Consider the following 72,089-nt stretch of genomic DNA (forward strand, 5'->3'; position numbering starts at 1 on the left):
TAGTAATAATAATAGTAACAATAGTATCAAAACCAACAATAGCAATACTAATAACAGCAATAACTATAGCAATGCCAATAACAGTAATAGAAGTAATAATAGTAACAATAACAGTAATAATAACAGTAATAACAATACCAAAAGTAATAATAGTAAAACTGAGAGTAATAATAACAATAATGGCAATAATCGTAACAACAATGTAGACATAGGAGTAGGAACTATGGTCATAACCACAACAATAGGAGTAATAACAATAGTAACAACAATAACAGTAACAGTAATAAAAATAGTAATAACAATAGTAACAATAATAATAACAAGAGTAATAATAGTAATAACAATAGCAATAACAATAACAGTAACAGTAATAACAATAGCAATAACAATAGTAATAACAATGATAGTAATAACAATAGTAACAACAGCAATAACAGTAACAACAACAACAATAGTAATAATAATACCAATAAGCATCATAGGAGGAAGAGGAAGAGGAAGAGGAAGTCAGGTGCCTGGTCTCCAAGGAAACCACCAGGAAACCGGAAGTGGCATCATCTTGGTGTCTCTATGGCTCCCAGGGGCCCAAGGCCCCACCCCAGGGACAGGAAACTCCATGAGGAAACTCTGAGCTCCACCAGCAAACTGGAAGTGGGGTCATCTTGGTCTCTAGGGCTCAGGGTCACTCAGAGGTCCAGAGAACCAAGGGTGCTGAGTTCAAGAGCCAAGAGAGCCTGCCCCCCTTCCCTACTCCCACCCCCAATAACAAAGAAGAGTGGATGGATGGATGGATGGATGGATGAGTGGATGGATGGGTTGATGGAGGGATGGAGGGATGGATGGATGGATGGATGGATGGATGCATGGATCGATGGGTAGATGGATGCATGGATGGATGGGTGGATGAGTGGATGGATGGGTGGATGGATGGATGGATGGGTGGATGGATGGATGGATGGATGGATGAATGGATGGATGGGTGGATGGATGAGTGGATGGATGGGTGGCTGGCTGGGTAGATGGATGGATGGATGGATGGATGGATGGATGGATGGATGGATGGATGGATGGATGATGGATGGGTGGATGGGTGGATGGGTGGGTGGATGGATGGATGGATGGGTGGATGGATGGATGGATGGATGGATGGAAGGATGGATGGGTGGGTGGATGGATGGATGGATGGATTGACAGATGGATGAATGGATGGATTGACAGACGGATGAATGGATGGATGGGGGGATGGATGCATGGATGGATGGATGGATGGATGGATGGATGGATGGATGGATGGATGGATGGATGGATAGATGGATGGATGGGTGGGTGGATGGATGGATGGATGGATGGATTGACAGACGGATGAATGGATGGATGGGGGGATGGATGCATGGATGGATGGATGGATGGGTGAATAGATGGGTGGATGGATAGGTGGATGGGTGGGTGGATGGATGGATGGATGGAGGATGGATGGGTCGATGGATGTTGATTAAATATGGGTAGGATTAACATTTTCACACTTGAGTGACTTGGACCCAAGTCCTGACCTCAATGGAGTAGGTCAAGCTCTGTCTCTGTCTGTCTGTCTCTCTGTCAGTGTATCTCTGTCTGTCTGTCTGTGTCTCCTTCTGTCTATCTCTGTCTTTGTCTGTCTCCTCTGTCAGTCTGTCTGTTGGTCTACCTGTCCATGTCTGTGTCTGTCTTTGTCTCTGTGTCTGTCTGCCAGTCTCACTGTCTGTCTTATTCTTTCTTTGTCTGTCTCTGTCTGTCTGTCTGTCTCACTCTGTCTCTCTGTCTCTGTCTGTCTCCTGTGTCTGTCTGTCTGGGTCTTGTTCTGTCTTTCTTTGTCTGTTTCTGTGTCTCTGTCTGTCTGTCTGTGTCTCTTTGTCTGTCTGTGTCTGTCTGTCTGGGTATCTGTTTCTCTGTCTGTCTGTCTGTCTCCTCTGTCTTTCTGTCTGTTGGTCTGCATGTCTATGTCTGTCCATGTCTGTGTCTGTCTGTCTCTGTCTCTTTGTGTCTCTGTCTGTCTGTTTGGCTTTGTGTCTTGCTCTATGTCTCTGTCTTTGTCTGTCTCTTTGTGTCTGTCTGTCTGTCTGGTCTGTTTGTGTATCTCTGTGTCTCTGTCTGTCTGTGTCTGTCAGTCTATCTCTGTCTCTGTCTGTCTATCTGTGTCCCATCTGTCTATCCCAGTATCTGTCTGAGTCTGTCTCTGTCTGTCTCTGTTTCTCTCGGCCTTGCTCTGTCTGTCTCTCTGTGTCTGTCTGTCTGTCTGTCTCTCTCTGTGTCTGTCTGTCTCACTTTGTCTGTCTGTCTCTGTGTCTGTCTGTGTCTCTTTGTCTGTCTGTCTGTGTCTCTCTGTGTCTGTCTGTCTTTGTCTCTCTGTCTCTGACTCTGTCCATGTCCATGTCTATGTCTCTGTCTGTCTGTCTCTCTGTGTCTGTCTGTCTGCTCTGTTTGTGTATCTCTGTGTCTCTGTCTGTCTGTCAGTCTTTGTCTCTGTCTTTCTGTCTCTGTTTGTCTATCTGTGTCCCATCTGTCTGTCCCAGTGTCTGTCTGAGTCTGTCTCTGTGTCTCTCTGTGTCTGTCTGTCTCTGTCTTTGTCAGTCTGTTTCTCTGTCTCTTTTTGTGTCTGTCTGTCTTGCTCTATGTTTGTCTTGCTCTGTGTCTGTCTGTCTGTTCTGTTTGTGTCTGTCTCGCTCTATCTCCCTTTCTCTGTCTGTCTGTCTCTGTCTCTCTGTGTCTGTCTGTCTGTCCGTCTCGGTGTCTCTCTTTCTCTTTCTGTGTCTGTCTGTCTGTCTTTGTCTCTCTGTGTCTCTGACTCTGTCCATGTCCGTGTTTATGTCTGTCTGTTTGTCTGTCTATCTCTATCTCTGCCTTGATCCATCTGTCTCTCTGTCTCTGTCTGTCTTTCTGTGTCTGTTTGTGTTTCTGTCTGTCTCTGTCTCTGTCTGTCTATGCCTGTCCATGGTCTGTGTCTGTCTGTCTTTGTCTCTCTGTGTCTGTCTGTCTCCTCTGTCAGTCTGTCTGTGTCTCGTTCTCTCTTTGTCTGTCTGTCTGTGTCTGTCAGTCTACTTCTGTCTCTGTCTTTCTGTCTGTCCGTCTGTCTCGTCTGTGTCTGCCTGTTGGTCTGCCTGTCCATGTCTGTCTCACTGTCTGTCTGTCTCTGTCTCATTCTGTCTTTGTCTGTCTCGGTCTGTCTGTCATCAGTCTACTTCTGACTTCTGTGTCTGCCTGTCTCTTTGTCTCTCTGTCTCTGTCTCCTGTGTCTGTCTGGGTCTCGTTCTGTCTTTCTTTGTCTGTGTCAGTATCTGTCTGTCTGTGTGTCTGTCTGTCTATGTCTCTCTGTCATTCTCTGTCTGTCTTTCGTGTCTGTCATTCTCTGTGTCTGTCTGTCTTTCTCTATGTCTGTGTCTGTCTCTGCCTCTGTCTGTCTGTCCATCTGTCTGTCTGTGTCTCTCTCTGTGTCCATCTGTGTGTCTGTCTCTGTCTGTCTTTGTCCCAGTGTCTGTCTGTCTTGCTCTATGTCTGTCCGTCTCTGTCTGTCTGCCTGTGTCTGTCTGTCTCTCTCTGTCATTCCCTGTCTGTCTGGCTCTGCCTCTGTCTGTCTGTCTGTCTCTCTGTCTGTCATTCTGTGTCTGTCTGTCTATGCCTGCCCATGTCTCTGTCTTCTCTGTGTCTGTCTGTCCATCTATCTGTCTGTGTCTCTCTGTGTCCATCTGTGTGTCTGTGTCTGTCCCAGTGTCTGTCTGACTCTGTCTCACTGTCCCTGTGTCTGTCTGTCAGTCTCTCTGTCTCTGGGAACCGCGCATGCGCGTTGCAGGGCAGCGCAGCCCACTCCCGCGCAGGCGCAGATCTGTACCCCGCAGAGCCCCGGAGCACACGCATGCTTGTTCCTGCTCGGCGGGGGGGTGGGGGGGGAAGGGACGGGGCGTGCTGGCTCATGCATGTGCGGTGCAGCGCAGAGGACCTCCCCCCCAGGTGGCACGCATGCGCAGTACCAACCAGAGCAACCGAGGGAATCCCACACATGCACGCACCACACGCGCGGCCCGGATGGTACCGGCCGACTCACCCAGTGCGCATGCGCAACGCGGACGGAACCTCGATCCTCTGGGGTCCCCTAGGCACCTCCTGGCGGACTCACGCTGTGCGCATGCGCAACTCGACCCTCCAGGGTCCGCTCTGCGCCTCCCGGCCGATTCAACCTGTGCGCATGCGCCGTGGGTCCACACGCGGGAGGGCAGAGGGAACAAGCAGCCAAGGGACACGCATGCGCAGCGGCGATTCGCCGGGAGCGCTAGGCCCCTCCCCGCTGACGAACCCTGTGCGCATGCGCATTGGTGCAGGCTGGCTCAGCCCCTCCCAGCTGCCTAACCCTGTGCACAAGCGCAATGGCATTCCGCCAGGCCTGCTCAGCCTGTCTGTCTGTCTCTGTCTGTCTATCTCTGCCTCTGTTCATCTGTCTGTCTGGCTATCTATGTCTGTGTCTGCCTCTTTCTGTCTCTGTCTGTCTGTCTGTCTGTCTGTCTGTCTCTGATCCATTTTTCTGTCTGTTTGTGTCTGTTCATCTGTCTCTCTGTGTGTCTGTCTGTCTGTCTCTGTGTTTCTCTGTATTTTTCTGTGTCTGTCTCTGTCTGTTTGTCTGTCGGTCTCTCTGTGTGTCTTTCTGTCTGTCTTCATCTGTCTAGTCTGTCTGTCTCTGTGTGTCTCAATCTCTATCTGTCTCTGTCCGTTTGTCTCTCTGTCTATGTCTCACTCTGTATTTGTCTCTGTCTGTCTGTCCATCCGTCTGTCTGTCTCTGACTCCTTTTTTCTCTTTTACCATTTCTCTGTCTCTATGGTTCTGTCTGTACGTCTGTCTGTCCCTGTCTGACTCTGTGTCTCTGTGTCTGTCCATTTGTCTGTCTCTCTGTCTCTGTCTGTCCATTTGTCTGTCCATCTGTCTCTGTCTGTTTCTCTGTCTATTTCTCTGTCTGTCTCTGTACATCTGTCTCTCTGTGTCTGTCTGTCTGTCTATCTCTATTTCTGTCTGTCTCTGTTTCTCTTTGTGACTTTCTGTCTATCTGTTTCTCAGTCTGTCTGTTTATCTCTGTGTCTGTCTGTCTGTCTCTATGTCCATTTGTGTCTTTGTCTGTGTCTGTCTGTCTGTCTCTGGTTATCTGTCTGTGTCTGTCTATCTCTCTGTCTCTCTCTGGGTCTGTCTGTCTGTCTCTGACTCCATTTTTCTGTGTTTGTGTGTGTCTCTGTCTGTCTGTCCCTGTATCTGTGTGTTTGTCTGTCTGTCTCTGTCTTTCTCTGTCTATCTGTGTGTCTGTCTCTGTGTCTGACTGTCTCTGTTCATCTCTCTCTCTGTGTCTGTCTGTGTTTCTCTCTATATATTTGTCTCTGTCTCTTTGTCTGTCTCTCCCTGTCTGTGTGTCTCTCAGTCTCTATTTGTCTCTGTGTCTATCTTTATGTCCATGTCTGTCTCTGTCTGTCTGTCTCTGTTCATCTGTCTCTCTGTGTCTGTTTGTCTGTATCTCTCTGCCTATCGCTCTGTGTCTATTTTTCTGTTTCTGTCTGTATGTCTGTCCATGTTCATCTACCTCTCTGTGTGTCTGTCTGTCTCTTGTGTTTCTCTGTATTTGTCTCTGTCTCTCTGTGTCCGTCCGTCTGTCTATGTCTATGAGTCTGTCTGTCTGTGTTCATCTGTCTCTCTATGTCTGTTTGTCTCTGTCTCTCTGTCCATCTGTCATTCTCTGTGTCTGTCTGTCTCTGTATCTGTTGGTCTCTGTCTATCTGTGTCTGTCTGTCTCTGTCTGTGTCTCTGTCCATGTCTGTCTCTGTTCATCTCTCTCTCTATCTCTGTGTCTGTCTATCTTTCTCTCTGTCTCTGTCTGTCTGTCTCTATATTTATCTGTCTGTATCTCTCTGTCTGTCTGTCTGTGTCTGTCTGTCTATTTTTCTCTCTCTGTCTGTGTCTGTTCCTGTTCATCTGCCTCTCTGTGTGTCTGTCTGTCTCTTGTGTTTCTCTGTATTTGTGTCTGTCTCTCCATCTCTCTCTGTCTGTGTGTCTCTCTGTGTCTCTGTGTCTCTGTCTCTCTCTGTTTATCTGTTTCTGTCTGTGTTTTGTCTCTCTGTCTCTGTCTGTCCATCTGTCATTCTCTCTGTCTGTCTGTCTCTGTCTCTCTGAGTCTGTCTGTCTCTGTTCATCTCTCTCTGTGTCTGTCTGTCTGTCTCTCTGTCTCTGTCTGTCTCTCTGTCTCTGTCTGTCTATATTTGTATGTCTGTATCTCTCTGTCTGTCTCTCTGTGTCTGTCTATTTTTCCCTCTCTGTCTGTGTGTCTTTCCCTGTTTATCTGCCTGTCTGTGTGTCTGTCTGTCTCTGTCTCTCTCTGTCTATCTGTGTGTCTGTCTGTGTGTCTGTCGGTCTGTTTGTGTCTCTCTGTCTCTCTGTGTCTGTCTCTGACTCCATTCCTCTGTCTTTCTGGCTGCGTTTCCTCTCTGTCTGTCTGTCCCCCCTCCCCCCCCACCCCCCACACCCCCTCTTTCTCAGCTCTGTGCCCCCCCACCCCACAGGTCTAGCCTTTTCCCCTTCCTCTCCCCTCCTCCTCCTCCTCCTCTCTCTTTTCTTCCAGAACTTTCTCTTCGGCCGTTTCTCCCTCCCCCTCCCCAGCATCACCCCCTTCCCCGCCTGGCCTGGTGGGGGGGATTCAGGTCTCCCCATCCCCCTCTCCCTGACCCTCACACCCCTCTTTTTCTTCCCTGCTTCCCCTCCCTCCTTTTCCCACTGACCCCCCCCTCAGCCCAGGCTGTGTGGGGCGGAGCTGAGGCTCAGGCCGCAGCGTGGCGGGGCGGGGACATCTGGGCCTGGGTGGATAAAAGAGGAGCCCCAAGCTGTGCTGTGCTGTCTGGAGACACAGGACAGAGAGACAGACAGACAGACAGACAGACAGACCAGGTGAGGGGGCCTGGACGAGGGGTGGAGGGGGGTGAGGGGATCTTTGGGTACAGGGGATCCTGGGAGGGGTGAAAGGGGGAGGTGGAGGGATTTGGGGGTTCTGGGGGGGTCAAGGAGGAGAGGTCAGGGGTCAGGGAGATGCAGGGGGAAACATGGTCAATCCTGGGGTTCTCAGGACCCCAAAGTTCATTGGGGGTAAAGCACAAGGAATCCTGGGAAGAGGGGGTCAAAGGCCCAGAGAGCAAAGGTCCTGGGGTGCAGCCAGCAAAGGAGTTCAAAGGTCAAGGAGGGGGGAGACAGAGGTCAGGGGAGGGGGGACACCTGGGACATGGCCAAGATCAGGGAGCCAGGTCCTGGGGTGCAAAGTTCAGGGGTGAGGGGGTCAGGAAGAGGGGGAATGGGAAGTTCAGGGGTGCAGGGATCAGAGGTCACCAATCTGGGGGGTGAGGGAGGGCATCTGTCAGGGGGGTGCTGGGTCCTAGGTTCCCCCAAGTTCAGAGGAGAAAAGCCCAGGGAGCAAAGGTCCTGGGGTGCAGAGTTCAGGGGGTGCAGGGGTCACAGGTCACAGGAATCTGGGGTACTAGGGTCCCAGGTCCCAGAGGTAATGGAAAACCCACCTTAGTGGTGCAGGGTGTCAGGGTCCTCCTCTTCCTCCTCCTCCTCTTTCTCCCATCCTCCTCCTCTTTCTCTTCTTCCTTCTCCTCTTCCTCTCTTCCTCCTCCTCTTCCTCCTCCTCTTCTTCCTCCCCATCCATCCATCCATCCACCCATCCATCCATCTACCCATCCATCCACCCATCCACCCATCCATCCATCCATCCATCCATCCACCCATCCATCCATCCACCCACCCATCCACCCACCCATCCACCCATCCATCCACCCATCCATCCACCCACCCATCCACCCACCCATCCACCCATCCACCCACCCATCCACCCATCCACCCATCCATCCACCCATCCATCCATCCACCCACCCATCCACCCACCCATCCATCCATCCACCCACCCATCCATCCATCCATCCATCCATCCACCCACCAACCCATCCATCCATCCATCTGCCCATCCACCCATCCACCCATCCATCCAACCATCCATCCATCCATCCACCCACCCACCCACCCATCCATCCATCCATCGCCCAACCATCCATCCACCCATCCATCCACCCACCCATCCACGCATCCACCCATCCATCCATCCATCCATGAAGCCACGCCCCCTGTGGCTGGTCCAACCCATTCTCTTCCTCCTGCTTTTCCTCCTCTTCTTCCTCCTCCTCCTCCTTTTCTTCCTCCTCATTGTTATTACTATTATTCTCATCATAGTTATTATTATTACTGTTATTGACATTGTTGTTTTTACTATCATGATTGTTACTGTTATTGTTAATATTATGGTTATGATCATCAATATTGTCATTGTTATTACTATTATGGGTATTGTGGTTATTATTATTGTTATTGTTGTCATGATGTTTGGGTTATTGTTATGATTGTTATTGTTGTTATTGTTACTATGGTGATGGTTATTATTATGGTTACTGCTATTGTTGTCATGATGGTTATTATTGTTATTGTTGTTGTCATTGTTATTATTATAGTTATTATTGTTGCCATGGTTATTACTATTATGGGTATTATGGTTATTATTGCTATTTTTGTTATTATTGTCATTGTTATTGTTATTATAGTTGTTATTGTCATGGTTATTACTATTATGGGTATTATGGTTATTATTGTCATTGTTATTGTTATTATAGTTATTATTATTGTCACAATGGTTATTGTTGTTCTTGTTCTTGTTACTGTGGTGGTGACGTTCGTTGGCGTATTCTTCGCCAAGCCTTCCTTGTTGCTCAGGAGGCTGAGATCCAGAGGATCGTGGTTCAAAGCCACCTCCCACCCCCTCTCCCCACCCCCCCCCAGGACCAACCGAGAGACTCGGATCTCCAATGAACCCCCCAACCCGGAAAGGTAGGTGAGGAGCTCTGGCCCCGGGTTCGCGTCCCGGGGTGAGGGGGTCTGATGGAGGAGGGAGGAAGAGGAGGAGGAGGAGGAGGAGGGTGATGGGTGATAGGAAGCCAGGGGGAAATGGGGTGCTGAGTACTTAGTACTTAGTCCTGGGGAGGGGGGAGGGGGATGGACAATGACAGAGACAGACAGACAGAAGAGACACACAGACAGATGCACACAGATGGACAGACAGACACAGACATGACAGAGAGAGAGACACACACAGACAGACAGACAGACCAAGATGTGCAGACAGACAGGGAGAGACAGAGACAGGACAGACAGACACACAGACAGACAGAGACACAGAGACAGAGAGAGAGACAGAGACAGAAGAGACAGACAGGCACAGACAGTCAAACTGAGCCAGGACAGATAGACAGAGACACAGAGACAGGAAGAGACAAATGGACACAGGCACAGACAGAGACAGACAGACAGAGATGGATGTGAGAGAAACTGGCACAGACAGACACAGAGAGACAGACAGACAGACAGACAAAGAGAAGAGACAGAAGAGACAGACAGACAGAGACAGACAGGGAGAGACAGATGCACTGAGACAGATAGACATAGAGACAGACATACAGAGGCACAGAGAGACGGGCAGACAGACACAGACAGACAGAGACAAGTGACAGATGGAGAGAGGCAGAAGAGACAGACAGAGACAGGAAGATAGAGACAGACAGACAGACAGACACAGACAGACAAATATGAGACAGACAGATGTAGACATGGAGACAGGGAGAGACTGACAGAGGTAAACGGACAGACACAAGAGACAGACAGATGTGAACAGAGACAGACAGGAAGACACAGAGACAGAACAGACAGAAGAGACACACAGACAGATGTAGACACAGAGACGGACAGACAGAGAGAGACACACACAGACAGCAGAAGATGTGCAGACAGACAGGAAGAGACAGACAGAGACAGGACAGACAGACAGACGGAGACACACAGACAGAGACACAGACAGACAGACAGGGAAAGACAGATGGACAGAAACAGAAGAGACAGACAGGCACAGACAGACAAACTGAGCCAGGACAGATAGACAGAGACACAGAGACAGGAAGAGACAGACAGACACAGGCACAGACAGAGACAGAACAGACAGACAGACAGAGATAGACATGAGAAAAACCGGCACAGACAGACACAGAGAGACAGACAGACAGAAAAGACAGAGAGAAGTGACAGATGGAGAGAGGTAGAAGAGACAGACAGACAGAGACAAGAAACAGACAGACAGCTGTAGACACAGAGACAGACAGGAAGGGAGATGGACAGACATGGAGAGACAGCAACAGACAGAGATAGACACAAGCACAGAGAGACAGACAGACAGAGACAAGAGACAGACACAGAGATAAGAGACAGAGGCAGACGGAGACACGGACACAGACAGAGACAAACGGACAGAGACAGAACAGACCGACAGACAGATGGAGACAGGGAGAGACCGACAGAGGTAGACAGATAGACAGACTGAGACACAGATGTGAACACAGACTGACAGGAAGAGACAGAGACAGCACAGACAGACAGACAGACACAAGAGACAGAACAGACACAGACAGACAGACAGACAGAGATAAGAGAGACAGACTCAGAGACAGACAGAGAGAGACAGATGGACAGACACAGCACAGATAGACACAGGGGCAGACTGACTGACAGAAGAGTCAGACAGACTGAGACAGACAGACAGACGTCAGCATACAGACAGACATGAGACAGAGACAGACAGACAGACACAGACAGAGACAGAGACAAGTGACAGATGGAGAGAGGCAGAAGAGACAGAACCAAGAAGACAGAGACAGACAGACAGACAGAGAGACCAATGGACAGATAACGGACAGAGACAGAGAGGCAGACAGACAGAGACAGACAAAGGGAGACATGGAGACAGGGGGAGACCAACAGAGATAGACGGACAGACAGACAGACAGATAGGGAGAGACAGATGGATAGAGATAGACAGACACAGACAGAGAGACAGAGACAGAGAAAAGACAGATGGACAGAGACAGGAAGACAGACACAGACAGAACTTACAGACAGAGGCAGAGATGTGACAGAAACAGGCACAGACGGACAGACAGACACAAGAGACAGACATGTGATTACAGAGACATACAGGAAGAGACAGAGATAGAACAGACAGACAGACAACAAAAGAGACAGACAGATGTAGTTACAGAGACGGATAGACAGACACAGACATGAGACAGAGAGACACACAGACAGACGAAGATGTACAGACAGACAGACGGAGACACACAGAACACACACAGACAGACACAGAGACAGACAGATGGACAGAGACAGAAGAGACACAGACTGAGAGACACAGACAGACATGAGCCATAGACACAGACAGGACTGACAGACAGACGGAGACAGTTAGAATCAGAAGAGACAGACAGGCACAGACAGACAAACTGAGCCAGGACAGATAGACAGAGACACAGAGACAGGAAGAGACAGACAGACACAGGTACAGACAGACAGATAGACAGACAGACAAAGAGAAGAGACAAAAGACAGACAGACAGACAAACAGATGTACACAAAGAGACATACAGGGAGAGACAGATGCACCGAGACAGTCAGACAAAGAGAACAGACAGACAGACACAGGCACAGAGAGACGGACAGACAGACAGACAGAGAGAGACAAGTGACAGATGGAGAGAGACAGATGAGACAGACAGACAGACAGAGGACACAGACAGATGTAGACACAGAGACAGACAGGAAGAGACAGACAGACAGAGACAGACATGTAGACACAGAGATAGATAAGAAACAGACTCAGACAGACAGACGCAGGCACAGACAGACAGATGGGCAGACACAGAGGAGACAGATGGACAAACAGACACAGACATAGACAAGTGACAGATGGACAGAGACAAGAGTCACACAGACAGACAGAGACAAAAGACAGACAGGTACAGACAGAAGAGAAAAGAGACAAACAGACACAGACAGGAAGACAGACGGGGACAGACAGACAGACTGAGACAGAAGAAACCGACACAGGCACAGAGAGACAGACTGAGAAGAGACAGACAGACACAGAGAGACAGAGACATGAGGGCCAATGGACAGACAAGAGACAGAAGAGACACAGACAGACAGACATATACACAGAGATAAAGACATGAGACAGACAGACAGATGGAGACACGGAGACAGACGGACAGAGAGAACAGACACAGACTGACAAACATGAGACTGATGGACAGACAAGAGACAGACACAGAGATGAGAGACAGAGCCAGACAGAGACACAGACACAGACAGGGAGAGATAGACGGACAGACAGAACAGACAGACAGACAGATGGAGACAGGGAGAGACCGACAGAGGTAGACGGACAGACAGACAGACTGAGACAGACAGGAAGAGACAGAGACAGAATAGACAGACAGACAGACACAAGAGACAGAGACAGAACAGAAACAGACAGACAGAGATAAGAGACAGACAGGGAGACAGACAGACACAGGCAGACACAGAGACAGGGAGACAGATGGACAGACACAGAACAGATAGACGCAGGGGCAGACAGACTGACAGAGAGAAGAGTCAGCTACAGACAGACAGACAGACAGCCGTCAACACAGAGACAGACATGAGACAGAGACAGCAAGACACAAGTGACAGATGGAGAGAGGCAGAAGAGACAGACAGACGAGCCAGGAAGACAGTGACAGACAGAAACAGACAGACAGACTGACAGACAGACCGACAGACAGAGGACACAGATGTAGACACAGAGACAGACAGACACAGACTGAGACAGAAGAGACCCAGACAGACAGACAGACAGATGTACACACAGAGACACACAGGAAGAGAAATGGATAGAGACAGACACAGGCATAGACAGACAGACATAGAGACAAGAGACAGATGGACAGAGACAGAAGAGACAAAGACAGACAGACAGACACAGTCACAGACAGACAAACTCAGCCAGGACAGATAGACAGACATAGACACAGAGACAGGAAGAGAAGGACGGACACAGGCACAGACAGACAGAGACAGAACAGACAGACAGACAGACAGAGATGGATGTGAGAGAAACCGGCACAGACAGACACAGAGAGACAGACAGACAAAGAGAAGAGACAGAAGAGACAGACAGGGACAGACAGACAGGTGTACACACAGAGACAGACAGGGAGAGACAGATGCACAGAGACAGATAGACAAAGACAAGAGACAGACAGACAGACACAGACAAAGACAAGTGACAGATGGAGAGAGACAGACGAGACAGACAGATGGAGCCAGGAAGACAGAGACAGAAAGACAGACAGAGGACACAGACAGATGTAGAGACAGACAGACAGAGGACACAGACAGATGTAGAGACAGTGACAGGGAGAGACAGACGGACACAGGGACAGACAGACAGAGACAGGGACAGACAGACAGACAGAAGAGACAGACATGTAGACACAGAGACAGAGAAGAAACAGACTCAGACAGACAGACGCAGGCACAGACAGACAGATGGGCAGACAGAGGAGACAGATGGACAGACAGACAGACACAGAGACAGGCAGGAAGGGAGATGGAGACAGAGACAGACAGGAAGAGACACAGACAGATGGACAGAGACAGGAAGACAGACAGACAGAACAGACCAACAGAGATAGACACAGGCACAGAGAGACAGACAGACAGAGACAAGAGACAGACGGGGACAGACAGACTGAGACAGAAGAGACACCAAGACAGACAGACAGAGACAGACGGACAGACAGAAACAAAAGACACACAGAAACAGACTGAGACAGAAGAGATCCAGACAGACAGATGTACAGAGACAAGAGACAGATGGACAGAGTCAGACAGACATGAGACTGGTAGACAGACACAGGGAGAGACAGAGATAACAGACAGACAGACGTCAACACAGACAGACAGAGACAAAAGACAGAGACAAACGCAGATGTGGAGACAGACAGACGTCAACACAGACAGTGATGGAATAGACAGACAGACAAGATCGATGGACAGACAAGAGACAGAGATAGAGAGACCCAGACAGACAGACGGAGATGTACAGACAGATGGAGACACAGAGACAGACAGGGAGAGACAGAACAGACAGACAGAGAGACATGAGACCAGTGGACAGATAACAGACAGAGACAGAGAGACACAGACAGAGACAGACAGACAGACAGAGACACAGAGACAGGGAGAGACTGACAGAGGTAGACGGACAGACAGAGACAGGCAGATGTCAACACAGACAGAACAGACAGACAGACAGAGATAAGAGAGACAGACAGACAGACACAGAGACAGAGACACAGACAGACAGACACAGACAGACAGACAGGGACACAGACAGACAGATACAGACAGACAGAGATAAGAGACAGACAGAGGGAGACAGACATAAGAGACAGACACAGGCAGACAGACACAGAGACAGACAGGGACAGACAGACCAGACAGACAGACATGAGACCAATGGGCAGATAACAGACAGAGACAGAGAGGCAGACAGACAGACAGATAAGAGACAGACAGACAGATGTCAACACAGAGACAGACAGACAGGTAGACAGACAAAGACAGACAGAAAGCTAAAGACAGAGAGATAGACAGAGAGACAGATGGACAGAGACAGACAGACAGAGTAGGCCTTCCCGGTCTCTTTTTTCTTGTGTCTCTCGACTTCCTGATCGTATTCCTGTTGGTTGGTGTTTTCCTTCTTCCTCTTCTGTCTCCTCTTCCTCTTCCATCTCCTCTTCCATCTTGTCTTCCATCTCCTCTTCTTCTTCCATTTCCTCTTCCTCTTCCATCTCCTCTTCCTCTTCTGTCTCCTCTTCCATCTCCTCTTCCGTCTCCTCTTCCATCTCCTCTTCTGTCTCCTCTTCTGTCTCCTCTTCCATCTCCTCTTCCATCTCCTCTTCCTCTCCCGTCTCCTCTCCCGTCTCCTCTTCCGTCTCCTCTTCCGTCTCCTCTTCCATCTCCTCTTCCTCTTCCATCTCCTCTTCCTCTCCTCTTCCTCTTCCGTCTCCTCTTCCATCTCCTCTTCCTCTTCCATCTCCTCTTCCTCTTCCGTCTCCTCTTCCTTTTCCATCTCCTCTTCCGTCTCCTCTTCTGTCTCCTCTTCTATCTCCTCTTCGGTCTCCTCTTCCATCACCTCTTCCTCTTCCATCTGCTTTTCCTCTTCCATCTCCTCTTCTGTCTCCTCTTCCATCTCCTCTTCCTCTTCCATCTCCTCTTCCTCTTCCATCTCCTCTTCCTCTTCCCCTTCCTCTTCCTCATGTCCATGTCCTTCTTCCTCTTCCTGTTCTTCTGATACATCTCCTTCCTCTTCCCATTCTCCTTCCACTTCCTCCCCGTTGTCTCCCTGACCCCCACAGGTCGCCTCACATCCTTGAACCTCCATCCCTGGGCCTCCAACTTCCAGCCTCCATCCCTGGCCTCCATCCTTGGGCCTCCACCCCCTTGGACCTCCATCTCCAGCCTCCACTCCTGGCCTCCATCCCCAGCCTCCACCCCATTTGGCCTACTTTCCTCTACCCCCCTGGGCCCCCATCCCTAGCCTCCACCCTCTTGGGCCTCCTTCCCTGGGCCTCCAAATTCCAGTCTCCATCCCCAGCCTCCACCCAATTAGGCCTCCATCCCTGGGCCTCCATCCCCAGCCTCCAATACCTCTGGGCCTCCTTCTCTGGCCTCCAACTTCCAGTCTCCATCCTCAGCCTCTACCTCTGGCCTCCAACTTCCTGGACCTCCATCCCCAGCCTCCATACCTGGCCTCTAACCCCTAGGCCTCCTCCTCTGGGCCTCCAACTTCCAGCCTCCATTTCCCTGGGCCTCCACACTTGGACCTCCATCTCCAGCCTCCACTCCTGGCCTCCATCCCCAGCCTCCACCCCATTTGGCCTACTTTCCTCTACCCCCCTGGGCCCCCATCCCTAGCCTCCACCCTCTTGGGCCTCCTTCCCTGGGCCTTCAACTTCCAGTCTCCATCCCCAGCCTCCACCCAATTAGGCCTCCATCCCTGGGCCTCCATCCCCAGCCTCCAATACCTCTGGGCCTCCTTCTCTGGCCTCCAACTTCCAGTCTCCATCCTCAGCCTCTACCTCTGGCCTCCAACTTCCTGGACCTCCATCCCCAGCCTCCATACCTGGCCTCTAACCCCTAGGACCCCATCCCTGGGCCTCCACTTCCCCTAGGCCTCCATCCCTGGGCCTCCACCCCCTGGGCCTCCAACTACCAGTCTCCTTCCTCAGCCTCCACCCCTGGCCTCCACCCCATTGGACCTCCATCCCCAGCCTCCACCCTGGCCTCTAATCCCTAGGCCTCCTTCCCTGGGCCTCCAACTTCCAGCCTCCATTTCCCTGGGCCTCCACACTTGGGCCTCCATCCCCAGCCTCCCCCCCTCCATCCCAGCCCCAGGATGGGGGGCCCCCACCGCTGGGCCTCGCTGCTGCTGCTGCTGCTGCTGCTGCTGCTGCTCCTGTGCGGCCCCCACCCAGCCCCCGCCACCCGCTGCCCCAGGACCTGCGCCTGCTACGTCCCCACCGAACTCCACTGCACCTCCCGCAGCCTCAGGGCCGTGCCCCACGTGCTGGACCCCAAGATGGAGCGCGTGAACCTGGGGTGAGGTCTGGGGAAGGGAAAGGAGGGAAGAAAGGGAAGGAAGAGGAAGGAAGGAAGGAAGGAAGGAAGGAAGGAAGGAAGGAAGAAAGAAAGAAGGGAAGGAAGGAGGGAAGGAGGGAAGGAAGGAGGATGGAGGGAAAGAAGGAAGGATGGAAGGAAGGAAGGAAGGAAGGAGGGAAGGAAAGAAGGAAGGAAGGAGGGAAGGAAGGAGGGAGGGAGGGAAGGAAGGAAGGAGGGAAAGATGGAAGGAAGGAAGGAGGGAGAGAAGGAAGGAAGGAAGGAGGGAAGGAAAGAAGGAAGGAAGGAGGGAAGGAGGGAGGGAAAGAAGGAAGGAGGGAGGGAAGGAAGGAAGGAAGCAAGGGAGGAAAGGAAGGAAGGAAGATGATGATGAGTAATGATTAATTGTTCTTGACCCTGACCCAGAAACAAAAGTTCTGCCCTCCCAGTGCTGGTTTTCCGGCTGTTTTCCGGCTTTCCTCTTCCTGTCCTCTCACCTGTTGAATTAGGTTCAACCACATCCGGGTCCTGACCCACGCTTCCTTCCCCGGTCTCGCGAGACTTCAGTTGCTGCTGCTGCACGGAAACGAGATCGCGGACATAGCCGAGGGCGCCCTGAGCGACCTGGGCGCACTGCAGGTGTGCAGGGAGCGGGTGGAAGTGGGGCGGAATTGGAAGGAAGTGGAAGGAAGTTTGGCAGGAAGTGGGGCAGAAATACACAGTGAAGTGGGACAAAGTAGGGGAGAAAGTGGGGCGGAAGTTTGAGGAAATAGATACGGAAGTGGGAGGAAGTAGAGCCGGAAGTGGGAAGGAAGTTGGAGGAAGAAGGAAGTGGGAAAAGAGTAGGGAGGAAGGAGGGGGGAAATGCGGAGGAAGACAGGCAGAAATGGGGATCAAATAGCAAAGGAAGTGGGGAGGAAGTAGGGAATCAATGGAGGAAGTAGAGACGGACATGGGAGGAAGTCGGGGGCAGAAGGGAGGCGGAAGTGAGACGGAAATGGATAAGGACCTGGGAAGAAGTAGGGCCGGAAGTGTAGCTGGATGTTGAGTGGAAATAGGGAAGGAAGTGGAGCGGAAGTGGGTCGGAAGTAGTGAGGATATGGATCTGGAAGTGGAAGTAGGGCCGGAAGTGGGGTGGAAATCAGGAAGTAGGGAGGAAGTGTGAGGAAGTAGGGGCGAAAATAAGCCGGAAGTGGGGAGGAAGTGGGAGGAACTAGGGGCGGAAGTGGGGCGGAAGTGCTTAGGATATGGTTCCGGAAGTGAGAAGTGGAGTGGAAATAGCGAAGGAAGTGGGGAGGAAGCAGGATGAAGTAGGGGCGGAAGTAAGGCGGAAGTGGGGCGGAAGTGGTGAGGATATGGATCCGGATGTGGAGTGAAAATAGGGAAGGAAGTGGGGAGGAAGTGGGGGCGGAAGTGACACAGAAGTGGCAAATGACATATAGCCGGAAGTGGGGAAGAAAGTGGAAATAGGACCATGGGTAGGACGGGAAGTGGGGCAGAAATAAGGAAGAAAATGGGCAGGAAGTGGGAGGAATTCAGGGCTGAAGTGAGGCAGAAGTGAGCCGGAAGTTGGGCAGAAGTGGTGAGGATATGGATCTGGAAGTGACAGGAAGTAGGGCCGTAACTGTGACCGGAAGTGCAGAGGAACTTGGAGGAAGTAGAGGCGGATGTCAGCCGGAAGTGGAGAGGAAGTGACCCGGAACTGGGGCGGAAGTGAGTCGGAAGTAGGGAGGAAGTGAGAATGGGGCAGAAGTGGGACCAGAAGAAGTGAGGAAATGTACTCGGACGTGGGAGGAAGTACAGGCGGAAGTCGGCAGAAGTAAGCCGGACGTGGAACAGAAGTGTGACAGGAAGTGGTACGGAAGTAGGGTGGAAGTGAGACTGGAAGTGGCCCTTCGGATCCCGGGTACGCCCCCTTTAACCCCCGCAGGTGTTGAAGCTGAGCTACAACCAGCTTCGGGCACTGCGCACGGGCTCCCTGCAGGGCCTGCGGTGCCTGTCCCGGCTGTACCTGGACCACAACCGGCTGGAGTTGGTACCCCCGCGGGCGCTGCTGGGGCTGGCGGCGCTGCGGCTGCTGTGTCTGGAAGGGAACCGGCTGGCGCTGCTGGCGCCCTAGGCGCTGGCCACGCTGTGCGTGCACGGGGTCCCGGCCTGCACGCTGCGCGTGCTGCACCTGGCCGGGAACCAGCTGGCTGCACTGCCCGCCGGCACCCTGGCCCGCGCACCCTCGCTGCGCATGCTGCACCTTCAGGGTAACCCCTGGGCCTGCGATTGCGGTGCGCACTGGATGGAGGACCTGGAGGGGAGGGGTCGAGGTGAGCAGAGGGGGCATGGTCAAGCGCAGGCCAATGAGAGGGCCGGGCGGGGCTGAGGCGATGCAGAGAGGGGGCGTGGCCGAACTACAGCCAGTGAGAAAGGACAGGGGCGTGGCTGGGCATAAGTGAGTAGCCGAGCTCCCCAGTCACGCGGGGCGGAGGCGTGGCCGAGGCGCCCAGGGGGACGTGGCCTAGCTCCAGCCAGTAAAAAGCGGCAGCAGCGTGGCTGGGCATTAGTGAGGAGCTACAGGGGGCGTGGCCAAGGTCTAGCCACTTAGGCGGAGCAGGGAAGTTGCTGAGGCTCCACAGGGAGGGTGTGGCCCAGCTATAGCCACTCAGGCAGGGTGATGGTATGGCTAAGGCTCCACGGGGCGGGGAGGGGGACGTGGCCGAGGTCCACCCAGTCAGGCGAGGCGGGGGCGTGGTTGGGCGTGGCTAGGCACTAGTGAGGACCTGCAAGGGACATGGCCTATCTCCTGCCAGTCAGGTGAGATGAGGACATGGCTGGGGTGACACATGGGGGCGTGGCTGAGCTCCAGCCAGTCAGGCAGGGCAGGGGTGTGGCTGAGGCTCGGCAGGGGGCGTGGCCAATCTCCAGCCAGTCAGGCATGGCGGCAGAGTGGCTGAGAACCCCCAGGAGGGGTGTGGCCAAGCTCCAGCCAGTCAGGCGCGGCGGGAGCGTGGCCGAAGCTCCCCAGGGGGGTGTGTCCCATTTCAGCCCCGCCCTTCTCCCATGCCTCCCTGCAGGTGTGCTGCGCTGTGGGAAGGAACAGGTGTGCAAGGCCTGCGCCAGCCCCGCCGACCGCCGCGGCTTGGACCTGCATCGCCTGCCTCCACGCATGCGCTGTCGCCTGCCGTGCATCCTCACGGGCCCAGTGGATGGCGAGGAGCCGCCGGAAGCAGAAGTGGAGGCAGAAGAAGAGGAAGTGGAGGACGGGAGGAGGTGGGTAAGGTGCGGCTAAGGCTGACAGACGCCCGTGGCCGTGCCGCCGACCTTGCCTGCCGCCTGCGGTGCGTGCCCAGCGTGCAGGACCTCGACGTGCGGCCCGGCCCTGCCCCCGATGTCCCTGTGCGCATGCGCCTGACGCTCAGCGCCGCCCTCGCCTGCTACGCCAACCCCGCCCACCTCGCACATGCCCGCCGCCTGCTGGGAAGCGATGACGAGACTGATGATGTCGCGCTGATGCTGCGCTGGGACCCGGAGGCGCCAGGCCATGCCCACCCGGATAGGGACCCGGGAGATGGATCTGGGGAAGGCCACGCCCAACCTTCGGGCAGAGACGCTGATGGGGACAAGCTGTATCAGGACAGGGACCCGGATGTAGGCCACACCCACCGTCAGGGCAGAGACCCTGATGTGGACCATATGTATCAGGCCACAGACTCAGATGTAGGCCATGCCCACCATCGAACCAGGAACCCTGATATAGGCCATGTCCACCAGGGAGCCAGAGACCGTGATGTAGGCCCTGCCCACGCTCAGGACAGAGACCTGGTTGTAGGCCACACCCATCTGCAGGACAAATACCCGTATGTAGGCTATATGTATCAAGCCTGAGACCCGGATGTAGGCCCCTCCCGCCAGCAGGACAGACACCGGGATGTAGGCCCCACCTACAAGCATGCCAGACACCCGGATGTAGGCCATGAGAATAATTAGGACGTAGGCCCCGCCCACCCTCAGGACAGAGACCCGAATGTCAATGACCCGGATGAGGGCCCCGCCCACCCTGAGGACAGAGACCAGGATGGAGGCCATGCCCACCCTGAGGCTAGAGACCCGGATGTCAATCACCCCGATCAGGGCCCCGCCCATTCTGAGGACAGAGACCCAGATGTAGGCCCCGGGTATGACCAGGATGGAGGCCACGCTCACCCTGAGGCCAGTTTCCCGGATGTCCATGACCCGGATGTGGGCAAGGCCTACCTCCTGGTGCGCAGCCCTGGCACGTCATCATCGTCGCTGATGTCACTTCCGGGCGTGGTGGCCCGGCTGTGAACGCGGCCTGCCTGGCTGCTGCAGCCCGAGCTGACACTGCGCTGGGCCGGGCTGCGTGGGCCACACATGTGTCTGACGTGGACGGCATGCGTGCGTGCCCCGAGGACCCAGAGGACGCACCCTGGGTGACCCTCAACCCCCGTGATGATCCCGATGACGTGCACGTGGTGACCCCGGGGCAGACGCTGCAGCTGCGCTGTTCGGCACAGGGCTCGGAAACACCACGCATGGCCTGGACGCGGCCTGACGGCTCCATCCTGCGGGGCAATGAGGATGGCGTCCATGATGGGGGGACAACGCTGGAGATCCACAGGATGCGCCAGGCCGATGCTGGCTGATACCGCTGTGAGGCCCGCGTGGGGCGCCGCGGGGAAACCAAGGCACGGCGCGTGGCCTACGGTGGGGACGGAGCCCCGGGGTCCGGGGCCTATGTGGAGGAGGAAGCCATGGAATCTGAGGCCTATGGTGTGAATGAAGCCACAGGATCCGAGGCCTACGCTGTGAATGAAACCATAGGATCTGAGGCCTACACTGAGGAGAAAGCCAAAGGATCCAGTGCCTATGGCTCAGATGAAGCCATGAGATCCGAGGCCTACACTGAAGAAAAAGCCACGAAATCTGAGACCTATGGTGAAGAAAAAGCCTACGCTGTGAATGAAGCCATAGAATCCGAGGCCTATGGTGCAAATAAAGCCATAGAATCCGAGGCCTTCACTGAGGAAAAAGCCATAGGATCTGAGGCCTACACTGAGGAGAAAGCCACAAGCCCCGCAGCCTACACCCTGTCTGAAGCCACAGGCCCTGCGGCCTACACCAGCTTTGAAGCCACAGAACCCCACGGCCTCCGCCCCTTCTGAAGCCACAGCCCCCACGGCCGACACCCCGTCTGCAACCTCGGGCCCTGTGGCCTACGGCGGCTTTGAGGCCGCCATGACAGGCCGGGTGCAGCGCATGTTCGTGGTGGCGTCGCAGGTGCCAGCAGCCACGGATCTGGTGCTGCCTGCGTGCGTCGCGCTGCGGCTGGGCTGCCGGGAGGAGGCAGAGCCGGCGGCGCGCATGGGCTGGCTGCTGCCGGGAGGGCGCTGGGCCTGGGCGGGGACGGAGCTGGGGATGGACGGGGTCGGGGTTGGGGCAGACGGGACGCTGACGCTTCCCACGCTGGGCCCACGGCATGCCGGGCGCTATGTGTGCATGGCCGACAACGCGCTGGGGCTGGCGCGCTGGGACGCCGACATCAGCATGGGTGGGGCGGCGGGGGGCAAGATGGTGGGAGACAAGATGGTGGAATCAAAGATGGAAGAATCCATGATGGCGGAAAGCAAGATGGCCAAAAACAAGATGGCAGAATCAAAGATGGAAGAATCCAAGATGGCAGAAAGCAACATGGCCAAAAACAAGATGGCAGAATCAAAGATGAAAGGCAACAAGATGGCGGAAAACAAGATGGAGGGAATTAAGATGGTGGATTCCAAGATGGTGGACACCAAGATGGCGGATTCCAAAATGGAGGGAAGCAAGATGGCCGAAAACATGACGGAATCTAACATGCCCGACGCCAACATGGCGGATTCCAAGATGGCCAAAAACAAGATGGTGGACACCAAGATGGAGGGAACCAAGATGGTGGAATCCAAGATGGAAGGAAACAAAATGGCGGAAGCCAAGATTGCAGAATCCAAGATGGAGGGAACTAAGATGCCGGAAGCCAAGATGGACTTAACAAAGATGGCAGATGCCAAGATGGCGGAATCAAACATGGAGAGAAACAAGATGGAGGAATCCAAGATGAAGGGAACCAAGATGGCCGAAAACATGGTGGAATCCAACATGGCCGACACCAACATGGTGGATTCCAAGATGGTGGACGCCAAGATGGCGGAATCCAAAATGGAGGGAAACAAGATCAGGGAAAGCAACATGGCTGAATCCAAGATGGAAGGAATCAAGATGGCGGAAAACAAGATGGAAGGAATAAAGATGGCTGAAAACAAGGTGGTGGAACCAAAGATGGAGGAATCCAAGATGGAGGGAATTAAGATGGCAGATTCCAAGATGGTGGAGGCCAAGATGGCGGATTCAAAAATGGCAGATTCCAAGATGGCAGGCGCCGCTGTTGAAGCGGCTGCGGGGGCGTCGTGCGGTGCTGACGTCATTGTTGGTGTGCCAAGCTTGGGCCCGGGCACTGGGGAAGCGTGGCTGTGGCTTCGGCGTACTGCCGGCGGCCCCAAGAGCGGGCAGCAGTGGCGTCCGTCGCCTCCGCATCTCCCTCCCGTCCCATGTTCCGCCCCCGCCGGCTGCGGGTTCGAGCCTGCCTTGCCGCGCCACCCGTGCCCAACAGTGGCTGCCGAGCACATCCGGCCCTAGCACTCGGTGTGCATCCTGGTACGCGTGCGCGGCCGCAGCACGGGTGACTTCCGGGCCCCGCCCTCCCTGCTTCCAGTCTCCAAGGAGACCTCCCTGCTTCTGGCGTTCACACTTCCGGTTTCCACACTTCCGGTTTTGACACAAATATCCCCACTTCCGGTCTCTGTGTCTTCCACCGACCCACTTCCGGTCTCCACTCGGACCTCACCACTTCCGGTCTCCACTCAGACCACCCCACTTCTGGTCTCCACACTGCCGGTTTCCACTCGAACATCACCACTTCCTGTCTTCACTACTTCCACCTACCCACTTCCGCTCTCCCCGCAGACCTCCCCACTTCCAGTCTCCACTCAGACCCCTGCACTTCCTGCTTCCACACTTCCAGTTTCTACTCAAAAATTCCTACTTCCGGTCTCCACTCGGACCACCCCACTTCCGGCTTCCACACTTCCGGTTTTGTCTCGAACATCCCCACTTCTGGGCTCCCCTCGCAGATCTACACTTCCGGTCTCCACGCGGAGATCCCCACTTCCGGTCTCCATTCGGACCACCCCACTTCCTGTTTCCCCTCTTCCGGTTTCCACTCAGAAATCCCCACTTCATGCCTCCACTACTTCGCCCTACCCACTTCCGTTTTCGACTGAGAGATCCCCACTTCCGGCTTCCACACCTCCGGTTTCCCCACGGACCTCCCCACTTCCGGTCTCCAGTGGGACCACCCGACTTCCTATTACCACTTGGAGATCCCCACTTCTGACTTCCACACTTCCGGTCTCCCCACGGACCTATCCACTTCTGGTTTTGACACGGACATCCCCACTTCCGGCCTCCACCCCTCGACCATCCGCTGCTCCAACCTCTGCACTTCTGTCCTCCTCACTTCCAGCCTCCTCACTTCTGGCCTCCTTACTTCCGGCCTCCAGGAGGCCTGGCGGCGGCCGCAGGCAGGGGACACAGCACAAAGCCCACCGCGCCCTGCCGGGACCCACGGCGAACCCCCATGACCCCATGGTCACGACCCTGCATGGCTGTGCCCCGGATGCCCTCCCTTCCCGTCCTGCGGCTTCCCGGGACCTTTGACCCGCGACCCCCGGCCCCGCCCGCCGTGACCCCGCCCCGTGGCGCCTGGAACGAGCTAGAAAAGGGTGAGCCTCAGTTTACCCATCTGTCTTCTGCAGGCTCTTGGCGTGGGGGCAGGGGACTGAAGGGAGCCAAATAGGAGGTGGAGGTTAGAGGTCACAGGGAGGATACAAGAGGGTCAGAGGTCACGGGGAAGTTAGGGTCATGGGGGGTCAGAGGTCACAGGGAAGTCAGGGGTCACAGTAGGGTCAGTGGTTGCAGAGGTCAGAGGTCATGGAGAGGTCACGGGGAGGTGAGAGGCCATGGGCAGGTGAGAAGTGGATGGGAGGTCAAAGGTCATGGGGACTCAGGGGTCATGGAGAGGTCACAGGGAGGTCTCAGGAGGGTCACTGGGAGGTCAGAGGTCATGGGGAAGCCAGGAGTCACAGGAGGTCAGAGGACACAGAGTAGTCAGAGGTCATGGAGAGGTCACAGGGAGGTCAGGGGTCACTGGGAGGGCAGAGGGCATGGACAGGTCAGAGGGCATGGGAAGGGGAGGGGCGAAGTCCTTTACTCTGTCTGTCTGTCTGTTGTCTGTGATACTGGCCGTGTGGGGGACAGGATGACTGGGGAGACAAACACACACGCACGGACAGACAGACAGACAGACAGACAGAGCAGACAGATAGATAGAGGGACGGATGGATAGACAAACAGACAGACAGACAGATAGGTGGATAGACGGATGAATGGATGGATAGACAGAGCCATAGAGAGTCAGACAGACAGATGGACAGAAGGACGGATAGACAGGTAGACAGACAGTAGACAGACAGATGGACAGATAGATAGACAGACAGATAGACTGATAGATAGATAGATAAACAAATGGACAGACAGAGACATAGACAGACAGATAGAGAGATACATGGACAGATGGATGGAGAGACAGACAGACATGGAAACATACATGATTGGATGGATGGATAGATAGGTAGACAGACAGACAGCTGGATGGATAGATAGACAGACCAATGGACATATAGACAGACAGAGCCATAGACAAAGAGATAGATGGACAGATGGATGGGTAGACAGACAGACTGATGGATGTATAGACAGATAGGTAGACAGATACCAGACAGACGGATGGATACAGAGACAGGTGGACAGATGGACAGACAGAAGGACGGATAGACAGGTAGACAGATAGTAGATAGATAGAAGGACAGATGGACAGATAGATAGGTAGACAGACAGACAGATAAACCAATGGACAGATAGACAGAGCCATAGAGAGACAGACAGACAGACAGAGAGATACATGGACTGATGGACGGATAAACAGACAGATAGACTGATGGACGGATAGACAGAGCCATAGACAGACAGACACCAGAGACATGGACAGATAGATAGAAAGAGACAGACAGACAGACTGACCAATGGAAGGATGGACAGACAGAGCCATAGAGAGACAGACAGACAGAGAGATACATGGACAACTGGACGGATAGACACACAGACAGATAGAAACATACATGGTTGGATGGATGGATAGGTAGACAGACAGACAGACAGACAGACAGACAGATAGATAGATAGATAGACAGACAGACAGACAGACCAATGGACGGATAGACAGAGCCATAGAGACAGATAGAAGAATGGACAGAGAGACGAACAGATGAACAGATGGATAGATGGACCAATGGACAGATAGACAGACAGAGGCATACACAGTCAGAGAGACAGATGGACAGATGGATGGATAGACAGACGGGTGGATGGATGGATGGATTGAAAGAGATAACATGGACAGGTGGGTAGACAGATAGGTAGACAGACACCAGACAGACAGGCAGACAGATACATAGAGAGACAGGTGGACAGACAGATGGACAGATAGCTAGATGGATGGACCAGTGGACAAATAGAATCATAGATAGACAGACAGAGCAATGGACAGATAGACAAACAGAGCCATAGACAGAGAGAGAGAGAGAGAGAGAGAGAGAGAGATGGACGGAAGGAAGGATACACAGGTAGGTAGACAGACAGTAGATAGATGGATGGACAGATGAATGGACAGACAGATACATCGGTGGACAGAGAGACACAGACACATGGACAGATAGACGGATGGACTGATGGATGGATAGACAGATGGACAGAGAGACAGAGGGACAGACAGATGGACAGACAGAGGGACAGAGAGACAGAGGGACAGACAGATGGACAGAGAAACGGACGGACAGACAGATGGACAGACGGATGGACAAGTAGACAGACGAACAGACAGACTGACAGACAGACAGAGGGACAGACAGACATAGACAGACTGACAGACAGATGGATAGACAGACAGACAGAGAGATGGACAGCCGGACGGACAGACAAAGGGACAGAGCACTGTCTCCGACCAACACAGGGGCCCTTATCCAACGCCCTGTCCCTCTGTCCCTCCCTCTGTCCGTCTGTCTATCCCCAGGCATGGAGCTGACCCCAGCGGCGCCCGACACGCGTGGGACGGACACGAGTGGATCTGATGCTGGCACGATGCACACGCATGGAAATGTCACGAGTGGATCTGAAACTCACACGATGGTCACGCGTGGAAAGGACAGGTGTGGACCTCACAGGAGCAAACTGGGCACGCGTAGGCCTGCCACTGACTTGATGATCACGTGTGAAAATGTCACACGTGACATGGACACGATCAGATCCCTTCCACACTCACTGGACACGCGTGAAACTCACATAACTGCATCTGACATGCGTGTAAATGTCACACATGTAAATGTCACGCGTGAAAGGGACACGATCATGTCCGTTATTCATAGGCTTAACCCCAGTGGAAATGTCACTCGTGGATCTGACACGATCAGACCCCTTCTGCGTGGACTTGAAACTCTTAGAATGCACATACGTGGATCAGACACGCGTGCAAATGTCACGCTTGGATATGACAGGCGTGGAATGGACACGATCAGGTCCATTCATAGACCTGACACGCTTGAAAACATCACGCGTGAAAATGTCATGCGTGGAATGGACGCGATCAGGTCCCTTCTGCACGGCCCTGATACTCTTGGACCGCACATGCATGGATCTGACATGCGTGTAAATGTCACGCGTGAATCTGACACTCACACAATGGTCACACGTGGAAATATCACTCGTGAAAGGGACACGATCACGTCCCTTCCACACTCACCTGATACACATGAAGCACGCATGCGTGGCTCTGACACACGTGGAAATGTCATGCACGCCTCCCCCGCTCCCCCCATGCTGCGTGAGGCACCCACGGAGTTCGTGTCTGCCCACGCGGACCTCACCCTGCACCTGCCCTGCACAACCCAGGCCTGTTCCCCTGCGGCCCTGCACTGGCGACTGCCTGACAGGACCCACGTGAGACTCGTGCATGCGCTCATTCACCCTCGACTCAGCGACGTCTACGTCCTCCCCAATGGCACGCTGGTGCTGCGCCGCCTGCAGGCCCCGCGGCATGCTGGTGAGTGCGAGTGCGTGGCCGCCAACGCGCTGAGCAGCGAGAGACGCACTGTGCACGTCGAAGTCACGCCCGCGCACGCGCGTCTCCCCCCAGCGTCCAACCCCGAGGCCCGCTCGCCACACGCGTGCCCCACGGTGCTGAACTCACGCTGCACTGCCACGCGCGTGGGGACCCCGCCCCATGTGTGTTCTGGAGGCTGCCAGATGGGTGCCTGGTAGATGCTGGGAGCAGGTGAGTATGGGAAGTGGGGGGCATCCATCCACCCACCAGTGCATCTACCCATCCACACCTCCATCCATCCACTCATCCATCCACCCATCCATCCACCCATCGATCCATCCGTCCACCCACCCATCCACCCATCCATCCATTCATCCATCTACCCATCCATCCACCCACCCATCCACCCTTCCCTCCATCCATCCACCCACCCATCCATCCATCCATCCACCCACCCATCCACCCATCCATCCATCCATCCCTCCATCCATCCATCCATCCACCCATCCACTCATCCATCCATCCACCCATCCATCCATCCATCCCTCCATCCATCCACCCATGCACTCATCCATTCCCCCACCCATCCACCCACCCATCCGTCCACCCATCCATCTTTCCATCTACCCATCCATCCACCCATCCATCCATCCACCCATCCATGCACCCATCCATCATCCACCCATAGTTGGGATAAAGATGATACCCCTTGATAGATAGTTAATTGATAGAGGATGGATTAGACAGATGACATAGACACAGTAGACCATAGATAACAAATCGATTATCGATTAAATATTGATAGAGATGAGGTGGGGATGGTAGATCCATTAGCAGTGAATAGGTAATTTATAGGTCCTGGCTTGCCAGATCGCAAGGTAGAACCCTAGTGATCGATCATTGATAGATGATCGATCAGGGATCGATACAAGATGAGTATTGGATGCATATGTCACATGTGTGAATAACTAACATTGGCTTCAAATTTGTCTTCCCTTCCTTATGGTCTTTCCTCCTATTACTTCCTTCCCTCCTTCCTTCCCTCCTTCCTTTCTTCCTTCCCTTCTTCCTTTCTTCCTTCCCTCCTTCCCTTCTTCCTTCCTTCCCTCCGATCCTTCCTTCCTTCCCTCCAATCCTCCCTTCCTTCCCTCCAATCCTTCCTTCCTTCCCTCCAATCCTTCCTTCCTTCCATCCTTCCTTTCCTACATTCCCTCCTTCCTTCCAATCTCCCTTCCCTACATTCCCTCCTTCCTTCCCTCCAATCCTTCCATCCTTCCTTCCCTCCAATCCTTCCTTCCCTCCCTCCAATCCCTCCTTCCCTCCAATCCTTCCTTCCCTCCCTCCAATCCTTCCATCCTTCCTTCCCTCCAATCCTTCCATCCTTCCTTCCCTCCAATCCTTCCTTCCTTCCTTCCCTCCAATCCTTCCTTCCTTCCTTCCCTCCAATCCTTCCTTACTTCCCTCCAATCCTTCCATCTTTCCTTCCATCCAATCCTTCCTTCCCTCCCTCCAATCCTTCCTTCCCTCCAATCCTTCCTTCCCTCCCTCCAATCCTTCCTTCCTTCCCTCCCTCCAATCCTTCCTTCCTTCCTTCCCTCCAATCCTTCCATCCTTCCTTCCCTCCAATCCTTCCTTCCTTCCTTCCCTCCAATCCTTCCTTACTTCCCTCCAATCCTTCCATCTTTCCTTCCATCCAATCCTTCCTTCCTTCCCTCCAATCCTTCCTTCCTTCCCTCCGATTCTTCCATCCTTCCTACCCTCCAATCCTTCCTTCCAATCCTTCCCTCCAATCCTTCCTTCCCTCCTTCCTTCCCTACATTCTCTCCTTCCTTCCCTCCAATCCTTCCTTCATCCTTCCCTCCTTCCTTCACTCCTTCCTTCCTTCCTGCCCTCCCTCCCTCTCCCCTCCCCAGCTCTGACATGCGGGTCCACGCCTTTCCCAACGGCACGCTCTCCGTGCGTCCGGTGACGTCACGCGATGCAGGGGAGTACGTGTGTGTGGCGCGCAACGCGGCGGGCAACGCGCATGCATGGCTGCGCGTGGAGTTGGCGGCTGGGCCAGGCGCCTCCTATCTGCAACCCCGGCTTCCCGTGACCCCCGTGACCCCCGTGACCCAGGATGCTGATCCCAGGGAGGACTGTGCTCCCCACCACTGCCTCCACGTCCCATCCGGTGTCCTGGGAGATCTGGATGTTCGGGTCGCGAGGCCTGATGGGAGTGTGGGGATCTGGGACCTGGGGCCTGGGTTAGACCTCGGATGTGTGACCACGGGTGGGGGGGCGGAGCCTGGGGCGGGTTCTTCCTCTTCCTCTCAGTCACTTCCTTCTTCCTCTTCCTCTTCATTTCCTGTTTCCTCCTCCTTTCCTTCTTCCTCTTCTCTCAATCACTTCCTTCTTCTTCCTCTTCCTCTCAACATCATTCAACTTCTTCTTCCTCTTCCTTTCCCTCTTCCTCTTCCTTTCCTGTTTCCTCTTCCTTTCCTTCCTCCTCTCCATTTCTTCCTTCCTCTTCCTCTCACCATCCTTCATCTTCTTCCTCTTCCTCTGCTTCCTCCTCTACTTCTTTTCCTTCTTCCTTTTCCTTTCCTTCTTACTCTTCCTCTCATCCTTTCCTGTTCTCTTCCTCTCAATCTCTTCCTTCTTCCTCTTCTTCCTTTCCTTCCTCTTCCTCTTCTCAGTCTCTTCCTTCTTCCTCTTCTTCCTTTCCTTCCTCTTCCTCTTCTCAGTCTCTTCTTTCTTCCTCTTCTTCCTTTCCTTCCTCTTCCTCTTCTCAGTCTCTTCCTACTTCCTCTTCTTCCTTTCCTTCCTCTTCCTCTTCTCAGTCTCTTCCTTCTTCCTCTTCTTCACATTCTTTTCCTGCTTCCTCTTCTTTTCCTTCTTCCTCTTCTCCATCTCTTCCTGCTTCCTCTCATGTTTCCTCTTCTTCCTCTTCCTTTCCTTCTTCCTCTTCTTCCTCTTCCTCTCAGTCTCTTCCTTCTTCCTCTTCATTTCCTATTTCCTCTTCCTCTTCACTTCCTGGTTCCTCTTCACTTCCTGCTTCCCCTTCGCTTCCTGCTTCACTTCCGGCTTCCCCTTCACTTCCTGCTTCACTTCCTGCTTCCTCTTCATCTCCCACTTCCGCTTCCGCCCCACTACACCCCGAGCTCTCCGTCCCCTACAGCACCCCCGTGACCTTCACGTGCCCCCGTGACCCAGGGGTCGCGCGCAGTGACCTGGCTGACGCCGGCCTCGCAGCCCGTGGCCTTCACTTCCGGCCCGGAGGACGCCCACTTCCGGGTGCTGCCGGATGGGAGTCTGCGCCTGCGGGGGGCACGGTGGGCTGACGCAGGCACGTACACGTGCATGGTGGAGCGGGGCTGGCGCGCCACCGTGCGCCTACACGTGCAGCTGTGGGCGCTGCGCATCCGGGTCATGCCTGATGTCCATGACGACGTGAACGACGACATCCGGGTCTCCCCCGTGGTGCGTCTGCGCGTGCGCTGCCAGGCGGATGGCGTCCCCGAGCCCCGCCTGCTGTGGGAACTTCCGGGCGGGCTGGTACTTCCAGTCCCGTATCGCAGTCGCATGGGGGGAGGGATCAGCGTGGATGCGCGTGGGACGTTGGAAATCCCGGATGTGCTTGCCCTGCGCAGCGGTGGCAGCTACGCCATGGCATGTGTGGCGTGCAACCCGGCGGGTGAAGCCCAGATGTGGGTGTGGCTGCCGCCATGGTGGGCGAGGGCTCTGCCCCCTGTGGCGTCGGCTCCGCCCACTGAGGCATTGACTCCGCCCCCTGGTGCGCCAGCTCCGCCCACTCACACTCCTGCCCTGCCATCTTGGGCGCTGGCTCCACCCCCTGGTGCGCTGGCTCCGCCCTCTGAGGCAGCTCCGCCCCCTGGCCCGCCTGCACCGCCATCTTGGGCTCTGACTGCGCCCTCTGAGGCATTGACTCCGCCCCTGTTGCGCCAGCTCTGCCCCATCATGCGCCTGCCCCGCTATCTTGGGCGCTGACTCCACCCCCTGGGGCAGCGTCGGGGGCAGCGCTGCGTGTGGCACTGGGCGGCAGCTTCCGGCTGCGGTGCCCCACCTCCACGCTTCCGGTGTCCTGGCGCCTGCCCGGCGGGCTGGTGCTGCATGGGCCGCCGAGTCATGGCCGCTTCACATTGGGCACCGACGGCAGCCTGGAGGTGCGCGCCGCCTACGTCTGCCACGCCCACCCCAGGGCGCCGCCCGGACACGACCCCCGTGCACCGGAGACCCGGATGTTCAGCTTCATTCCCGCCATTAGGCCGCTGGGTGCCATGGCAGGGCAACGGACTGAGGAGACCCGGATGTAGGGCTTCATTCCCACCACTAGGCCGCGGCGTTCGGCTGCCAGGCAACCAAGTGAAGATACCAGGACGTTGGGCTCCACCACAGCGTCTAGGCCTGTGCCTTCGGTTGCCAGACAAGAGACCGAGAAGACCCGGATGTGGGGCTTCATTCCTGCCTTTCGGCCGCTGGGTTCAGTTGCAGGGAAAGCGCGTGAGACCCGGATGTCCGGCTCCAGCAAGACTCCTGGGCCCCAGCCGGAAGATGCCGGGATGTGGGACTCCAAACCTGCGTGTGCTGTACAGAAGCTGCGGTCCGACCAGAGGCCACGGAGAGGCTAGGACCCGGATGTGGACTGGGAAAGACCCAGATGACACCTATCTCTGGGTCCACTGAGGGGCCAGGACCCCGATGTGGACTGGGAGAAACCCGGATGTCACCTATCTCCCGGTCCACTGAGGGGCCAGGACCCGGATATGGACTAGAAGGGACCCGGATGTCACTTTCTTCCATGTCCACTGACCCAGATGTGGCATGGAGGAACCGGATGTCACTTTCCGCCAGATGCACTGATGGGTCAGGACCCGGATGTGGACTAGGAGGGACCCGGATGTCACCTTCCTTCATGTCCACTGAGGGGCCAGTACACGGATGTGGACTGGGAGGGACCCGTATGTCACCCTCATTCGTGTCCACTGACCCAGATATGGCCTGGGGAACCCGGATGTCACTTATCTCCAGGTCCACTGAAGGGCCAGGACCCGGATGTGGACTGGGGGACCCGGATGTCACCCTCCTCCGTGTCCACTCACCCGGATGTGGCGTCAGGGACCCAGATGTCACTTATCTCCAGGTCCACTGAGGGGCCAGGACCCAGATGTGGACTGGGGGACCCGGATGTCACCTATCTCCAGGTCCACTGAGGGGCCAGGACCCGGATGTTGCGTGGGGAACCGGATGTTATGTAAGTCCATGTCCATTAACCCGGATGTGGACTGTGGCAGGGACCTGGACATGTGCTGGGCAGGACCCGGATATCACATCCACAGGCCTGGCTGTGGTGTGTGGAGTCTCGGATGTCACGCTCCTCTCCTTCCACTGACAGGGTCTAGGACCCGGATGTGGCGTGAGGATCCCGGATGTCAGGTCCCTCCACATCCACTGAGGGTCCAGGACCAAGATGTGGAATGGGAACTACCTGGATGTTAGGGACCTCCAGGTCCGTGAACCCGGATGTGGGCTGGGTACTCGGATGTTAGGGACCTCCAGGTCCATGAACCTGGATGTGGGGTGAGTACCCAGATGTTAGGGACCTCCAGGTCAGTGAACCCGGATGTGGGCTGGGTACTCGGATGTTAGGGTCCTCCAGGTCCATGAACCTGGATGTGGGGTGAGTACCCAGATGTTAGGGACCTCCAGGTCCATGAACCTGGATGTGGGGTGAGTACCCAGATGTTAGGGACCTCCAGGTCTGTGAACCCGTATGTGGGGTGGGTACCCGGATGTTAGGGATCTCCAGGTCCGGGAACCCAGATGTGGAGGCGAGTACCAGGATGTCACTTAACTCCAGGTCCACTGGCAGGCGCCAGGACCCGGATGTGAGGGGTTTGGACCCGGATGTGAGGGTTGGGACCCAGATGTGAAGGGTTGAGACCCAGATGTGAGAGGTGGAACCCGGATGTGGTGGAGCGGGCACTCCACACCTTGGCTCCAGCTGCGCTTTGGCCGTTGGGGTCCTTTCCCAGACTCGGAGGCAATAAAGCAGCCATGCTGCTTCTGGATGGAATTCTTCCTCACTTCCGCCCCCCAGAGCAGGCCAAGCCCTCCTGAGTCCCTCACTTCCTCCCCAGCCCAGGCCACGCCCTCCTGAGCTCTGGCCACGCCCTACTGAGCACAGGCCACGCCCCCTGGGCACAGGCCACGCTCCCTGATGGTCCTGACTCTTATTGCAGCCCTCCATGTAGTTCTTGAGGTTTCCCTCCTCCCCTTCCTCCTGCCTCTGCCAGGCCTGGCAATTTCTTGGCGCCCAGCCCAGCAACTCCGGGCTTTTCCCTTCCTTCCCTGCCTACCCCTTCAGCACCACATCCTGTTCCTTTCCAAGGAACAAGGGGACTTTTATTTTGGAGGGGGTTTGTGGAGTTCTGGCTGCGGGAGTGACGTGGACATTTGAGCCCTGCAAGCTTCCTGGCTGGCAGGGAGAGCAACAGGCCCAGGCGCTGATGGCAGAGAACTGTGGATGTGAGTTCGTCCTCTGGAACACGGGGAGAGGTGTGGGGACCCGGGTTTGGGGGGCTTCGATTGCTTTTTAGAGCCCCCCCCGGATGTCCCACCATGCCCCGGGGTGGGGGCTTCAGGGCCCCGCCACAAGCCTGGAAAGACAAGGTGAGGGGCTGATGTACTGGTGGGGGCAACAGCAGCCTGGCCCTGGGGTGGCCAGATGTTCCTCAGCTCTTCCCCACTTCCTGCTTCCGTCCTTCTCTTCCAGGAAACGGGGAGCATCATGGGAAGGACGCAATCCTGGGCACCATGTTGGTCAGGAGAGGGACTGGAGGAAGGGGGAGTCCTCCCATCCCTCCTCCCATCCACCCATCCATCCATCCACCCATCCCTCCACCCATCCATCCATCCACCCATCCACCTATTCATCCACCCATCCATCCATCCACCCATCCATCTATCCACCCATCCACCCATCCACCTATCCATCCATCCATCCATCCATCCACCCACCCATCCATCCATCCACCCATCCATCCATTCATCCATCCACCCACCCATCCATGCACCCATCCATCCATCCATACACCCACCCACCCATCCATCCATCCACCCATCCATCCATGCAACCATCCACCCATCCATCCACCCATCCATCCATCCATCCATCCACCCACCCACCCATCCATCCATCCACCCATCCACCCATCCACCCATCCACTCATCCATCCAACCATCCATCCATCCACCCATCCATTCACCCATCCATCCATCCATCCACCCATCCACCTATCCATCCATCCATCCATCCACCCATCCATCCACCCATCCTCTTTCTCCTCCTCAGGTCGCACAGCAGCTGCACAGCCCCATCCCTCGTCTTCCTCCTTCTCCTCCTCCTCCTCTCCCCTGGCCCCTGCGCAGGCCCTGCCCCCTCGCGCCCCAACTTCCTGCTGCTCTTGGCCGACGACCTGGGCCTGGGCGACCTGGGCAGCTTCGGGAACCGCAGCCTGCGGTGAGCAGAGGGGGAGGCCCGGATGTAGGGCCTTAGTTACCCGGATGTGGGAGCTCAGATCCCTGGATGTTCCACCAGGAGAACTGTATAGACATCTAGTAACTCAGTTCCTCGGATGTTGGATGTTAGTATCGTGGATGTTGGATACCAAATCCCGGGATGTTGGATCTTAGTGCCCCGGATGTTGGATATCAGGTCCCCGGATGTTAAATCTTAATACCCCGGATGTGGGAAATCAGGTTCCTGGATGTTGGACTTCAGTTCCCTGGATGTTGGATGTTAGTACCCCCGGATGTTGGAGACTAGGTCCCCGGATGTTGGATGTTAGTGCCCCGGATGTTGGATATCAGGTCCCTGGATGTTAAATCTTAGTACCCCGGATGTGGGAGATCATGTCCCCAGATATTGGACTTCAGTGCCCCGGATGTAGGAGCTCAGGTCCCCAGATGTTGGAGGTTAGTGCCCCGAATGTGGGAGCTCAGGTCCCCGGATGTTAGATATTAGTACCCTGGATGTTGTAGCTCAGTGCCCCGGATTTGGATCTTATTCCTCCGGATGTAGGAGCCCAGGTGCCTGGATGTTAGATCTTAGTGTCCTGGATGTTGGATATCAGGTCCCCGGATGTTAGATGTTAGTACCCCGGATGTTGGATATCAGATCCTCGGATGTGGGATGTTAGTGCCCTGGATGTTGGAGGACAGGTCCACGGATGTTAGATCTTAATGCCCCGGATGTGGGAAATCAGGTTCCCGGATGTTAGATGTTAGTGCTCCGGATGTTGGAGATCAGGTCCCCGGATGTTGGAGATCAGGTCCCCGATGTTGGAGATCAGGTCCCCGGATGTTGAATCTTACTGCCCCGGATGTTGGATATCAGGTCCCCGGATGTTACATGTTAGTACCCTGGATGTTAGAGCTCAGTTCCCCGGATGTTCCACCAGGAGAACTGTATAGACATCTAGTGGACCCCAGGTCCCCGGATGTTGGATGTTAGGTCCCCGGATGTTGGAGTTCAATTCCCAGGATGTTAGATCTCAGTTCCCTGGATGTTGAAGATCAGGTCCCCGGATGCTGGATATCAGATCCCCGGATGTGGGATGTTAGTGCCCCGGATGTTGGAGATCAGGTCCTCAGATGTTAAATCTTAGTATACCCCAGATGTGGGAAATCAGGTTCCCGGATGTTAGATGTTAGTACCCCAGATGTTAGAGATCAGGCCCCCGGATGTTGGATATCAGATCCCTGGATGTTGGATCTTAGTGTCCCAGATGTTGGAGACCAGGTACCCGGATGTTTGAGCTCAGGTCCCAGAGGTTGGATCTTAGTTGCCCGGATGTAGGCCTTCAGGTCCCCGGATGTTGGGCCTTAGATCCCCGGATGTAGGAGCCCAGTCCACAGATATAGAATCTTAGTACCCTGGATGTGGGATCTCAGGGCCCCAGATGTTGGATCTTAGATCCCCGGATGTTGGACCTCAGGTCCCCAGAGGTTGGATCTTAGTATCCCAGATGTGGGATCTCAGGTCCCCGGATGTTGGATCTTAGATCTCCGGATGTGGGATCTCAGGGCCCCGGATGTTGGAGTTCAGCTCCTGGGATGTTGGGCATTAGATCCCCGGATGTTAGACCCCAGGTCCCCATATGTTCTTGGCTGTGACTCAGTTTCCCTCTCCCCCCACAGCACCCTGTACCTGGACGGCCTGGCCTGGGATGGCGTGCGGCTGACCCAGCACCTGGCGGCAGCATCCGTCTGCAGCCTGAGCAGTGCGGCCTTCCTGACGGGACGCTACCCTGTGCGCCTGGGTTGGTATGGGGGGGTGGGACATCTGGGGAATGGAGGGAGCGGTGGGGGGGAGGTGGGGGCAGGACATCCGGGGATCTGAGAGCCAACATCCGGGATACTAAGATCCAACATCCGTGGACCTGATATTCAACATCTGGGGATCTGAGACCCAACATCCGGGGAACTGAGCACCAACATCCGGGGCACTGAGCTCTAACATCCAGGGACTTCATCTCTGACATCCGGGTTACTAAGATCCAACATCCGGGGATCTGAGCACAAACATCCGGGGCACTGAACTCTAATATCCGGGGACCTTATCTCTAACATCCATTGTACTAAGATCCAACATCCGGGGATCTGAGGCCTAACATTCTGGGAACTGAACTCCAACATCCGAGGACCTGACATCCACCATCCGGGGTACTAAGATCCAACATCCGGGAACCTGAGCCCCAACATCCGGGGAACAGAGCTCCAACATCTGGGGATCTGAGGGCCAACATACCCGAATCTAAGCTCCAATATCCGGGGTTGTAAGACCCAACATCCAGGGAACTGAGCTACAACATCCGGGTAACTGAAGTCCAACATCTGGGGTCCTGATATCCACCATACAGGGCACTGAACTCCATCATCCGGGGATCTGAGGGCCAACATCCGGGATACTAACATCAAACATCCGGGGACCTGAGGTCCAACAACCAGGGAACTGAGGCTCAACATCTAGGGCACTGAGGTCCACTAGAGGGAGGGGAGGATTACTCTGAGGATCTCAGGTTCAAATTCCTGAGACTCTGGGACTTCCCCCTGAAACGCCAGGAAACCGGAAGTGATGCCATATTGGTTTCCCCCGGGGGCTCCCAGGGCTGGGGTCCTTTCCACCCGGGTGGGCAGGTCCCAGGCTATCCCAGACACAGCAGGCCTTCCCCCTGAAGGTGCTAGATGCCCCCTCCTGACCCGGGACGCCATCATCACTGACCTAGGGTCCTTCTCCTCTCTCTTGAAAGGCATGGTGACCACCAACGGGGCGCGCGTGCTGCAGTGGGCAGCCGTGTCGGGCGGGCTGCCCACCTCCAAGATCACCTTCGCCAAGATCCTGCAGGAGCAGGGATACGCCACCGGCCTCATAGGTAAGAGAGAAGTCATCCATCCACCAATCCATCCATCCACCCATCCCCCATCCATCCACCCATCCATCTATCCATCCATCCATCCATCCATCCACCCATCCATCCATCCATCCATCCATCCATCCATCCATCCACCCATCCATCCATCCATCCACTCATCCATCCATCCATCCACCCATCCACCTATTCATCCATCCATCCATCCATCCACCCACCCATCCATCCATCCACCCACCCACCCATCCATCCACCCATCCATCCATCCATCCACCCACCCATCCATCCATCCATCCACCCATCCACCCATCCATCCATCCACTGTGCATCCATCCATCCAGCCATCCATCCATCCACCCATTCCCCTATTCATCCATCCATCCATCCACCCACCCATCCATCCATTCATCCATCCATCCACCCACCCAACCATCCACCCACCCATCCATCCACCCATCCATGCACCCATCCACCTATCCATTCACTCGTCCATCCGTCTCTTCCCCTCCAGGCAAATGGCACCTGGGCCTCAACTGTGAGTCCCCCACTGACCACTGCCAACACCCCCTGAACCGCGGGTTTGACTCCTTCTTCGGGGTCCTCTTCACCCTGATGGGGGACTGCTTGCAAGCGGAGCCCTTGGAGAAGCGAGCGCGTCTGCAAGGGCCCCTGGACCTGGGGGCTCAGCTGCTGCTGCTTTCCCGGCTCTGCCTGGACTCTGGGAAGCTCACGGGCCTGCTGGGCCTGCGCTGGGTGCCCTGGGTGCTGGCCCTGTATGTGGGGCCTTGCTCCTGGCCTGCACCTCCCACCTCCTGGGTGTCTTCATCGTCCATGCCGACTGCTTCCTGATGAGGGATCACCAGGTCGTCCAGCAGCCTCTGAGGTTTGAGGCCAGCGCGGGGCTCTTCTTGCAGGAGGCTGAGGCCTTCATGCACAGGTCAGCCTGGTGTCGGGGAGGGGGACAGATGCCATCTACTAGATCTCTATAGTCAACTGGTAGACCTTAGATCCCCGGATGTACATCCAGTAGATCTCTATAGTCAACTGGTCAATCTCAAATCCCTGGATGTTCCATCAGTAGATCTCTATAGACATCTGGTAGACCTCAGATCCCCAGATGTACATCTACTAGATCTCTATAGTCAACTGGTAGACCTCAGGTGCCCAGATGTATATCCAGTAGATCTCTATAGTCAACTGTCAACCTCAAATCCTCTGGTAGACCTCAGATCCCCGGATGTACATCCAGTAGATCTCTATAGACATCTGGTAGACCTCAGGTCCCCGGATGTTCCATCTAGTAGATCTGTAGAGACATCTGGTAGACCTCAGATCAGATCATGATCGATTATTGGTAGTATTGATCAGATCATGATCGATTATTGGTAATAACCGATCAGATGATGTTCGATTATTGGTAATAACTGATTAGCTCATGTCCAATTATTGGTATTATCGATCAGATGATGTTCGATTATTGGTATTATCGATCACATCACAATCGAATATTGGTATTATTGATCAGATCCTGTTCGATTATTAGTAATATCTGATCAGCTCATGTTCTATTATTGGTCATATCGATCAGATGTTTGATTATTGGTAATAACTGATCAGATCTGTTCGATTATTGGTAATAACTGATCGGATCACGATCGATTATTGGTATTTTTGATCAGATCACTATTGATTATTGGTATTATCGATCACATCAGGATTGATTATTGGTAATATCTGATCAGATCAGGATCAATTATCGATCATCTGATCGATTATTGGCAATACCTGATCAGGTCGGTTATTGGTGAGGTTATTGCTGAGGGGGGCGGGGTCTGACGTGGGTCCGCAGGCACCAGGCCAGCCCCTTCCTCCTTCTCGTCTCCTTCTTCCACGTCCACGTCCCGCTGGTCACCTCACCTGCCTTCCGGGGCCGAGCGCGCACGGCGCTTACGGCGACAACGTGGAGGAGCTCGACTGGATGGTGGGTGAGTGCGGGGCGGCAGGAACTGAGGCACGGTGCTTGGGATGGGGGAAACTGAGGCACGGGGGTGGGGTGAGCGGGATAGGGAGACTGAGGCACGGGGACGGGGTCAATGGATTGGGGTAAACTGAGGCACGGTGCACTTGGGTAAACTGAGGCACGGTGCATTTGGGTAAACTGAGGCACGGGGACAGGGTCAGTGTGTTGGGGATAAACTGAGGCATGGGGTTTGGGTAAACTGAGGCACGGTGCATTTGGGTAAACTGAGTCACTGGGCATGTTGGGGGTAAACTGAGGCAAGGTGCACTTGGGTAAACTGAGGCACGGTGCATGTTGGGTAAACTGAAGCTCGGTGCATGTTCAGGGTGAACTGAGGCACGGTGCATTTGGGTAAACTGAGGTACGGTGGATGTGGGTAAACTGAGGCCCGCGTATAGGGGTAAACTGAGGGACGGTGCATGTTGTGTAAACTGAGTCACTGGGTATTGGGGTAAGCTGAGGCACAGTGTATTTGGGTAAACTGAGTCACTGGGCATGTTGGGCAAACTGAGGCATGGTGCATGTTGGGTAAACTGAGTCACTAGGCATGTTGGGTAAACTGAGGCATGGTGCATGTTGGGTAAACTGAGGCACGGGGACGAGGTGAGTGGGTTGAGTAAACTGAGGCACCGGGATGGGGTAAACTGAGGCACGGGGACGGGGTCGGCGGGTTGGGGTAAACTGAGGCACGGTGCATTTGGGTAAACTTAGGCACGGTGCACTTGGGTAAACTGAGGCCCAAATATAGGGGTAAACTGAGGCACGGTGCACTTGGGTAAACTGAGGCAAAGTGTATTTGGGTAAACTGAGGCACAGTGCATGTTGGGGTTAAACTGAGGCACAGTGCATGTTGGGGGTAAACTGAGGCACGGTGCATTTGGGTAAACTGAGGCCCGGTGAGCGTTGGGGGTAAACTGAGGCACGGTGCCTGTTTGGTAAACTGAGTCACTGGGCATTGGGGATAAACTGAAGCACGATGGAAATTTGTAAACTGAGTCACAATGCATGTTGGGTAAACTGAGGCACGGTGCATGTTGGGGGCAAACCGAGGCATGGTGGATGCTGGGGGTAAACTGAGGCACGGACCCATTTTCCCCCCCCGCAGGGCGACTGCTGGCAGAGCTGGACGGCGCGGGGCTGAGGCGCCGTACCCTCGTCTACTTCACGTCTGACCACAGTGCCTCGCTGGAGGCCCGGGCTGGGGCGCCCGCCTCGGGGGTTCCAACAGCATGCACCGAGGCTAGGGGAAAACTGAGGCAGGGTGGGCGGGGCCTCCCACGCGGCCCGACCCCTCCCCTTGACCTTCGCCCTTCGCCCCCCCTTGCAGGTGGCAAAGTGGGCAGCTGGGAGGGCGGCGTCCGGGTCCCTGGGCTGGTGTGCTGGCCCGGGATGCTGCCCGCAGGGCGCCTGGTGCCTGAGCCCACCAGCCTCATGGACCTGTTCCCCACCGTGGTGCGCCTGGCCCGGGGCTGGGTTCCGGCGGACAGGTAGAAGTTCGCCGGCCTGCGTCCCCACGGGGTGGAGGAGAAGGGGGGTCATCCGGGGCCTCGGGGATCCCGAGCGGGGGAGGCTGAGGCCACACATCCGGGTCTCTGGTTGCTCAGAAGCCTGCACATCCGGGTCTCTGAGGGCTCAGACCTGCACATCCGGGTCTCTGGGGGCTCAGGAGCCTTTACATCCGGGTAACTAAGGGCTCAGGCCTGCAAATCTGGGCCTCTGAGCACTCAGAAGCCTAGACATCTGGGTCTCTGAGGACTCAGGCCTTCATATCCGGGTCTCTAAGGCATCAGGGCTGCACATCCAGGTCTCTGAGTACCTAGGCCCAGGTCTCAGGCCTGGACATCCGGGTCTCTGAGGGCTCAGGCCTGCACATCTGGGTCCCTGAGGGCTCAGAAGCCTGCACATCTGGGTCTCTGGGATCTCAGGCCTGCACATCCGTGTCTCTGGGGGCTCAGAAACCTGGACATCCGGGTCTCTGGGATTTCTGGCCTGCACATCTGGGCCTCTGAGCGCTCAGAAGCCTGCACATCTGGGTCTCTGAGTGTTCAAGAGCCTGGACATCCGGGTCTTGAAGGCCTCAGAAGCCTGCACATCCAGGTTTCTGAGGGCTCAGAAGCCTGCACATCCGGGTCTCTAAAGGCTCAAGCCTTGACATCCAGGTCTCTGGGATCTCTGGCCTGCACATCCGGGTCTCTGGGGGCTCGGGCCTGCACATCTGGGTCTCTGAGCGCTCAGAAGCCTGCACATCCAGGTCCCGCAGGGAGGTAGAAGGCCGGGACCTGATGCCCGGGCTGCTGAGGATGGCGCAGGCCGCAGGCCACGACTTCCTGCTGCACTACTGCGAGGCCCGGCTGCACGCCGTGCGCTGGTTCAACCACCCAAGTGAGTGCCTTGACCTCCGCTGGGCCCCGGGGCGGGAGAGGGAGCTGCATGCATGCGTGCAGGGACCCGGATGCAAGGCCTGGGGGTGGGAGACCCCTGGATGTGGGAATCCCCGGATGTGGGAATCCTGGGATGTGAGGACCTGGATGGAAGGCATGAGATGGGAATCCCCGGATGTAAGGTCCTGGATGTGAAGTCCCCGATGGGAATTCCCGGATGTGAGGTACTGAATGAGAATCCCTGGATGTGAGGCCCCGGATGTGGGAATCCTGGGATGTGAGGACCTGGATGGAAGGCATGAGATGGGAATCCCCGGATGTGAGGCCCCGGATGTGAGGTCCCAAATGGGAATCCCTGGATGTGAGGTCCCAGATGAGAATCCCTGGATGTGAGGCCATGGATGTGAGTCCCCAGATGTGAGGTCCCACATGTGAATGCACGGATGTGGGGCCCCGGATGTGAATCCCCGGATGTGAAGCCCCAGATGTGAATCCCCGGATGTGAAGCCCCGGATGTAAGGTTCTGGATGTGAGGTCCCGGATGTGAATTCCCGGATGTGAGGTCCGAGATGGGAATCCCCGGATGTGAATACCCAGATGTGAAGTCCTGGATGGGAATGCCCGGATGTAAGGTCTTGCATGTGAATGCCCGGATGTGAATCCCTGGATGTGATGTTCTGGATGTGAATTCCCGGATGGGAATCCCCGGATGTGAGGCCCTGGATGTTACTCCTTTCTCCCCCCACCCCCCGCAGGCCTCACGGTGTGGAAGCTGCACTTCGCCACTCCGCGCTTCGACTCGCCGGGCTCGGGCACCTGCCTCGGTTTCCCTGCCTGTGCCTGCTCGGGGCGGCGAATGACCCATCACCTGCGGCCACTGCTCTTTGACCTGACGGCGGACCCGGGGGAGACCTGCCCGCTGCAGGGCCCGATGGCGACGCGCAGACGCGTGGAGGCCGCGGTGGCCCGGATGCTGCACACGCGCCGCCCCCTCGTGGCCCCGCCCCTCGCCCCTGCACACAACACCTGGAGCCCGTGCCTGCAGCCCTGCTGTACACCCAGACCGCTCTGTGCCTGCGACCACCTGATCCCCGACTTCTGACCCCGACCCGACCCCCAACCCCCAACTTCCCTGGGGCTATGGCAGATCCTGGCCTGCGCCTTCTCACATCCAGGGACTCACATCCGGGTATTAAACATCCAGGTATACTCAAATACAGAGATTCCCACATCTGGGGATTCCCACATACAGACTCTCACATCCAGGGATTCCTACATCCGGGGATTCTCACATCCAGGGATTCCTACATCCGGGGATTCTCACATCTGGGGATTCTCACTTCTGGTGACACATCCGGGGATTCCCGGGGATGTATTTACACATCCGGGGAATCCCACATCCGGGGACTTTTACACCCGGGGATTCTCACAACCAGAGACTCTCACATCCGGGGACTTTTACATCCGGGGATTCTCATATCCAGAGACTCTCACATCCGGGGATTCCTACATACAGACTCTCACATCCAGAGATTCTCACATCCGGGGATTCTCACATCCAGAAATTCTCACATCCAGAGATTCCCACATCCGGGGATTCTCATATCCATGGATTCCCACATCCGGGGATTCTCAGACCAGGGAATTCCCACATCTGGGGAAATCTCACATCCAGAAACTCACATCCGGGGATTCCCACATCTGGGGATTCTCGCATCCAGGGATTCTCACATCTGGGGATTCCCACAGCCGGGGATTCTCACATCCGGGGATTCCCACATCTAGAGATTCCTACATCCAGGGATTGTCACATCCAGGGACTTTTACATCCAGAGACTCTCACATGCGGGGATTCTCACATCTGGGGAACTCTTACATCTGGGGATTTTCACATTCAGAGAGTCTCACATCTGGGGATTCTCAGACCCAGGGATTCCCACATCCGGGGACTCTCACATCCTGAGCCTCTCATCCTGGACCTCCACCTTGGGCCTCCCATCCGGGGCCTTTCCCCAGCCTCCTATCCGGGGCCCTCTCACATCCGGGCCTATGTCCTCTAACTTCTCACACAATAAAACCTCGTGAGCACCGCACCGCACGGCAGGGTCAGGGGTCACCGGGGTCAGAAGCCGGGCACTGGTCCTGCCTTCCATTTCAGGTCATTTCCGGTTGATGCTAGGGTATAGGACTAGTCCCACCTTCCATTTCAGGTCATTTCCGGTCATTGCTAAGGTATAGGACTAGTCCCACTTTCCATTTCAGGCCACTTCTGGTCATTGCTAGGGTACAGGACTGGTCCCGCCTTCCATTTCAGACCATTTCCGGTCATTGCTAGAATACAGGGCTGGTCCCACCTTCCATTTCAGGTCATTTCTGGTGGTTGCTAGGGTATTGGACTAGTCCCACCTTCCATTTCAGGCCATTTCTGGTGGTTGCTAGGGTATTGGACTATTCCCGCCTTCCATTTCAGACCATTTCCGGTGGGTTGCTAGGATAGAGGCTTGGTCTCGCCCTCCTCCAGGACATCCCACCACCTAGATTCACACCTGATTGGCCTATTCCATGAAAGCCCCGCCCTCACTTTCCTAATTCACTTGTCATTGGTCCAGCTGTAAGACACGCCCTTTAGCCCCCCCACAAACCCAACTCGCTGCTGATTGGACCTCACACGACAGTCCTGCCCCTAACTACCTGAACTTGGATTCAGATTGGCCCAGCGGGATTGGAGACGTGGGGTACCCGGATGGTGGACCACTCTAAGGGGAGGCAGTGGTTGGGTGGATGGATGGGTCGATGACCAGGCCTGCGACCTCTTCCCCTTCTGTGCCTGTCCCAGGGGACCCCAATGACCTTTCCAGGGATTGACCCAGATGGGCCTATAGCTCCTTATGGCGGTAGGATAAGTCGAGGTCGGAGGTCTGTGTCTCCCTAGGCCTAGGATGCATTGCACCTGCACGGCATCCGGGTCTTCTCTGGAGGGAGGGACCCATTGGCTTCCCTGGGGACTCCTCCAGCCATGCCCCCTGCTCTGATTGGCTGACACGCCTGTCTCTCCATCCTTTGGCCCCGCCCAGGGAAGCTGGGGGTCCAGTCCCGCCTCTTCCTTGGGTGATATTGAAAGGCAGGGCATGCTGTCCATCATCCCTGTGTCCCGCCCCCTGCCAAGCCAATAGCTGGAGAGTTGATATGTGTGAAGCCAAGCCTCTTTGTGGCTAGCTCTATGAACGCTGTGGGTGCCCATCACCCAGAGGTCCCGCCCACTAGTGAATGTATGGGCTCAAGGGCTGTCCTTCACTTCCAGGTCCCGCCTCCTGGCTGTTGGAAGGCCATAGAGGCTCTTTGTCACCTCCAGGCCCCATCCAATGGCTGTTGAAAGGCCACAGGGGCTGTCTGTCTCCTCCAGGTCCCGCCCCCTGGCTGTTGTGTGGACATTTGTCCTGTCTGTCACCTTCAGACCACGCCCCCTTGTTGTATAATCATGTGTCCTGTCTGTCACCTTCAGGCCACGCCCCCTTGTATTATCAAGTGTCCTGTCGACTTCAGGCCACGCCCCTTGCAATTAGATGGCCACACAGGGTGTCATTTACCTCCAGGCCCCTCCTCCTACTCCGTCTTATGTCCTGTCAAGCCGAAGTCCCGCCCACAAGTGACTGACTGGACACTCTAGCTGTCCATCACCATCCTGTCCCGCCCTGCGCCTGTCTCCACACTGAGTAGGCGCCAGAGGGGAAGGGAAACGCTGCCTGGGCCCACGCAACGCACATGTGCGGGAAGTGGTTCCAAAGAGGCGGAGCCTGCGCATGCGCTATGGAAAGATGGGCGGGGCAGACAGGCCTGACAGTGTGCATGTGTACTTTACGTTGATTTTATTCGTCCCTCCCCCCCAGGCTCCTTCTTACGCTTCCGCTTCGGCTGGCTGCTGGAGGCCCCGGGTTCGAATCCAGCCTCACACTGGGGCGGGGCCTGGGGGCGAGGGGAGGCACAGGCTACAGCCCCCGCGGGGGATCATGGGAGGCTTCGCCCCACGCCCCCCCTCATCCGGGCACCCTGGGAGGGGGCAGTTCCCACCTGCCCGCAGCCCGGAAGCAGCGTCTGCAACCTCCAGATTAGAAGTAGGTGATGGCGGTGCCCACTAGGGCCACGACCACCACGGACACAACAGGGGACACGAGGCAGGCCAGCGTGCTGCCTGGAGGGGGCGGAACCGGAAATTGGGGGGAGAACACACCCAGGAAGGGGGTGGGGCGTCCCCCTGCAGCTTCTGGTCGGGAAGTGTCCGGAAACAGGAAGCGAGCCAAGGCGAAGGGGGCGGGACAAGGGTGCCTGACCGGAAGTGCTATCACAGCCGTGACAGGAAGTGTCCATGAACAGGGACAGGAAGTGCCCCTAGTCAAGACCGGAAGTTCTTGTGTACTAGGGACTGGAAGTCTCCATAGTCAAGACCAGAAGTTCTTGTATACTAGGGACCGGAAGTCCCCATAGTCAAGACCAGAAGTTGTTATATACTAGGGACTGGAGGTCTCCACAGTCAAGACCAGAAGTTCCTACACACTAGGGACCGGAAATGCCCTTCCAATCAGGACCAGAAGTGCCCTTCCCATCAGGACCGGAAGTTTCTATATACTAGGGACCGGAAGTCCCCAGTCAGGACCAGAAGTTCCTATATACTAGGGACCGGAAATCTCCACAGTCAAAACCGGAAGTCCCCATAGTCAATACCAGAAGTTCTTATACACTAGATACAGGAAGTTCCTCTACACTAGGGACTGGAAGTGCCCTTCCAATCAGGATCGGAAGTTCCTATACACTAGGGACCGGAAGTGCCCTTCCAATCAGGACCAGAAGTTCCTGTACACTTGGACTGGAAGTCCCCATAGTCAAGACCAGAAGTTGTTATATACCAGGGACCAGAAGTCTCCACAGTGAAGACCGGAAGTTCTTACACACTAGGGACCGGAAGTCCCCATAGTCAGGACCGGAAGTTCATATACACTAGGGACCAGAAGTCCTCAGTCAGGACCGGAACATGTTATATACTAGGGACCGGAAGTTCCCAATCAGGACCGGAAGTTCTGATACTCTGGACCAGAAGTTCACATACTGTCAGGAGTGGAAGTTCTCATGCAGACTGGAAGTCCCAATACACGCCTGGGCCCAGATCAGGAGGGGACTGGAAGTGGGGCGGCCGAGGGTGCAGGACTTACCCTGGAGGGTCTCCGTGGATCACGTGTTCGTCGCCAGCACCTGGGGTGGAGGAGGAGGAGAGACGCAGCCCTGGGAGCTCGGCCTCCACATCCGGGTCCTTACATCCGGGTCCCTACATTGGGGAACCCACATCCAGGTCCCTACATCCGGGATCCCATGTCTGGGTCTCCACATCCGGGTCTCTACATCCAGGAATCCACACTGGGGTCTCCACATCTGGGTCTCTACATCCAGGTCTCCATACTGGGGTCTCCACATCTGGGTCTCTACATCCAGGCTTCCACATCCGGGTCCCTACATCCAGATTCCCATGTCTGGGTCCCTACATCTGGGTCCGTAAATCCGGGTCTCCACACTGGGTTCCCTACATCCAGGCTTCTACATCCGGGCCTCTCCATCCCCAGCCTCCACATCCGGGCCTCCCCCCTTCCATGTCCTCACCTCCTGTGCCTAGCGGGGGTTGGGGCTGGGGTGGAGGCTGGCGTCGGGAGGTAGATGTCTGCGGGAAGAGAGAGAGCGAGGGAGGATGGAGGCCGGCCTCCCCCTTCCCCTTACCCCCCTCCTTCCCCTGACCCCTGACTCCCCCTGACCCTCCCTGACCCCGCTCACCTCCATCCCGACCCGGGGATCACGGCCTGGGCGGGTCAGGCAGCTGTGGGTACAGCCCTGTGTGCCAGGAGTGGGCCGTGCCTCAGTTTCCCCACCCTGGGTGGGCCTGGTGTGTGTGTGGGAGGACCCCACTCATCCGAGATGGGCTTCGGGGTGGGATCTGCAGGCGAAGAGAGAGAGGGTGGTGAGCCCTGCCCTCCCCTGACCCCCCCAACCCCTGATCCCAAGGCCTCAGGGGGTGGCAAAGGGTCACATGGGATTCAGGCCCACAGCTGGATCAAGGCCCCATGTGAGGCCTAGCGGCCAGGGTGAAGTCATGGGGGGGGAAAGGTGAGAGGTCAGGACTCACCGGGGTCATCCAGGGCGTCGGCGAGGTCAAAGTCGGCCTGGCCTGAGGGGGGAAGAGGACAGTTGTTGGGGACAGACGTATGGATGGGGAGACAGATAGACACAGAAACGAACAGACAGACCGAGAGGATGACACACGGACAGACAGACAGACAAGGGATGGACAGATGATCAAGACAGGACAGACAGATGGACAGACAGAAGAAGCAGATGGACAGCCAGGTGGACAGACAGACCAAGAGGCAGACAGACAGAGAGGAAGACAGATGGACAGAGAGGAGACAGACAGACAGACACAGGACAGACAGACCCAGACAGAGAGACTGAGAGGCAGACGGACAGACAGACAGACAGACCAAGAGAATGACACATGGACAGATAGACAGACAGACAGAGCCAGAGACAGATGGACAGACAGACAATGAGACAGACAGAGAGGAGATGGACAGACAGAAACATGGACACACACACACGGACAGACACACGGACAGGCAGGGGCCCAGACACAGACTGACCTGCAGACAGATAGAGACAGACAGATGTAGAGACTGAGGGACAGACAGACAGACAAGGGATGGACGGATGACCAAGACCAGATGGACAGACAGACAGGAGAAGCAGATGGGCATCTAGGTGGACAGACAGACCAAGAAGAAGACAGACAGACTGCGAGGAGACCGACAGACAGACAGACTGAGAGGAGATGGACAGACCGACAGAAGCAGATGGACAGAGACACAGACAGACAGACTGAGATGCAGACGGACAGACAGACAAAAAGGAAGACAGATGGACAGAGAGGAGACAGACAGACGTAGAGGCAGGCAGACAGACATAGACAGACCAAGAGGAGATGGACAGACAGACAGACCCAGAGAGAGACAGACCGACACAGACAGACTGACTGACGGACAGATGGACAGATGGACAGACAGACCCAGAGACAGACAGACAGACAGGGACACAGACAGACTGACAGATGGACAGATGGACAGACAGACAGACAGACAGACCGAGAGGAGACGGACAGACAGACAGACAGACAGACACAGAGACACACAGGCCAACAGGACAAGGCCCCGGCTTCCAACAACCTGGACCAGCCTGAAAATCCACCGCCACCTCCCCACCCCACAACCCCAGCCCAGCCCCGGGCCCTGATGGGGGGGAACCCGAAACCACCAGGAGAGGAGAGGGGGACACTAGAAACCACCAAAGAGGGGAGAACTACAAACCACCAAACTGAGGAGAGAACTAGAAACCACCAAACAGGGGAGAACTAGAAACCACCAAAAAGGGGGGGAGAACTAGAAACCACCAAAGAGGGAGAACTAGAAACCACCAAACTGGGGGGGAAGTAGAACCACCAAGGTGGGGGAACTAGAAACCACCAAGGGGGAGAGAAACCACCAAGGAGGGGGAAACTAGAAACCACCAAGGGGGGAGAACTAGAAACCACCAAGGAGGGGGAACTAGAAACCACCAACCAAGGGGAGAGAACTAGAAACCACCAAACGGGGGGAACTAGAAACCACCAACCAGAGGGAGAGAACTAGAAACCACCAAGGAGGGACAACTAGAAACCACCAAAGAGGGGGAACTAGAAACCACCAAGGGGAGGGACTAGAAACCACCAAAGAGGGACAACTAGAAACCACCAAACTGGGGGGAACTAGAAACCACCAAGGTGGGAGAACTAGAAGCCACCAAAGAGGAGAGGACTAGAAACCACCAAGGGGAGAACTAGAAATCACCAAGGGGGGAGAACTAAAAACCACCAAAGAGGGTGGGGGGACTAGAAACCACCAAGGCCTCACCTCAGCCTCCTGGGCCCAGGCCCCAGAGCAGGGTGGCCAGCAGCAGCAGCAGCAGCGCAGGTCCTCCTTGAAACCTACAAGGCTATGGTCAAAGTCACCCTAAGCAGGAAAGTCCTAGAAACCCCTGTCCAACTTCAGTGCCAACAAAGCCGTGTGGCTCCAGTGGTAGAGGGCTAGCCTTGAGCAAAAGCAGCTCATGGACTGTACCCAGATCCTGAGTTCAAGGTCCGGGACTGGCAACAAACAGACATACACAACAATCTGTGCAGCCATCCAGCTAAAGCATGTCACCCTCTTGTCCCCAGCTGAATTGGACAGAGTTCCCTGGGAAAGGGGCTGGGGGAGCCACTGTCATCTTGACTCTGCCCATTCTGCCTGCATCACAGGATTCTGGCCACACCATTAGTTCATGGTTCTTTCTGACCAAAGGGATACAAGAATGGTGGCCATGCCCACATTCCATGTTGCCTGGTAGATGGACTAGGCTCTGTTAGAACACTCGAGGCTGAGATCCACAGGGGAAAATCCTGCCACAGGAGTGTGTGCCAGCTGCAGGCACCCCCTGGCCAACCCAGCAGCTCAGTGCCAGACTGAGCTGGAGCCACAGGCCCTCTGCCCCATGAGCTGCCACCACAGCATGCGTGGGGATGGGAACCAGGACACATGGGCATCTGAGAAGAAAATCTGCTTTGTCCATGACCTGCCTGATGAGGTAGACTTCCAGAGTCCAGCAGGTGAGCTCCCCCATTGATGCAGCCAGCTGTTGGCACACATCCAAATCATCGAGGAGTCCCTCATGGTGTGTAAAGAGCAGATGTTGGTCCTGAATGACCTGTGTTGGGAGAAAGCCCAGTGCATGCACTTGCTGTCCCAGGAGAAGATGGAGAGGAGGAGAGTGCTGCAGGAGCTGCTGTCACTCCTCGCAAGGGAAGGCACAGACAGCAGTCTCCAGATGCCAGCACAGGCTGAACTCCCCACCACCAGCACTGCTTCAGACGCCTCAGGGCCTGTGGTGGGTGAAATGAGGGAGGAGCAGAAAGGTTTTGAAGAATTGCAACTTGAAGACAGCATGGAAACTGCCAGAGGAGAGGTCAGCTTCCTGACCCCATAGTGGACTCCCTCAAGGCGCACGTCCTGCGCCAGATGCCGCACATCCAGATCCGCCCACAGCTCCCAGGCTCAGGGGAGGCGTGTTCCCTCACTTTCTCTTGTAGACTGATGCGGATGATGACTCTCTATGTGACATACTGACTCTCAAAAGCCTTGGCAGCCACCAGAAGTAGGTGGCCAGGTGGGTTTCTCTCAGGCCTCCATCAGCCGGGTGATGGGAAGGTTAAACTGGGGGTCGGGTAAGGCAGAGGCTGCCGGGAGGTTAGCCAAACTCAAGAGATATCTAATGGCCCATTGGTGGCCAGGAAAGAGGCCCATGTTATGCTTATCACAAAGAATAAATTGTTTTCAAAGCAAAATAAAAAGCCTTCAACAAAGATTTGTTCTTCCGGCCCTGGGGCTTGAACTCAGGGCCTGGCCATTGTCCTGAGCTCTTTTTGATCAAGACTGGCACTCTACAAGTTGAGCCCCACCTCCCTTTCCAGCTTTTTCTGTGTGGAATAGATCCCAGGGCTTCAGGCATGCTAGGTGACCACTCTACCACTGAGCCACATTCTCAGCTAGGATGATTCTCCCCCCTCCCAAACCCATATGACCATTCCTCAGATAAATAGGAAGTAGGTGGTGGTGTATGCATCAAACACCTAGGCCAGCAGCCACCAGGCTTAGTGGGGAAAAGATTGTAGTGTAGAAATCTCTGATTTTGCATGCACATGGTGTGTGTGTGTGTGTGTGTGCGTGTGTGTGTGTGTGTGTGTGTGTGTGTGTGTGAACTCAGGGCCTAGGCTCTATCCCTGAGTTTTCTTGCTCAAGGCTAGTGCTCTGCCTCTTGAGCCACAGCCTCACTTGCTTTTCGATGGTTAATTGTAGGTAAGAGTCATGATGGGGGCCCCCAAGGAAGCAAGAGTAAACACAACTCTCAAATACTATCCCTATGGTGGGCTACTCCTGCACCCTGGGGGCCAGATGTGAGACATGTGGCCCCGTGCCATCATTCTCTAGAGTTCACTTTGAGGAAGTGACCAGGGCCAAGGTGACTTTTGCTCACCCTGATTGCTCATGCCAGAGCAGGTCTGTTCCACCCTAGGCCAAGAGAGCTCCAGGAGGCCCGGCTTACCAGGGACACAAAAAGGGAGAGGTCAGCTCCAGGCTGAGCTAAGAGCCTTTGCCTACATATACCCCAACTTGGCCTTACTTATCACTATAAGACCTGTCAAAGAACAACCCCCCAAAACAAAATTGGAGCTGTGCCTCCAAGTGGTAGAGCTCTAGCATTGAACCAAAGAGCTCAGGGACAGGGCCCACAAGCTTTGAGTTCAAGACCCCCAGCTGACCTTCCCCCATAAAACACAGGTTGTCTAACTGTGAACTAGTAGGATTTGTGAAGTGTTTCTGAAGAATGGTGATACTGAAGAAAGCACCGTAATTCTAATGACAGCTGAACTTGTGACATACAGCTATGTGCTGAGTCCTTCACAGGGTGTTATTTGCTGGGTCCTTCCCACATGGGGGTTTTGTGCTGAGTTCTTAAAAAGATTTGGTGAGTCATCCCAAAGGGTTCTATATGCTGAGTCCCTGAGAAGAGTGGGCTGTCCTGGGTTTTTCAAAGGGTGCTGTGTGCTGAGTCCATTACACAATGTACTGTATGCTGAGTCCTTCAAAAAGTGTGGTGAGCTACTGCATCCCAAAGGGTCCTGCTATGTGCTGAGCCCTTGCGAAGAGAGGGATGAGGTGAGTTTTTTGAGTGCTGTGTGCCGAGTCCTTTACACAGGGTGCTCTGTACTGTCCTTCAAATGGTGCTGTGAGCTGAGTGCTTCCACAGTGTGGTATGTGCTGAGTCCTTCAAAATTGTTCTATGTGCTGAGTTTTTCGAAGGGTGCTGTGCACTAGATGTTTTACACAGGGTGCTTTATGCTCAGCCCTTCAAAGGGTGCTGTGTGCTGAGTACTCTACCCAGCATACTACATGCTGAGTCCTCAAAGGGAGCTGTGTGCTGAGTCCTTTACACAGGGTGCTTTGTGCTGTTTTTTGGAAGTGTGCTGTGTGCTGAGTCACCCCAAAGGGTGCTACGTTCTGAGTCCTTGAAAGATAGTTATCCCCAACACTCACACACACACAAGCACAAACACACATACACACACAAATTTCACCATGCACCTGCTTGGTGTGTGGAGTGGAGGGGGATGGAGGAGAGTCTCCTCCAGCGGTGGGGCTGAGGGGAGATTCGATCCCCCGGGCAAGTACCGGGGGTGGGGGGGAATGCTGAGCTGAGGTAAGGCTGCAATTGCCATGGTCTAGAAACCTCAGGGCCCAGTCAGGGCTGCAATTGTGGCCAGGGCTGGGGGGCGGGGCCCAGGGGAGGAGTGGGCGGGGCTCAGGAGCGCACTTTGGTGGCAGCAATGGCCAGGGGCCCAAGGGGGCTGGGGCATGTGCACAGCAGGGGCGGGGTGGCCCAGGAGAGGAGTATGGGGCAGAAAGAGAGCTGGGAGAAGAGTGAGCATGAGCACAAGCACCAGTGGAGATGGCTTCAGTGGCTGGCGGCTGCTCAGATCATAGCGTGGGTCCTGGCTGGTTGCATAGAGCATGTGGAGCCTTCATGGCAGGCCATGGCCGCGCGTAGCCCCTGCAGCAGCCATGGCGCCCCTGAGTCTGAGGTCCCAGTTCGGGGAGCAAGGCAGAGTCAGCAGCTGCTGAGGCAGAGGCGGTAGCCACAGGGGACAAGGCCACTGAGGGGGCTGCAGCCGCTGAGGAGAAGGAGCAGAGGCTGAGAGCTGCCCCACCGCGGGCCAGCAGACGCCCCCGCCCCTTCCCAGCAGTGCTGCATTTCAAACGTGCTGCAGGCTCGGACTGGTGGAGCCTCTTGCAGTCACCTGGTGGAGATGGCGCACCCCTGTCTGGCTTGTGGCCCTGACTTGGTCCCGGCCCCGGGCCCTCAGACTCAGGGTGCGCACCCAGAGGCGCAGCCTACAGCTTCTTCCAGCAGCACACGTGAGTGGCCGCCCTGCGTGCCAGCACCTCACGGGACTCCTGCACCCTGTGACTCCACCACTCTACCCCTTCCCCCACAACCCCCGCAGACCCGGAACTCAGCCTCTCGCCTCCCCTCTCCTGTCCTGCCTGCACCTCCCCAGCACCCCACAGTCCGCCCTGGCTCTGCCACAAATGCACCCCAGGGGTGGAGGTTAGAGCTGGGTGTCGACTTGAGGATCCCACCCCCATCCCTAGCGTCCAGTGTCCCATGAAAATGGGAGCTGCAAGGATGGGTGAGGAGCACCCATCCAGGGACACCACAGAGCCCCTGGCTGGAGCAGTGGGAGCCACACAGCCATGCATCTGCACCCTTCCTCTCCCTGGTAAGAACCTGTGGCTTTAGTCAGAGGTGGGAGCAGCACCTCCACACCTGCCTTCTTAGGTCTTTTCCTTTTTGCTGGGGAGGGAGGTGTTGGATAAAGAAGATAGGCCCCTCCCTTGCTGTGTGAGCCCTTGTCTTCTGTGCTCAGTCACCCTTTCACCTGAGGACATTCCCAGAAGAGCCCACTAGAGAGGTGAGGGCACTGGGGTCAGATAGAAGGTGGATATTTGGGAGAAATACACACCCTTTCTGACAGACATACACCCAGCCTGTACCCCCAACCCCAGCTGTCAACAGTTCTGACTGGGTGATCACATTTCCCAGCTCTGCCAGCTTCTGCTAGTGCTCCCAGTCCATCTGGTCTTCTCGTCCTCCCCAAGATCTGCCAAGTCGCCCCGAAGTATATAGGCTTAAAGTAGGGAGTCTATCCATGTATATAGCCTTTAGAACCCCATCAAAGTCCCCAACAACGCCCCCACCCCAGGTCAGACACCTCTCTGGAGGCACCATGACCCCCTGCTTTGTTTTCTGTCCAGGCTCTGAGGAGCCACATGTCTCAGGACTCCTTCACCCAGCATCCTGGCCTAGGGTTTTGGTGAATGGGGAGTCAAGGCTGGTTGTTCCCAACTGGAAGAGTCTGACCCTGGAGAAACGGGGAGGCAGGGTGGTTCTACATTATTAGAGCATTGTTCCCCTTGGGTGGTTGCCCCTGGTTCTGACAAGGGAACCCCTGTACTCAAGCTGGTACATTGCTCAGATGAGAAACAAACTCCGGAGAGGCACTGCTCTGAGTCTGTGTTTGCTTGTGTGTGTGTGTGTGTGTGTGTGTGTTTGTTGGGAGAGCAAGGAGGATGAGAACAATGAAAATATATTTAAGTCACCATGTCTAAAAAGAGCAAAAGCATTTTATTTGTTGTTCTTTTTTCATTAATGCCCAGTAGGAGACCAGCCACAATTTTTGTTTTCTCTTTCACCGTTTCATGGCTCCTTTAGGGAAGATTTCAGTAGAGGTTCCTTTCCACCTCTTTCTTCCCCTTTCCTGCAGCCCACAGTAACTGCTGGGCCTGCGTGGGTCTCCCCTGGGAGGCTTGTGTGAACCACAGACCAGTGTGGACACCTGCTCTTCGGTCTTCAGCCAGAAGGCTCATGAGGCTACTGTGATCACAGCCGCACTCTTCCAGCCAGACAGTCTGCTCTGGTGTGTATAGTTGGAGCTAATTCAAGGTTGGGAAGGAGTCTGCCAAACATAAATAGGGAACGAGATGAGAGGTAGTAGGGCAGGGGCTGTGAAGCTAAGAGGGTCTGGGAAGTTATGATCAGTGTGACATGGCAGATGGTTCACCACGACCGAGGATGAGAGGGGAATCTTACCCAGGGTATTGACGGTGTACGTGGGCATCGTGGCATGGGGCTCCAGGCCCCCAATGGTGGCATGGATTCCCTCCAGGGGCAGTGCACTGGTGGGCAGTCCTCCCTGGAGTCCTGCAGACTCCAAGCTGTGTCCCTCTTGGGCTGTTTCCAGCTGCGCAATGGTAGGCAAGTATGTTCCCTCTGCTGGAGACTACTTGGGATCAGGACATGACAGTTAGCTAGGGCTCTCTGAATGCCATTTTCTATAACCTGCTGTAGGCTGTCTGGAAGGAAAAGGGGACCACTAACTATGGAACCCTTTAAGTTCGATTGGGACATGTGAAATGCCAGCTTTTCCAGGGTTTTTTCTTGAAGCTGGCAATTTCTAACTAATGCTTGGGATTCTGGGTCAAATTAGATGGACCATTTTAGCTACCAAATAATGACGTTCAAAGCAGCACAAGCAGAGTTCCCTAGCCAGATGGTCTCCTGCTATGAACGTCGTGCCTTGACTGCCTTTCTCCGGCAGCTGCCGATTCTTCTCCAGCTCTCTCTAGGGTGACCACCACAGTTGAGGATGTTGTGGGGAGCAGAGATTCTGACTTCGCCATCTGCAGCCTACTAGCTGTGTGTAGAGACAATTCCCAGGACCTGTCCTGGACTCTGGGAAATTCAGAGACCTGGGATGCCTCAGGGATCCTATCTCTGGAACATGAAACTTGGGGACCGGATATGGTGGACCATCCTGTCTGGCCCCAGGGAGTGGAGAGGAGGCCTCTTGAGCCAGGCTTTCACCTCAGGGCAACCTTGTTCACAGCTGAGTGGGGAATTGAGTGCCACAGAGCTGGTCAGCCGCTGGACAGAGATCCTTGAGAAGATAGGCATCCCAGAGGCCCTGGAATCCAGTGAGTACATTATGGCTCATGTCCTTAGAACCAAAACAGTTAAGTGCGGTGGCACCAAGAGGGTGGGAAGAGGGAGGAGGGAGAACTGTTGGAGAGCTACATCAGGCTTTACCCCCACCCAGGATGCTTACCTGAATTGGATGGGACTTTTCTGTAGTATTGTCATAGACAGATGCTCATTCACCAACAAACCGTTACAGTGTTTGCCAGGTCCTGGGAGGGGGGGGAAGGGGAGGGGATCATACACGATGAAAGATTCCAGTTCTGGTTCCACAGCACATGAAGAAATCTTGGTTTGAGCTGGATGCTGGTGCCTCACACCTGTCATCCTAGCTACTTAGGAGGCTGAAATAGTAGGATTGAAGCTTAAGGTCCAGGCAGAAAAGCCTGTAAGACTCTTATCTCCAACTAACTACCAAAAAGAAAATGCCAGAAGTAGGCTCAAGCTGTAGACTGTTGGCCTTGAATACAAAGGCTCAGGGACAGCACCCAGGCTCTGAGTTCAAGCCCAGGAGTGACACAAAGAAAGGAAAAAGAAAGAGAGGAGAAAAGGATGGAGGGAGAAAAGGAGGAAAGGAAGGATGAAGGGAGCATGCAAGCCTTGGTTTGGAGTCCCTGGATCAAGGGAGCCAACCATTCACAATATCTGTGGGGACAGTTTCTGAGCCTAAAGCTAGTATGTAGGACCAAGCTACTGACCCGTTCATGACATCAGCAACTTCATGACATCCAAGATCTGAGTGGTCGCTGACTGCAGAGGGAAACATCCTCGGGTAGACCCTAGGGCTCAGGGTGGGTCACAGAGTTTCAATCTCCCCTGGCTCACCAAGTTTATTTTCTGGTCCGATAAGAAGAAACTGTCCAAGGGCTAGGGAGGAATAGGGTGAGGGAGTGTCAAGAGGGGGGTGGCAAGTGATCAGCAGGAAGATGAAGAGGGAGGACAATCCCAGATCAAGTGTGTCAGGCCATTGAAGCCATGACCTCACCTGACAACCTAGACCATCAGTGATAGAGCCTTCGACCCAGCCACATGCCTATGAAAAGTCCTGGCACTCTGGGTTCACCGTTGACGCTTTGGCTGTCATCCGCTGCAGGATGCCTGTGCAGTACATCCTTGGGGACTGGGACTTTTGCTGACTAAATCTGAAGATGACACCCCCAGTGTTCATTCCTCGACCAGAGACAGAGATAAGCGGGCCACTGGAACAGGACACCCAGGGAATGAGGGCGAGAGTCAGACCCGTGTTGCCCTCAGACTTCCTTTAGGGGACTCTAGGTCCCCGTGACTGCCATCCTCAGAGGTAGAGGTGGGTCTCTTTGCTTGCTCAGCCATTAATCTAGATGGCAGATTGGGATTCAGAGAGGGCCGACTGAAGGTCGAGGCTAGTGGGAAAACCAGAGGCAGTGGGCTCGGAGCAGGGTTGTTTCTTTGAGAATACTCACAACCCAGGAACATTCCTGGGATGGATCGGCCCTTTTCTCCTCCCTGAGAGAGAGGGACCTAGAGCCCTCCAGTCTGCATCCCTTGGCTGAGAAATCCTTTCATTCCCATGTCCTGTAGTTGTATAACTAGATCTCACCTGACTGCCCAGTGTCGAGGCAGGACAGTGAGAGATCTTGAGTCCTTGATGAGGTCATAAGATCCTCAGTATGAGATTGTACTTGAATGTCCTGACTTGGTGCATGGTCAGTCTCATCTAAGACTGCCATGATCTAGGACATAGAATCTAGAGAATCAGAGCAGGATGGGGTCTATTCTATGAGTCTTGAGTATTATGTGTGAGCTTTGAGCTCCCATGTGCTCACCTGCTTCCTTTTCTTAGGTGCATCTATGCTAGAAAAAGCTTAAAACTAGGGCCTGTGTCCCATCCCTTTTTTTATGCTCAAAGCTAGCACTTTACCATTTGAGCCACAGCTCCACTTGCAACGTTTTTGGTGTTTAATTGGAGGTAAGAGTTCTCAATGACTTTGCTGTCAAGGGTGCATCCAATTGCAGTCCTCAGATCTCAGTCTCCTGAGGGGATAGGATGACAGGCATGGAAAAGCATCTTTGGCTGGGTGCCAATGGCTCATGGCTCTCATCCTAAGTACTCAGGAGCTGAATCTTAGGATCATGGTTCAAAGCCAGCTTGGACAGGAAAGACCCTCAGACTCTTCTCTCCAATAAAGCACCAGAAAACTGGAAGTGGTGCTGTGGCACAAGTAGTAGAGTGCTGGACTTGAGCTGAAGAGCTCAGGGATAGCACCCAGGCCCAGAGTTCAAGCCCCACAACCAACGAAAAGAAAGAAAGTAAAATATCTTTGCCTGCAAAGGACGGTGGAGGTGTGCTTGTGTGTGTGTGGGATGGGGGTGGTAGACATTTAGCGCCCCACTCAGTTATCATTTCAGATGGATTGTCCAAATCTCTTAGTCCACGGCAGCCGATTCTTGACCACAGGTGAAGCTCTGGGTTGGATGTCGACCATCGGACCTCAGTCTCCTCACGGGGCAGTTGTGAGGAAACAAGGGACTACTACAGAGGGCTCTCTAGAGCTGGGCCAGGCACAGAGGGAGCAGCTGTCAGATATGGTTCTCAAAAATTCTGTGAACATATGACAGGAAGTTACCTAGAAAGGGCTCAGATGGGGTCTGTTATTAATCCTGCAACAGTTATAGTATTATGAAACAATACATGGCTGTCTTTCATCATTAACCTATCCCCATGAGGAAGGGGATCCTTCACTGTATTCAGTCTTGCAGTTGGGGAAAATAAGGCATTGAGAAGCCAGGTGATCTACTCATGACCTCCAGCTGACAGGAAGCTCGGCCTGACTTCTCTGCCATACTTCCTAGGACAGTGAGTGTTATTCAGCCCACTTCTTGTGGTGGGAGGTCCACTTTTGTCATGTGTGAGGCTTGAATTTGAGGCCTGGATGCTGTGCCTGAGCTCCTTAGATCAAGGCTAGCGATCTACCACATGAGCCACAGCATCACTTCCGGTTTTCTGTTGGTTCTTTGAGTATAAGAGTTTCACAGACATTCCTGCCTGGGCTAGCGGTGAATCATGATCTTCACATCTCAGCCTTCTGTGTAGTTAGGATTATAGGCCTGAGCCACGAGCACCTGTCTTAAGTGTAATTCAGGCCCTCTCTTCCTCTTTCTCTCTCTCTCTCTCACCCCCCCCTCTCCCTCTCCTCTCTCCCTCTCTTTCTCTCTCCCCGCTCTTTCCCTCTCTCTCTATCTCTCTCTCTTTCTCTCTCAGGAACTGGTTGAATATGTGCTGGAGGAGGTGGCCCAGCATCCCCATGTGGCTGGAACCGAAGGTGTCCCTCTCATTCTGGAGGTGGGCTGAGGGTCAGGAGCTGTTTCGCTCAGTCTGTTGAGCCAGCTTCATGAGGTAAGCCCCTCTTTGCCCCGGCTAGACTGTGATGGTTATTCCTTGTCCATCCCTTGAGTCCTTCCTCACATCCCTCTGCTACACCATTGAAGGAAAGTGGATGAGGAGATGTTGCCTTGTCCCCCTGCCCAGCACAATCCCGGGACTCTGACCCATACCCACACCTATCTGGTCAGGGCCTGGCTATAAGACAATGAAAACACTCCATGTCTAATACCTTTTGCTGGGGAGTGTAGTTTTGGTTAGGGGGGTGGGGTGCAGAGGAAAGACCCAAGACCTGACACCTCCCGGAGGACATTTGTTCTTGTGACAGAGCCAAGTCATTGCTGTGGATAAGGAGGAAGCCACATCAGAGTGACCCAGAACAATGCTCAAAGATAAGTAGGCTGTTGAAGTATCAAACCCACTCATGTCTGCTTCCTACTCCCAACAAGGAGGTGTAGTGTGGGTGGACTGGACCTGGGCCTAAGGCATTATAAATGGATGGTGGCGGTCAGAGGCTCATGGCTCCCATCCATCATCCTGGCTCTATGGGAGGCTGAGGTCTGATGGTCATGACTCAGAGTCAGGCTGGGCAGGAAAGTTCAGGAGATTCTTATCTCCCATAAATCACCTCCCTCTCCAAATCCACACACAAGCCAGATGTGCTGTGGCTCAAGTGGTAGAGCCTCAGCCTTGAACAAAAGAAGCTCAGGGATAACACCCACACCCTGAATCCAAGTCCTAAGACTAACACAATCATAAAATAAATGAACAGTGTACACCTTTTATCTGACTACTAAGAAAGATGGATACAGTTTTGTGCTGTACTTGTAGCCAAAGGTAAGGGACTTCCCTTGATGATCCCCTAAACCTCTCCTCTCTTTTATCTGTCCAGGCTTAGGTTGCAGGACAGAATTTGGATCATCACCCTGGATGTGACCTTAGGTACCTTCCCCCATCCAACTTCCTTGGGGTCAAGATCCTGGATGCACTCCCTGCTGGGAGGATGAGGCACCACAGAGATGAGGGTAGGTATCCCGGACACTTATACACACATACACACACACACAAACACACATACGAACACACAAACACCCCTAAGCCAATATGATCTTCTACATAAATATATGTATATATTATAAATATATCATATATAGTTATATTTTAAATGTATACCATAAATATTGACTTATATTTAAATGTAATTCATCTCATCATTTATACATATATATATGCATATTTTTTTTTTTTGGTCAGTCTTGGGGCTTGAACTCTGGGCTTGAGTGCTGTCCCTGTGCTCTTCTGCTCAAGGCAAGAGCTCTACCACTTGAGACATAGTGCCATTTACAGTTTTCTGGTGGTTTATTGGAGATAAGAATCTTTGGAATTTCCTGCCTGGGCTGGCATTGAACTGTGACCCTCAGATGTCAGCCTCCTGAGTAGCTAGGATTATAGGCATGAGCTACAGGCTCCCGGCTATATTTATATCTGAGATTTGTTAGTGGAACAAAGGGTACAGAAACTATTATTCTTATCATGAAACGACTTCACACTGACAGGTATAATTAAAAAACGATAAATATTCACAGTGGCACAAAAATCCCTTAGGTGCCTAGCAAGACAGCACGTTTTTCCAGAGACTGCATGTGGTGTGAGCGGTTTGCAACCCAAGCAACTGTAGAAGATATTGGACCCTAAACAAAACTGATAATTGCATGAACCCAGTCCTCTATGACAGATTTAGGCAGGCCTATCTTAGCGATCTTGTTAGGGACATGATGAAAAATTTATAGTTTAGTTGTGATTACACATGTCACTTAGTCATTAACTATATTTAACATAGTTCCCTTTGCTCTAACTTATATTTTTATGGCTCAGGAAACTGTTTTATGTTTGTGAAAACTTGGCTGTTCACAACATAGACATGGGTTTTTAATCCTTTTGAAATTACTGTCTGCATAGTGTTCTATGAGATGAGCTTCTCTTTACCATATCATAGGAATAAACTTACTCTGATTCAAACTTGGACAACAGCTACCTTGTTCTCTCTCCTAGAAAACCATCTGTATAGACTTCTTTACATGTAAACAGACCTTCATTTACTTGCAAAAGTCTGTCAGTGAATCAAACCTAACTCCCAAGTGAGGTGAATTCCTGTCATGCTTTCTTTACATTAAAAATGGGAAGAACTGTTCAGCAAAGCACATACTTTTTAATGTGAATTGTGACTCATATTTTTCATAATGTGAATCAAGCAGAGGAATCGGTTTAAGATGTGAAAGAGCCTTACAAAGAGTATTGGACCTTGAGAATTGCCCTGGGTATGAATATTTGGAGAAATATTCCTTCTAAGACAAAGGACTCAGTTTTGTTTTTTTTTAAATATTGTGCTGGCAATGGGGTTTGAACTCCTGGCCTTGAGCTCTATCTGGGCTTTAATTCTCAATTTTTGCTCTATACCACCTGAGCTATAACTTCACGTCTTCGTTTTACCAGAAGTGCAGAAAAGAATCTCTTAGGTTTATCTACTTAAAATAGCTTGGAATTGCAATTGTCAAGTTTGAACCTACTGAGTATCTAGGTGTAAGCCACTGGTACTGTGCTAGAACCCACTTCTTAAGAATAAATAATCACAAAAAGAGGAGAAATAAATATTTGTTCAATTGTGTATGTGTTGTCTGATAAACCAAATCACTTGCTACTGGAAAAGAAAAAGAGAGAAGATAGAGATTAATATGGAGGAGAGAGACAAAGAAAGAAGGGATGGGTAAATGAGTGGAGGGGAGTGAAAGAGAGGATATGAGAGGAGAGGGTAGCTGGGTAGAATTGTCTACTGCTCACTAAGGTATTGTTGGACAATCAGTACCTTTACATTTATGTAGCCAAAGCTTTATATTTTTGGTAGTAAGCTGAGATATAAAATACCAGTTTACAGGTAGTAACCTGTTAGTGTGCTTCCTCCCGCACCAAGGAAGTCACAGTTAGGTTACTGTTACAGAGAAGGCAAGAGTAAGAAGTTTAAGTTATTCTGAGAAACAATAATTGACATGCCAGGAATGGTCCCTTGTATGGTGAAGTCAAGCATCACTCTTGTTCCCTGCTACAGTCTTCCTCTCAACAAGAATAGCAGAACCAGAAGAGGAAGGAGATATCTGAGTAATGATCATATCTCTGTTTACCCTCATCCCTTGGCCTCTCAAACAATAAAGCCAAAGGAGACTTAACTTGAACTAGTGGGGAAAATGGGGGGAAAGTTCAGTCTAGCTTATTGTGAAACTTTTTAAATAATTGGGGCAGCATTTCAAATACTGAAATAAAACTTTTTAAATTATTAATAAAAAGTTACTCGAAATTTATTGAAAATTTAGAAGACTACAGGACTCACTACATAGTGGAATCTGCATCATTAAAACTGACTCGTGCTCTTATCATCAGAAATTGAAGATTGTCCCTAAACATCGACTGCTGAAGTGATAAGTGATGGAAATTTATATTGGATAGCTTAATGCTGAGAGCATGGAAATTATTTCCTTTCCATCTTCAGTGTGTAGAGAAGAATAAAGGTCTCTAGGATGGCCCTGAAGGTGCAATTCTAAATTTAGGACAGAAGGTGAATAGTAAAATAGACCTATGTCAGCCATTCAGAGATTAGAAATGTAGAGAAATATACTCATTTATGTGGTCAAACATGGAAGAGAGGATGTGGCAAGCCCATAGCCAAATGCCAAAGGTAGAGATATTTAACAAAATACCATGAAGTTGAAACAAGTCTTAAAAGGGGATCTAGGCTTACAGGAAGTAGGGCAGAAGGATGGAGAGGGAAATGGTGGACTAATACAGTCATAACACTCAATGTACATATGTGAGAATATAAGTAGGAAACTTGAAGGGATAGGTGGGGTTGGGGTAAGGGAAGGAAGAAAAATGGAAAGTTTGACAATGATCCAGATGCACTGAACATTGAAATGCACATACACTCTATTCAACACTGACATGATGAACTGAAACCCCTTTGCACAACTTGCTAAAGATAATTTTTTGAAATTTTAATATTAAGAGACCAGAAGCATAAACCTTTATAGATAAATAAGAGGATAGTATTGACATATTGTTGAGGCTTTTGTTCCTTTCAATATACAAAATTAAGTAAGTATCAAGTCTGCTGCAAATTTCTTAAACTGTAGAGAACCAAATTCCAATATTCCTTCACTTTAAATAAAAATAAATCTTATAGACTGTGGGGGATAGCAAAGATGGCCCTGAGAGGAAGTTGAGTGGGCAGAGCTGGATTTGTTTAGGTTCAGTGTGTAAACATCTCATGGAAGCTTAGGTGCATGATAAGGTGTGGCCTTTCAGTGATTGGTTGGTTCCATTTCCTCTCCTCCCACGCAGTGTTTTGCTTTAAAAAGGGGATGCTCCTTGTTAATAAACGAGTTCCTGCTTGGTTTGACTCCCAGCTGAGTCTGATTGTCTCCTGGGCTACTGGGCTAAGGGAGGCTGGGGAACAGGGGAGCAGCTGCACTTCACTTCGCATTTACCTCTCCTCGGACCCCGTCTGTCCAAAGACGGACGAAGACCCAACAATAGACCTTTAGGTTTCCCAGTTGTTTCTAAATATCTTAATGTAATGCATTGGAACTAATTTCATTCCATATTTAAGTTTAAATTGTAAATCACTAAATTCTTTTAAAATCCTCTCGCTCGGGCACAGGTATGGATAGATAACTGATGTGGGCAGAATCAGAATTATTCAGAAGGCTGTAAATGGATGCTTACTTAGTTTACTGTCTGCTGGGTCATAGAATACAGAATGTCCTAATTGGAAAAAGTTAGCCTTCCCAGGTTTTCTGCATATAAACACTCCATCAACATTTTGTTATTAGAGGATTATTCAAGACTAGCTATATGTTGATTGATAATGACTAACCATGACAGGAAGGAGAGGGAAATCCATCTACACTTCAGTGAGGTTCTGATTTGTGCTTCACAAAGTGTTATGAAAGCTCTCCATGAAAATCTAGCAGCTGCATTTCTAAAAAGTCCTTGTGTGGTAACATTTTCTTTCTTTCTTTCTTTCTTTCTTTCTTTCTTTCTTTCTTTCTTTCTTTCTTTCTTTCTTTCTTTCTTTCTTTCTTTCTTTCTTTCTTTCTTTTTCTTTTTTTTTTTTGAGTCCGGTTGTGGGGCCTGAACTCTGGGCCTGGGCGCTGTCTCTCAGCTCTTCAGCTCATGGCTAGAGCTTTACCACTTGAGCCACAGCGGCACTTCCGGCTTTTTTTTTTTTTTGCTTATGTGGTGCTGAGGAATCGAACCCAGGGCCTCATGCATTGCAAGGCAAGCACTCTAGCACTGAGCCACCTTCCCAGGCCCTGTGGTTACCTTTTCTGATAATGTCTCAATTCAAGTATTTCTCCTTGGAGTTCCATACTATTCAATGATGCTGTATTAGCTCCTTGTTAAAATTTGCAGACCGGTCTTGGTGATGAAATGTGTGCTTTTCAAAATTGCTCTCCTAATTCCATCCACAAACTGCAAACAACATTTATCTGAAAAAATTTGTATCTGTTGATATTGCATATATTTTTATGTTTCATTTCAAACCTAGAATGCAGTAAAAATTTTCATAGCAATTACTCTGCACTAGCTTGTGGGCAGATTCTAAAGTAAATAATATACTGTGTTTACGTAGAGAATTTGAGTATCCAAAGTTTTCATATACCTTTGGTCCTAAAACCAATACCTTACTGATATTGAGTGATAAATACAACTTCCTATAAGTACAGAAGTTTTCCTTGTATCTTTTTAATATATATTTTTTATTGTAAATATACTGTACAGAGGAGTTACAGTTACCTAAGTAAGGTAATGAGTATATTTCTTATTGAGCATTGTTACCCCCTCATTTGTTTTTCCTCTACCATACCATTCCTTCACTCCTCCCCAACTTCCCCATTCACCCCCCACCCCTTGATAGACTGTCTTGTACACCTCATTGTTAGAATGGGTCAACCTGTATCCTTTCCTTATATCTTAAATGAAGAAGTGCTAGCTTGATTTATGCTGATTCTACTTGTGTAGACACACCTAAAATCACTCATCAAGGCCAAGAGCACATAAATGAAACACCATCATTTTTTGTTACTTGGTATAATTGTGTTCTACACATTTATTGACAGGTTACAAATTATTCTCAAACTTTAAAACATTAAAAGTATTTTCTTTTTTTCTTGGCCAGGAAATCAGCAAGACCTTAGTCAGCATTTCTCACATAAGACTTTTCACATGAGTTGGTTAAATGTATGTGTAGAATCCAGTCCTTGGAAAAAGCTCAAGTAAGGATGCCATTTAAAACCTTATAACTTTATTCTTTACCAGGGCATTCTCCTTCTACTTTGATTGTTGAGAGTTTCTACAAGAGCAAGCATTCTGTGGGGAGCAAGGAAACACCATATGAACTTTACTTACTGAGTTTTCTGAGTGATTTGCTATCCCTTGTACTGCATTTTGCAAGTGGAATCTCTCTAAATGTACAAGTTTTAAGAGATAAGAGAGTGGTAAAAAAAACGCTTAGAGACAAATACATCTTGAACATACTTTGTTCCAAGCATTCCATTTGAGGCATATTCAACACCTAGTGAAACTTGTGTTGGCTGTATCTATGTGTCTTTCTCCATGTGTGCATGTATACATGTGTACATGTACGTGTGTATTTGCGTGTACAGTAACATACATGTGTACATATATAAGGGCATATACACATATGTGTGCATATATAAATAAATATACATATACAAATATATGGCATATATATATCAGTTGTTCAGTGATTTAATCTATAGTTCACAGCACATTGTCTTTCTCACAAAGTGTACATGATAAATTGCTCCTAGGATCTGTGTTCTATGATGGGCATCCTTTGTACACACTTCCCACATTCCTTTTTTTTTTTCATCCCTGTGAGCAACTTCGGTCCACTTTCCATAGGCTAGCTTTGTTTTCATTATGTGTAGTTACTAACTGATAATAAAAGAAAAAGGTTGTTTGTAAAAGAAAAAGAACTTTTAGGTCACAGGTTAACAGTATCTTATCCATCCCAATGATTCCTATGAGATAAAATTTATAATAGTAAACGTGAAAAGGAATTCCTAGATCTGCTGTTTTGCCATTTATTATGGCAAAGAATAATATCAAGTCACTCTTATAACTCTTAAAGAATGCAAGGGTAACTGATGGTCGCTATCATGTTCCCACAAATCTAGTGGATCCTGAAGGATAGTAGTAGACAAGCTGAAATTCTAAGTAACAGACATGGTACTTAGACATGGGAGAGAGTGAAAGAGAGAGAGAAATATCACAATACTAGAAGTGCATAACAGACAAACAAGAGCTGTATGAGAATATTCATACTGCTATCTTTAGACTCTATGTGTACATTTGAAGGTATTTGTTATATGATAACAAATCAACATGAAATATAAAGTTATTTTGATAAAAATAAAAATAACTCAGAAGAAATTATAAATGCAAAAACAATCTTCACTGAAGCAAACTCTCAGAGATATTTATGACTTTGAAAAGGATAAAGTGGCTGAAGTTAGTATAAATTTAGAAGTACAATTCACAAAAATATAAAAATATATTTATATCTCTCACTCTATTACCCAAAGCAGAAAGCAAATGTTGTTTAGATGATTTTTTAAAACACAGTTTCTGGGAAGGTGGCTCAGTGGTAGAGTGCTTGTCTTGCATGCATCATCCCCAGGGTTTGATTCCTCAGCACCACATAAGCAAAAAAAGATGGAAGTGGTGCAGTGGTTCAAGTGGTAGCGCTAGCCTTGAGCTGAGGGACAACACCCAGGCCCAAGAGAACATGCCTCATGACCAACAAAATCAAAATAAAGAATAACCCACAGTCTGTCACTGTTTTGGCCTAAACTCTGTAATACCGCTGCTTCAGCCTAGGGATAAAATTTTAGGTGTGGACATTTATCAAAACTTCTGACTCAGACTCTATTTGATAATTTTTTAAATAAATATTTTGATCTTAATTTTCCTCTTTTTAAATGAACATGCACCTATAAAAATTGGTTTGACCATCCAAGTAACCTTCTCAAAGTGCCTCCTAATTATGATTTACAAAAAGTTGTACTAGGGCTGGGAAGGTGGCTCAGCGGTAGAGCGCTTGCCTTGCATGCATAAGGAACTGGGTTAGATTCCTCAGGAAAAAGAAAAAAGCCGGAATTATTGCTGTGGCTCAAATAGTAGAGCGCTAGCCTTGAGCTGAAGAGCTGAGGGACAGCGCCCAGGCCCCATGACCAGACCCCCCCAAAAAAGTTGTACTATATTTCTACAAGTAAAACAATGCTACAAATAAAGAAAACAATAATTAAATGTTAATAATTAGTAAAATAAAAAACAAAAATATTATCACTGTTTTCACTATTTGAAGTGTACTACATATTAGATTTTACTATTTTCTCATAATCCTGTACATTTAACACTGACTGAGGTTGTGATGTTCATCAAGAGTTTTATAGAATATGAATAGTCGTTAAAGATATCCACTAAGATTACTATTTATGGCTCTTCTCATTATTTGTTTATGGCTTATATCATCATTTTTCCTCGTTAACTTATAAACTGAGGAAGCCCTAAAGTTTTAACAGCCTGTGTAGTTAACAAAGTGTTAACACTTCATTCTGCTTCTTTACACAAAAACTTTGCAACTTCTTATTGATAAAGTTTCTCTAAACTCTGAAATGTACATACTTAGTAGTATATGTCTGCTACCATAAATCTTAAATACTTTATGGAAAAGTTTTATACCTGCCAAACAGTCCTAATTTTGGCATATGTAAACAAATTCCCAAAATTAAATATATTTAAAACATTAAAACTTTTAACAAACCTTAACACTTGGTGCAGTGTTCATTATGACAGGTGCCTTGTATAGAATAATTGAATCCCCCTCCTACACATTTCTTGAGCAACAAATATCTGGAATTATTTTGTTTTTGACATGTCAATCTTGACTTTATTCTTAAATTTGTGCTTATGTAAGAAATATATGGTTCTAAAATTTCATGACAATTCTTTTGAACTTACTTTTTGTTGAATTGTCTAGTTTAATAAAATCCAACTGCACTTTTTTTTGGGGGGGGTCCATTCGTGGGGCCTGAACTCTGGGCCTGGGCGCTGTCCCTCAGCTCTTCAGCTCAAGGCTAGCGTTCTACCACTTGAGCCACAGTGCCACTTGCAGCTTTTTTCTTTTTGCTCATGTGGTGCTGAGGAATCGAACCCAGGGCCTCATGCATGTAAGGCAAGCGCTCTACCACTGAGCCACCTTCTCAGCCCCCACAATTGCACTTTTGATATAAAAAATATTCTGTGCTCAATTCAGCCACACATACACTAACATTGGAACAATACAGAGAAGAGTAGCATGGCACTTGCGCAAGGATGATATGCAAATTCGTGGTGTGTTCCATATTTTTACAACAACAGATGCTGGAGGGGATGTGGCCACAAGGGAACCATACAACATTCTTGGTGGGAGTGTAAACTTGTTCAACCACTTTGGAAGGCATTATGGAGGTTCCTCAAAAGATTCCACATAAAGCTCCCCTTTGACCCAGCAGTCCCACTTTTGGGGATTTACTAAATGATCACAAACAAGACCATACTAAAACTACCAGCACAACTATGTTTATTGCAGCATTATTTACCATAGCTAAGATATGGAACCAACCAGCTGTCCCCACTACATGAATGGATCAAGAAAATGTGATGTATATACACAAGGGAATTCTATGCCTCCATCAGAAAGAATGACATTGCCCCATTTGTTAGGAAATGGAAAGACTTGGAAAAAAATTTATTAAGTGAAGTAAGCCAAGTCCAAAGAAACAGGTCCCATGGTTTCCCTTATTTTCAATAACGAATATATGTCTGGGTTAAGCAGACAAGGTCAAAAGCTATGTGCATATGAACAGAAATGATAATGTTAAGGGAATTGAACCCCACGATAGGGAAAGTAGTTTTTTGTTTCTTGCTATTGTTTCTAATGTACTTATAATGTGCGATGTGAATTTTCGTTTCTTTGTATGTTCCTCCCCCACGCTATAACCCTTGTTTTCTCTGTGTTTGAAGTTGGTGCATCTGCCTCTTGTATGTACGCTTCTCTAATTTGGGGAGGGGAAGGGAAAAAATGTGTGCGCGTGAACGCATGTGCATGCATGTGTGTTGGCATGCTCAGAGTTTGAAATCAGGGCTTAAAGGTCTTGCTAGGCCTTTCTTCTCTAGGTTGGTGAGGTACTATATGAGCTACATTTTCTTTCCTGGGTCTTTGCTAGTTCATTAAAAATTTTGAAAAATAATTTCATGAATTTTTTTTTTTTGGCCCTGATTGACTTCCAATGGTTATCCACAGATCCCAGGCTCCTGAGTAGCTATCCCGAGTAGATAGGATTATAGGTGTGACTAGCCAATACAAGGCTTTCAGCATAATTTTAAAAGTAGAAGAAAATTTACTTCATGGGGGCCTGTTTAATTATCTCCTACTTTTAAAACATTTTGGATTGATTAAATGTGAATTTATTTCATTTTTGGATTCTTAAAAGATAGTAAGTGATGATATTTAAAAGTTTTGGTACTTTTTAAAAAAGGAAACTGGAACTGTGGGACAGAAGAAATTTGTTTCTCTTTGGACCTCAATTTAGAAGCTCAGCTCTGTGCATGATAATCCAATGTCACCAACACAGTCTGTGTTGAAGACAAAATGTGATAGAAAACAATCACGATGGGCAATATTTGCTATGCTATAATTTCTTGGACAATATGAATATTGAATTGAGAGTGTAAGAGAATGGAAAGAATTTACCTACCTTTTGTGTATTGCTGAAAGACTTTTGGAAACTTTGACTCATTTCCTTCCTCACTGTGTGTCTTTGGGCCATGCACTTAGTGCCTTTAATTACAATTTTTCCCAACACTAAAATAGTAATAACATTAGCATTATAGCAAATGTTATCTTAAGAATTAAGAGAAATAAAACTTGTAAAATACTTAACATAAACTTCTATGCATGAGCTTTGAGTTTAGCCAGAAGTTTTTTTTTAAATACTAAATAGAATGTCATAAGTATTACAGAAACCATTACATGTAGTGAGCAATGTTATCTATTAATCATGCTCTACTTCCAAGGAAGCCGGGTAGATAACTTCTCATGCTGTAAATCAAACTGGTTATCTTAAGTCTTGTTAGTGTAAAAATATAAGGGACATAATAATGAAGGAATGTTGTAGACTGAGATGAAGTCCAAAAGAA

General features: G+C 52.2%; 1 non-coding gene and 1 pseudogene across 1 annotated transcript; both read left to right on the forward strand.

The window, feature by feature from the left end:
* Positions 1–34,387: 34,387 nt before the first annotated feature.
* On the forward strand, positions 34,388–43,814 carry LOC122115621 (annotated as a pseudogene).
* Positions 43,815–70,151: 26,337 nt separating this feature from the next.
* LOC122115629 lies at positions 70,152–70,258 on the forward strand. The gene has a single exon (XR_006148819.1). It is a non-coding gene; the product is annotated as a U6 spliceosomal RNA (small nuclear RNA).
* Positions 70,259–72,089: the final 1,831 nt, after the last annotated feature.

Source organism: Dipodomys spectabilis, unplaced genomic scaffold (assembly GCF_019054845.1).
Source record: "Dipodomys spectabilis isolate Male_0828 unplaced genomic scaffold, ASM1905484v1 ptg000122l, whole genome shotgun sequence".
Lineage (NCBI taxonomy): Eukaryota > Metazoa > Chordata > Mammalia > Rodentia > Heteromyidae > Dipodomys > Dipodomys spectabilis.